Genomic DNA, 70,481 nt, shown 5'->3' on the forward strand with positions numbered 1-70,481 from the left:
ATCAATCAGTGTGATAGAACAAATCAATAAGGGAAGAGAGAAGAACCACATGGTCCTCTCAATTGATGCAGAAAAAGCATTTGACAAAATCCAGCATCTGTTCCTGATGAAAATGCTTCAAAGTATAGGGATGGAGGGAACATTCCTGAACTTCATAAAATCTATTTATGAAAGACCCACAGCAAATATCATCCTCAATGGGAAAAAACTTACAGCCTTCTCGTTGAGATCAGGAACACTATAAAGATGTCCATTCTCATCACTCTTGTTCAACATAGCATTAGAAGATCTAGCAACGGCAATCAGACAACAAAGAGAAATAAAATGTACCCAAATTGACAAGGAAGAAGGCAAACTCTCTTTCTTCTCAGATGACATGATTCTTTATATGGAAAACCCCAGAAGCTCCACCCCCAAACTACTAGAACTCATACAGCAATTCAGTAACGTGGCAGGATACAAAGTCAATGTACAGAAATCAGTGGCTTTCTTATACACTAACAATGAAAATACAGAAAGGGAAATTAGAGAATCGATTCTATTTACTATAGCACCAAGAACCATAAGATACCTGAGAAGAAACCTAAACAAAGATGTAAAGTATCTGTTCTCGAGGAACTACAGAACTCTCATGGAAGAAATTGAAGAAGACACAAAAAGATGGAAGACTGTTCCATGCTCTTGGATTGGAAGAATAAACATTGTTAAAATGTCTATACTGCCTAGAGCAATCTATACTTTTAATGCCATTCCGATCAGAATTCCACCGGTATTTTTCAAAGAGCTGGAGCAAATAATCCTAAAATTTGTATGGAATCAGAAGAGACCTCAAATTGCTAAGGAAATGTTGAAAAACAAAAACAAAACTGTTCGCATCATGTTTGCGGATTTCAAGCTTTACTACAAAGCTGTGATCATCAAGACAGCATGGTACTGGCATAAAAACACACACAGACCAGTGGAACAGAGTAGAGATCCCAGATATGGACCTCAACTCTATGGTGAAATAATCTTTGACAAAACAGGAAAAAATTTACAATGGAGAAAAGACAGTCTCTTCAATAAATGGTGCTGGGAAAGCTGGACAGCGATATTTAGAAGAATGAAACTCGACCATTCTCTTACACCGTACACAAAGATAAACTCGAAATGGATAAAAGACCTCAACGTGAGATTGGAATCTATCAGAACCCTAGAGGAGAACAAAGGCAGTAACCTCTTCGATATCAGCCACAGCAACTTCTTTCAAGATATGTCTCCAAAGGCAAAGGAAACAAAAGCGAAAATGAACTTTCGGGACTTCATCAAGATCAAAAGCTTCTGCACAGCAAAGGAAACCGTCTACAAAACAAAAATGCAACCCACGGAATGGGAGAAGATATTTGCAAATGACAGTACAGACAAAAGGTTGATATCCAGGATCTATAAAGAACTTCTCAAACTCAACACAAACAAAACAGATAATCATATCAAAAAATGGGCAGAAGATATGAACAGACACTTCTCCAATGAAGACATACAAATGGCTATCAGACACATGAAAAAATGTTCATTATCACTAGCCATCAGGGAGATTCAAATTAAAACAACATTGAGATACCACCTGACACCAGTTAGAATGGCCAAAATTAGCAAGACAGGAAACAACGTGTGTTGGAGAGGATGTGGGGAAAGGGGAACCCTCTTCCACTGTTGGTGGGAATGCAAGTTGGTGCAGCCACTTTGGAGAACAGTGTGGAGATTCCTGAAGAAATTAAGAATAGAGCTTTCCTATGACCCTGCAATTGCACTGCTGGGTATTTACCCCAAAGATACAGATGTAGTGAAAAGAAGGGCCATCTGTACCCCACTGTTTATTGCAGCAATGGCTACGGTCGCCAAACTCTGGAAAGTACCAAGATGCCCTTCAACGGATGAATGGATAAGGAAGATGTGGTCCATATACACAATGGAGTATTATGCCTCCATCAGAAAGGACGAATACCCAACATTTGTAGCAACATGGACGGGACTGGAAGAAATTATGCTGAGTGAAATAAGTCAAGCAGAGAGAGTCAAGTATCATATGGTCTCACTTATTTGTGGAGCATAACAAATAACATGGAGGACATGGGGAGATGGAGAGGAGAGGGAGTTGAGGGAAACTGGAAGGGGAGATGAACCATGAGAGACTATGGACTCTGAAAAACAACCAGAGGCTTATGAAGTGGCGGCAGGGGGGTGGGGGGGTGGGGGGTTGAGGAACCAGGTGGTGTGTAATAGGGAGGGCACGTACTGCATGGAGCACTGGGTGTGATGCGGAGAGCCTTCTACCTTCCTCTCTCTCTGCCTGCCTCTCTTGTGATTTCTCTCTGTCAAATAAATAAAATCTTTTAAAAAATAATTCTTAATTGTACGTCATTATAGCTCAGTTACAGTTTATTGAGGAGAAGAGTAAACATCACTCAAGAGCCTCACCTCATCCTCTGGAAAGGAGTTTCATGTTTTTGGTTATATGCAGGATATTTATTTCATATAAGGTGAAAATATGACCATGTTATTTTCTCTATATTCAGAATGAGTTTGATTTAAGAAGATGCATACTGATGCCCACGTTTACAGAAGGTTGATGTGTGATGGTTAAGTTTATCTGCCAAAGTGACTGGGTCATGTGTGCCCAGATTAAACATTGCTTCTGTGGGTGCCTATAATGCTGTTCCAGAAGAGAATGGTATTTGCAGCCATGATCTCTGGGCCAGTGGGCATCATCCAATCCATTAAGGTTCTGAATAGAAGGAAATGCAGAGGAGGAATTCCCTCATTCTTTCCTGTATGCTTGTCTTTCTGCCTTTGGAGACAATTACACTTTCATAACTCCAAGTTCTCCAACTTATGCTATTTCAAGAAAGCTAATGTATTAGACCCATGCTGTCCTTTCCCTGGTGTTTGGCAGAATCAGCTCATCCTGTAGATACTGAAGGTGAACCCACAGGTTGCACAAGAAAGTTTCAGGGACTCCATGGATTTCACAAGTTCTCCCCCAGACTCCACCAATCGCACTTCACATGGACACCTGCAGACATGAGATCTCCACTGTTTCTCTCAGTCATATCCTGTCACATACTCAATGTCTCTTGTTCAACATAAATTAGCTTTTAAAATAGTAAGTAGGGAAACCCAGCCAAGCACAAATTCCATAGTGAGTTGTTTGTGTTCTGTCTTGATCAATGCATGGGATCATCTTGGATTACTGGGCCTGGGGCTCCTCTCTCATTTGTAGGGTCAGGGCTGGGCTGCTTTAATCAGCAGAACGAGGGCCCTATTTGCATGTCCTCTGCCTATACAGCTAGCTTGGGATCTGTGTTTACAGAGTGGTCAGCGACCAGATCAGATGTGATTGCTTTTGACTCGGTGGTATTGACAACATTTGCAAAATAGGATTTTTGATTAAATGATTTTCCAGAGTACACACTTGGGGTTCATGTGCTATGTGGTTTTTGCATATTCACACAAGTCTTGTGGCATAGACGTCATGTTACCACGCAAAGTGATGTGAACCTACATCCAGAATTTAGAGGGTTTGTGAGACGTCCAAGAGCACATGTGGGGTGAGAGTGAGCCTCAGGATGTATATCTGTGCTCCTCCCCATAGGATCTCCTACATTTCTGAACCACTTGCCGAACAGAATGGGCAGGCTCATGAGGAATGTGGAACCCATCTTGTATGGGGACAGGGTGGTTTTGCTTACTCTAGAGTTTCCCTGAAATACAGAGTGAATCAGGGTTCTGAGGTGTGTTTTCAAGTCTCTGACATTGCACTATCTCTGCATCCCTCCTGAGTCATCTCTGGGATTATCTCTAATAGCTGTGGTGTGTGTATTTGACACAGGATGAAGTTCACATGTGTTGAGTGTATGATATGGGAAACACTGTGGTGTAAGTCAACATTCTCAAGAGTGAGAAGGTCATGTCCCCTTAGATTTTCCTGTATTTCCCCTGCAATTCCTCCTTCTTCTCTTCCTTTCTTCACTCTGTCCCCACATAACTATTGATCTTTCTCATGTTACCTTACACTAAGTTCAATTTTCTAGAATGTAAAAATGCTAGTTTTACTATATGTCCTTTTATTTTTAGGGCTTATTTTTCTCAGCATCAATCCTTGGGAATATATTCATGTGGTTGTGTATATCAAAACTCATCAGTTTTATATATTGGTAGCATTTCAGAATGAACACAGGAGAATTTTATTTTTTCAGTAGATTTTTAGGATTGGGATCATTTTCAGTTTCAGGTATTTCAATAAAGTTGCTTCCTATACTAGACTTGAAAGTGTAAATTCAGACAATGTGTTATTTTTTTATTTGTTTATTTACAGCATAATAGTGTTCATTGTTTTGGCATCACACCCAGTACCCCATGCAGTACATGCCCTCCCTATTACCCACCACCTGGTTCCTCAACCTCCCACCCCCCCGCCTCTTCAAAACCCTCTGGCTGTTTTTCAGAGTCCATAGTCTCTCATGGTACATCTCCCCTTCCAGTTTCCCTCAACTCCCTCTCCTCTCCATCTCCCCATGTCCTCCATATTATTTGTTATACTCCACAAATAAGTGAGACCATATGATACATGACTCTCTCTACTTGACTTATTTCGCTCAGCATAATTTCTTCCAGTCCCGTCCATGTTGCTACAAAAGTTGGGTATTCGTCCTTTCTGATGGAGGCATCATACTCCATTGTGTATATGGACCACATCTTCCTTATCCATTCATCCGTTGAAGGGCATCTTGGTTCTTTCCACAGTTTGGCGACCGTAGCCATTGCTGCAATAAACATTGGGGTACAAATGGCCCTTCTTTTCACTACATCTGTATCTTTGGGGTAAATACCCAGCAGTGCAATTGCAGGGTCATAGGGAATCTGAGATACAGTAGAACGTATCAATGAAACTAGAAGCTGGTTTTTTGAAAGAATCAATAAGATTGATAAACCATTGGCCACACTATTCCAAAAGAAAAGAGAGAAAGCCCAAATTAATAAAATTGTGAATCTAAAGGGAGAGATCACAACTAACACCAAGGAAACAGAAACAATCATCAGAAATTATTACCAAAAGTTATATGCCAATAAGCTAAGCAACCTAGATGAAATGGAGGCATTCCTGGAAAACTACAAACTCCCAAAACTGAACCAGGAAGAAATTGAGAGCCTGAATAGACCGATATCTAGTAACGAGATTGAAGCAGTGATCAAAAACCTCCCATAAAACAAGAGCCCAGGACCTGACGGATTCCCTGGGGAATTCTACCAAACTTTCAAAGAAGAAATAACCTCAATTCTCCTGAAGCTGTTCCAAAAACTTGAAGCAGAGGGAAAACTTCCAGACTCTTTTTATAAAGCCAGCATTACCCTGATCCCCAAACCAGGCAAAGACCCTAACAAAAGGGAGAATTTCAGACCAATATCACTGATGAATATGGATGCAAAGATTCTCAACAAGATCCTAGCAAACAGGATCCAGCAGCACATTAAAAAGATTATCCACCATGACCAGGTGGGATTCATCCCTGGGTTTCAAGGTTGGTTCAACATTTTCAATCAATCAGTGTGATAGAACAAATCAATAAGGGAAGAGAGAAGAACCACATGGTCCTCTCAATGGATGCAGAAAAAGCATTTGACAAAATCCAGCATCCGTTCCTGATGAAAACGCTTCAAAGTATAGGGATAGAGGGAACATTCCTGAACTTCATAAAATCTGTCTATGAAAGACCCACAGCAAATATCATTCTCAATGGGAAAAAGCTTGCAGCCTTCCCGTTGAGATCAGGAACACGATAAAGATGCCCATTCTCACCACTCTTGTTCAACATATTATTAGAAGTTCTAGCAACGGCAATCAGACAACAAAGATAAATAAAAGGTATCCAAATTGGCAAGGTAGAAGTCAAACTCTCTCTCTTCGCAGATGATATGATTCTTTATATGCAGACAATGTGTTATTTATACATTTTCCACAACAACAACTAACCGGAAGTATTGTGGAGGTGCACATTTGAATCAATGTGCAAAGCTGGGAGGATTTTCTTATTAAGTAATTGATTTTTTTAAGTTAAATTAAAAATTTTCAGTGTTCCAGAATTCACACCCAGTGAATGCAATATGCGCCCTCCTTAATACCCAGCATCACAGTCACCTAACCTCCCACCCCCTCCATTCCCAAACCCTCAGTTAATTTCTCAGAATCCACAGTCTTTCATGGTTCATGTTCCCATCCGATTTTCCCCAATTCACTCTTCCTTTCCTCCTCCTAATGACCTCCAAGTTGTTCCTTATGTTCCAAAAATAAGTGAAACCATATGCTAATTGACTCTCTTTGCTTGACTTATTTCAGTCAACATAATCTCCTCCAGTCTTTCCATGTTGATACAAATGTTGGGTATTCTTCCTTTCTGAAGTAGGCATAATACTCCATAGTATATATGGACCACATCATCTTTATCCATTTATCTGTTGAATGGCATCTCCGTACTTTCCACATTTTGGCAACTGTGGCTATTGCTGCTTTGAACACTGGGGTTATGTAGTTGTTTTTAGAAGCTCAGTTTCAGAGATGGGAATTAGTATTTATTTATTTATTCATTTCCTTCAGAGTGTTATGTTTAAGTATTAGTGTTAGAGTTAGGTTTAGATTTCAGGATTAGGGGTTAGGGACTAAGGATTAGGGCTCAGGGCAAGTGCCTGGTATTTTGAAGTTCAGAACATCCCCGGAAAATAAAACTCGACCTTTCGTAAGATGAGAATGGTCCTGGAAGAGATCTAGTGAACTGAGTAAGAAGGGGATTTGGTGCTCTACATACTTGTTTTTTAAAATGTTGATTCTAGTGGTGGACAAGATGTCTGAGGAGTAGGGGACCTTATTTAAATTGGTTCCCTGAATTGTGTTGGAGACATACCAGAGAACTCTAAATACTCACAAAATCAATCTGAGGTGTAAGAGTTTATATCATCATAGATACCTACAGAATATCTCTGGTCGCTGGTTTTGAGATATGAAGTGCGGAGTCATTATTCTGTGGGTATATAACAGAAGATAAATGGAAGGTGGAGGAAGCTTCCAAGGTCCTGCAACCCTAGATGGCAAAATTTTCCTGTGATGCTGGTTGTGCACAGACTTACAGACTAGTAGCAACAGAGAAAGGACTTTAGGGTAGCCCAATCTCTGAAACATGGAGCTGCAGTGTCTTGCATGAAAACGTGGGATTGCTGGTTGTTTGAGAAGCACAAAGGGCAGAGATGTGCCTGGACTTTGTAGCAAGGGCTGGGAATGCTTCTCTGTGGTGCACAAACCAAGACACTGTGGTTTTTAGCAGCACAGACAAAAATGGAGTCCGTGTGGTCTGAAGGACTTTCTGGAGAACAGATTGTGATTTCTCAGGTCTGACATAGAAGCCTGAATACAGTTATTTCTGCTCTGACTCTCCAAAAGGCACAGGAAGCAATCCAGGGAAAATTTTGAGAGAACAAAAGCCCCCCCAAACCGGCTTTCACTAAGCCCATCCACCCACAAGGGGCAGAGCAACCCTGCCCAATAAGGGGTGCCTGAGTAAATCTGCAGCAGGCCCCTCCTTCAGAAGACAGGGTGAAAGAACAAGAGGCGTACAACCCTAAGGTCCCTGTAAAATAGGTACATTTTGCTTGGGTTGTGGACAGTAACTTGGGCTTTGTATATTCCCTCAAAAACTCCTCAACAGAATGACTAGGAGGATGAATAACCAACACAGGAAAAATTTGGAGACTGAACTCTGCCACAGAACTAATGGATATGGATATAAGCAACATGTCAGAAATATACTTCAGTGTAACAGTTATACAGACAATGGCTAGGTTGGAGAGAATGATTAATGGCAACATAGATTCTCTAAGGGCAGAAGTGAGCGATGATCTGGCAGAACTTAAAAATGCTATCAGTGAGATCCATTCTAATATAGATAATTTAAAAGTCAGGGTATTGGTAACTGTTTCCTTTGCTGTGCAAAAGCTTTTGATCCTGATGAAATCCGAATAGTTCATTTTTGCCCTTGCTTCCCTTGCCTTTGCCGTTGTTCCTAGGAAGATGTTGCTACGGCTGAGGTCGAAGAGGTTGCTGCCTGCATTCTCCTCAAGGATTTTGATGGATTCCTTTCTCACATTGAGGTCCTTCATCCATTTGGAGTCTATTTTCGTGTGTGGTGTAAGGAAGTGGTCCAATTTCATTTTTCTGCATGTGGCTGTCCAATTTTCCCAGCACCATTTATTGAAGAGGCTGTCTTTTTTCCATTGGACATTCTTTCCTGCTTTGTCGAAGATTAGTTGACCATAGAGTTGAGGGTCGATTCCTGGGCTCTCTATTCTGTTCCACTGATCTATGTGTCTGTTTTTGTGCCAGTACCATGCTGTCTTGATGATGACAGCTTTGTAATAGAGCTTGAAGTCCGGAATTGTGATGCCACCAACTTTGGCTTTGTTCTTCAATATTCCTTTGGCTATTCGAGGTCTTTTCTGGTTCCATATAAATTTTAGGATTATTTGTTCCATTTCTTTGAAAAAAATGGGTGGTATTTTGATAGGGATTGCATTAAATGTGTAGATTGCTTTAGGTAGCATAGACATTTTCACAATATTTATTTTTCCAATCCAGGAGCATGGAACATTTTTCCATTTCTTTGTGTCTTCCTCAATTTCTTTCATGAGTACTTTATAGTTTTCTGCATATAGATTCTTAGCCTCTTTAGTCAGGTTTATTCCTTGGTATATTATAGTGTTGGGTGCAATTGTAAATGGGATTGACTCCTTAATTTCTCTTTCTTCTGTCTTTTTGTTGGTCTAGAGAAATTAAACTGATTTCTGTGCACTGATTTTATATCCTGACACTTTACTGAATTCCTGTACAAGTTCTAGCAGTTTTAGAGTGGAGTCTTTTGGGTTTTCCACATATAGTATCATATCATCTGCGAAGAGTGATAGTTTGACTTCTTCTTTACCAATTTGGATGGCTTTAATTTCTTTTTGTTGTCTGATTGCTGAGGCTAGGACTTCTAGTACTATGTTGAATAGCAGTGGTGATAATGGACATCCCTGCCGTGTTCCTGACCTTAACGGAAAAGCTTTCAGTTTTTCTCCATTGAGAATGATATTTGCGGTGGGTTTTTCATAGATGGCTTTGATAATATTGAGGTATGTGCCCTCTATCACTACACTTTGAAGAGTTTTGATCATGAAGGGATGCTGTACTTTTTCAAATGCTTTTTCAGCATCTATTGAGAGTATCATATGGTTCTTGTTCAACTGACAGAATGGGAGAAGATATTTGCAAATGACATATCAGATAAAGGGCTAGTGTCCAAAATCTATAAGGAACTTAGCAAACTCAACACCCAAAGAACAAACAATCCAATCAAGAAATGGGCAGAGGACATGAACAGACATTTCTGCAAAGAAGACATCCAGATGGCCAATAGACACATGAAAAAGTGCTCCACCTCACTGCATCAGGGAAATACAAATCAAAACCACAATGAGATATCACCTCACACCAGTCAGAATGGCTAAAACTAACAAGTCAGGAAATGACAGATGCTGGAGAGGATGTGGAGAAAGGGGAACCCTCCTCCACTGTTGGTGGGAATGCAAGCTGGTGCAACCACTCTGGAAAACAGCATGGAGGTTCCTCAAAATGTTGAAAATAGAACTACCCTATGACCCAGCAATTGCACTACTGGGTATTTACCCTAAAGATACAAACATAGTGATCTGAAGGGGCACGTGTACCCGAATGTTTATAGCAGCAATGTCTACAATAGCCAGACTATGGAAAGAACCTAGATGTCCATCAACAGATGAATGGATAAAGAAGATGTGGTATATATACACAATGAAATACTATGCAGCCATCAAAAGAAATGAAATCTTGCCATTTGCAACGACGTGGATGGAACTAGAGCATATCATGCTTAGTGAAATAAGTCAATCGGAGAAAGACAACTATCATATGATCTCCCTGATATGAGGACATGGAGAAGCAACATGGGGGGTAGGGGGATAGGAGAAGAATAAATGAAACAAGATGGGATTGGGAGGGAGACAAACCATAAATGACTCTTAATGTCACAAAACAAACTGGGGCTTGCTGGGGGGAGGTGGGATTGGGAGAGGGGGAGTGGGCTATGGACATTGGGGAGGGGAGGCCAACCATAAGAGACTATGGACTCTGAAAAACAACCTGAGGGTTTTGAAGGGTCAGGGGTGGGAGGTTGGGGCAACCTGAGGGTTTTGAAGGGTCAGGGGTGGGAGGTTGGGGGAACAGGTGGTGGGTAATGGGGAGGGCACGTTTTGCATGGAGCACTGGGTGTTGTGCAAAAAGAATGAATACTGTTATGCTGAAAAAATAAATAAAATGGAAAAAAAATTCAGGGTAAATGAGGCAGAGGAATGGATTAGTGATGTAGAAGACAGACTGTAGAAAAGGAGGATTAGGAGGAGGCCTGGAACACACAGCTTAGAATCCATGAAAACAGGGTTCAAGAAATAAATGACCCCATGAAACATACCTATGTATGTTTCATACATAAGTATTGTATGTATATACAATTATTGGGATCTCTTAGGGGGTGGAGAGAGAGAGAGGACTAGAATATGTATTTGAGCCAATTCTAGCGGAGAACATCCCTAATCTGGGGAATGATATAAGCACTCGTGCCCTAGAAGCAGAGGGGACCCCTCCCAAGATCAAGGAAAATAAAACAATGCCACGGCAACTAGTAGTAAAATACGCAAATCTTAGAAGCAAGGAAACCATCCTAAGGGCAGTTATAGGGAAGATATTACTTATGTACAGAGGGAAGAGACTCAGAATAATGTCATACCTGTCCACAGAGTCCTGGCAACCAGAAAGAGCTGGTAGGATATACTCAGGGCATAAATGTAAAAAATATGCAGCCAAGATTATTTTGGCAAAGTTCTCACCTAAACGGGTGGAGACTCAAGGAACTTCCAAGACTGACAGAGACTGAAAGAATATGTAACCACTAAGCCAGAACTACAGGAAATATTAAGGAGGGGGTGTCCTAAATATGAGAAAGATACAAAGAACTTGATAGAACAGAAATTTATAGAGACGATCTATGGATACAAGGTCTTCACATACAACATGATGACAGTAAAATCATATCTTTCAATAATGACTCTCAACATGAACGTCCTAAATGCTCCCATAAAATGGCACAGGGTTGCAGATTAGGTAAGAAGATAGGTTCCATCCACATGGTGTCTACAAGAGACTCATTCTGAACGTAAACATACGTCTAGACTGAAAGTGAAGGGACGGAGAGCCATCTTTCATGACAATGACTGCAAAGAAAGCTGGGGTAGCCATTCTCATATCAGACAAATTATATTTTAAGCTAGACTATAATTATAGATGCAGAGGGACACTACGTCGTGCTAAAAGTTTCTATCTACCAATAAGATCTAACAATTGTAAACATCTATAACCCCAACATGGGAGCAGTCAACAACATAGGCCAACTGTTAACAGCAACAAAAAACATATTGTTAGTAATACCCTAATTGTAGGAGACCTCAACACCCTAGTATCAACAATAGACTCATCATCTAAGCAGAAAATCATCAAACAAGAGCTTTGAATGACCCAATAGACCAGTTGGACCTCATAGACATACACAGAACATTCCACCCTAAAACATCAGAATATTCATTCTTCTCAAGCACTCATGGATGTTTCTCCAGAATAGACCACATACTGGGTCACGAATCAGGTCTCAACAGATACCAAAAGACTGAGATTACTCCCTGAATATTCTCAGGCCATAATGCTTTCAAAAGGAGCTCAATCACAAGGAAAAGCTTGGAAGGAATTCAAATTCTTGGAAGATAAAGACCATCCTACTCAAGAATGTTTGGATCAACCAGGAAGTCAAAGAAGAACTTAAACAATTCATGGAAACCAATGAGAATGAAAACACATCAGTCCAAAGACTATGGGACATGGCAAATGTGGTCCTAAGGGGGGAAATACATAGCCATCTAAGCCTCAATCACACACACACACACACACACACACACACACACACACACACACACAAGAAAAATCGTAAATGCACCAACTATGTTTACACCTTAAGGAAATGGAGAATCAACAGCAAATTAAGCCTAACCTGTGCACTGGAAGAGGAATGATTAAGATTAGAGCAGAGATCAATGAATTAGAAACCAGAAATACAGTAGGGCATATTAAAGAAAGTAGAAGCTGGTTCACTGAAAGAATTAATAAGGTCAATAAAACACTGGCCAGACTTTTCCAAAGGAAAAGAGAAAGGACCCAAATTATTACATTGTGAATTTAAGGGGAGAGATCATGACTAAGACCAAGAAAATAGAAAAAATCATCAGATATTATTATCATCAGCTATATGTCAATACGTTAAGCAACCTAGAAGAAATGGTTGCGTTCCTTGCAACCTGTAAACTTCCAAGACTGAAACAGGAAAAAATTGACAACATGTATAGATCAATAACCAGTAACAAGATTGCAGCAATGATCACAAACCTCCCCAAAACAGGAATCCAGGACATGCTGGTTTCTGTGGGGAATTCTACCAAATATTCAAAGAAGAAATAATACCTATTCTCCTGAACCTTTTTCAAAATATAGAAAGAGATGGAAACGTTCCAGTCTCATTCCATGAGGCCAGCATTACCTTGAGCCCAAAACCAGGCAAAGACCCCATCAAAGGGGAGAATTCCAGACCAATATCCCTACTGAATATAGATGCCGAGATTCTCAACAAGATCCTAGCTAATAACATACAATACTACATTAAAAGGATTATCCATGACAACCAGTGGGATTTTTCCCTGAGCTGCAAGATCCATTCAACACTTGCAAATCAGTCGATGTGATAGAACAAATGAGTAAGAGAGAACAAAATGTTCCTCTCAACTGATGCAGAAATAGCATTCGGTAAAATACAGCATCCGTTCCTGATTAAAACTCTTCAGAGTGTAGGGATAGAGGGAACTTTCCTCAATTTCATAAATTCCGTCTATGAAAAACCCACAGAAAATGTCATCCTCAATGGGGAAAAGCTGAGAAATTTCCCCTTAAGATCAGGAACATGACAAGGATGCCCCCTCTCGCCACTATTGTTCAACATCATACTAGAAGTCTAGCAACAGCAATCAGAAAACAAAAAGAAATAAATACATGGTCAAAGAATTAAGCTGTCTCTTTTTGCAGATGACATGATACTTTATGTGGAAAACCTAAAAGACTCCACCCCCAAACTGCTAGAACTCATACAGCAATTCAGGAATCGGCAGGATACAAACCCAATACACAGGAATCGGTTGCTTTTATACAAACTAACAAGGAATCCGTGGAAAAAGAAATTAGAGAATCGATTCCATTTACAATAGCACCAAAAATCTTAAGATACCTTGGAATAAACCTAACAAAAGAGGTAAAGGATCTGTACTCAAGGAACTACAGAACACTTATGACAGAAATCAGAGAAGACAGAAAAAGAGAAAAAACATTTCATGCTCATGGTTCAGAAGAAAAAATATCATTAATATATCTATGTCATTGGGGTGCCTGGGTGGCTCAGTGGATTAAGCCGCTGCCTTTGGCTCAGGTCGTGATCCCAGGGTCTTGGGATCGAGCCCCGCATCGGGCTCTCTGTTCAGCGGGGAGCCTGCTTCCCCCTCTCTCTCTGCCTGCCTCTCTGCCTACTTGTGATCTCTCTCTCTGTCAAATAAATAAAATAAATAAATATATCTATGTCATATATCTATTATATATCTATATATGTCTATTATATCATATATCTATGTCATAATATGCTGTCAAGAGCGACCTATACTTTCAATGCCATCCTGATCTAAATACCATCAGCATTTTTCAAAGTGCTGGGAATAATAATCCTAAAATTTACACAGAAGCAGAAAAGATCCTGAATCAAAAAGGAAATGTTGAAAAAGGAAAAGAAAGCTGGGGGCATCACGTTGCCTGATGTCAAGCTTTACTACAAAGCTGTGATCACCAAGACAGTATGGTACTGGCACAAAAACAGACACATAGACCAGTGGAACAGAGTAGAGAGCCCAGATATGGACCCTCAACTCTATGGTCAAATAACCTTCAACAAAACAGGAAAAAATATCCAGTGGAAAAAAGACAGTCTCTTCAATAAATGGTGCTGGGAAAACTGGACTGCTATATGTAGAAGAATGAAACTCGATCATTCTCTTACACCATACACAGAGAAAAGCTCTAAATGGATAAAGAGCTCAACATGAGGCAGGAATCTATCAAAATTCTATAGGAGAACATGGACAGTAACCTACTCGACATCAGCCACAGCAACTTCTTTCAAGATATGTCTCCAAAGGCAAAAGAAACAAAAGCGAAAATGAACTTTTGGGACTTCATCAAGATCAAAAGCTTCTGCACAGCAAAGGCAACAGTCAACAAAACAAAAAGGCAACCCACATAATGGGAGAAAATATTTGCAAATGACAGTAGAGACAAAGGGCTATTATCCAAGATCTATAGAAAACTCATCAAACTCAATACACACAAAACAGATAATCATGTCAACAAATGGGCAGAGGACACAAACAGACACTTCTCCAAGGAAGACATTCAAATGGCTAACAGATAAACGAAAAAATGTTTATCATTACAAGCCATCAGGGAGATTCAAATCTAAACCACATTGAGATACCACCTTACACCAGTTAGAATGGCCAAAATTAACAAGTCAGTAAACAACGTGTGTTGGAGAGGATGTGGAGAGAGGGGAACACTATTCCACTGTTGGTGGGAATGCAAGTTGGTGCAGCCACTTTGTAAAAGAGTGTGGAGATTCCTTAAGAAATTGAAAATAGAGATACCCTATGACCCTGCAATTGCACTACTGTGTATTTACTTCAAGGATACCGCTGTGGTGAAAAGAAGGGTCATCTGTACAACAATATTCATAACAGCCATGTCACGGTCGCCAAACTGTGGAAATAACCAAGATGCCCTTCCACGGAAAAATGGATAAGGAAGATGTAGTCCATATACACGATGGAGTATTATGCCTCCACCAGAAAGGATGAATACGGGGTGCCTGGGTGGCTCAATGGGTTAAAGCCTCTTCCTTCAGCTCAGGTCAAGATCCCAGGGTCCTGGGATTGAGCCCCGCATCAGGCTCTCTACTCCGCGGGGAGCCTGCTTCTTCCTCTCTCTCTGCCTGCCTCTCTGCCTAGTTGTGATTTCTCTCTGTCAAATAAATAAAATATTCAAAAAATAAAGAAAGGATGAATACCCAACTTTTGTAGCAACATGGACGGGACTGGAAGAGATTATGCTGAGTGAAATAAATCAAGCAGAGAGAGTCAAGTATCATATGGTTTCATTTATTTGTGGAGCATAACAAAGAACATGGAGGATATGGGGAGACGGAGAGGAGAAGGGAGTTGAGGGAAACTGTAAGGGGAGATGAAACATTAGAGACTTATGGACTCTGAAAAACAACCAGAGGGCTTTGAAGGGGTGGGTGGTGGGAGGTTGGGGAACCAGGTGGTGGGTAATAGGGAGGGCACGTATTGCATGGAGCACTGGGTGTGGTGCAAAAACAATGAATACTGTTACGCTGAAAATAAATAAATAAATAAATACGAAAAATTAAAAAAAAATATAGGTAGAAAAAAAGTCATGATCATCAAACTAAAAATGATTTAGTTAATGAATGATGTCTCATTTAATGGTAAATGAGTAAACCATTTCCTTGGAATCCATGAACAAGGTTCCATCATACCCTGTATCATTGATTTCATGGATGAAGAAGATGTTGTATATATATAAAATGGAATTTATTTCTCCAAAAAAATTTGCAAAGACATTGAAGGAACTAGGAGGTATTATGCTAGAGTGAAATAAGTTGACCAGGGAGAGACAATTATTTGCAAATGACACTATAGAAAAAGGGCTCATATCCAAGATTTAGAAAGAACTCAAACTCAACACTCAAAAAAACAGATAGTCACGTCAAAAAATGGGCAGAAGACATGAAAAGACACTTCTCCAAAGGAGACATACAAATAAACAAGAGGCACATGAAAAAGTTTTCTTCATCATTAGCCTTTAGAGAAATTAAAATAATATTGGAAGGGGAGAGGAACCTTGAGAGACTATGGACTCTGGAAAATAATCTGAGGGTTTTGAAGGGGCTTGGAGTGGGAGGTTGGGGAAGCCAGGTGGTGGGTATTATGGAGGGGACATATGGTAAGGAGAACTGGGTGTGGTGCATAAACAATGAATTCTGTGACAATGAAAAAAATAAATAAAAAATAAATAAAATACATACCAGTAACAACAACAACAACAACAACAAAACCACATTGAGATACCACTTTACACCAGTTAGAATGGCAAAAGTAACAATGCATATACAATGAATCTTGGAACACTGAGAAAAATGAAATAAAATTTAAAAAAAGAGAAGGCAAGAAACAACAAATGTTGGAGAAGTTGTGGAGAGAGGAGAAGCCTCTTACACTGTTGGGGAATGCAAGTTGATACAGCCACATTGGAAAAAAGTTGGTGTTCCTAAAAAAGATGAAAACAGAACTATCGTATGACTCAGAAATTGTACTACTGGGTATTTACCCCAAAGATACGAATTAGTGAAAAGAAGCGCCACATGAGCCCCAGTGTTCATACCAGCAATGTCCACAATTGCCAAACTGTAGAAACATTTGAAATGACCTTCAACAGAGGAATGGATAAGGAAGATGCAGTTCATATCTACAACAGAATATTACTCATCCATCAAAAAGGATGAATACCCAACTTTTGTATCAGCATGGATGGGACTGGAGGAAATTATACTGAGTGAAATAAGTTAAGTAGAGAAAGACCATTATCATAGGTTTCCCTTATTTGTGGAAGATAAGGATAGCATGGAGGACATTAGGAGAAGGAAGGGAATAATGAAGTTGTGGGAATCAGAGGATGAAATGAACCATGAGAGACTATGGACACTGAGAAATACAGTGAGGGTTTTAGAGGGGAGGATGGTGGGAATTGGGTTAGCCTGGGATGGGTATTAAGGAGGACACGTCTTGCATGGAGCCCTGGGTGTTATACGCAAACAGTAAGTCTTGGAACACTACAACAAAAACTAATGAGGTTGCTGCTATAAACATTCGGGTACACGTGCCCCTTTGGATCACTATGTTTGTATCTTTAGGGTAAATACCCAGTAGTGCAATTGCTGGGTCATAGGGTAGTTCTATTTTCAACATTTTGAGGAACCTCCATGCTGTTTTCCAGAGTGGTTGCACCAGCTTGCATTCCCACCAACAGTGGAGGAGGGTTCCCCTTTCTCCGCATCCTCGCCAGCATCTGTCATTTCCTGACTTGTTAATTTTAGCCATTCTGAATGGTGTGAGGTGATATCTCATTGTGGTTTTGATTTGTATTTCCCTGATGCCTAGTGACGTGGAGCACTTTTTCATGTGTCTATTGGCCATCTGGATGTCTTCTTTGCAGAAATGTCTGTTCATGTCCTCTGCCCATTTCTTGATTGGATTGTTTGTTCTTTGGGTGTTGAGTTTGCTAAGTTCCTTATAGATTTTGGATACTAGCCCTTTATCTGATATGTCGTTTGCAAATATCTTCTCCCATTCTGTCAGTTGTCTTTTGGTTTTGTTAACTGTTTCCTTTGCTGTGCAAAAGCTTTGATCTTGATGAAATCCCAATAGTTCATTTTTGCCCTTGCTTCCCTTGCCTCTGCCATTGTTCCTAGGAAGATGTTGCTACGGCTGAGGTCGAAGAGGTTGCTGCCTGCATTCTCCTCAAGGATTTGGATGGATTCCTTTCTCACATTGAGGTCCTTCATCCATTTGGAGTCTATTTTCGTGTGTGGTGTAAGGAAGTGCTCCAATTTCATTGGAAAGAACCTAGATGTCCATCAACAGATGAATGGATAAAGAAGATGTGGTATATATACACAATGGAATACTATACAGTTATCAAAAGGAATGAAATTGTGCCATTTGCGACGACATGGATGGAACTAGAGCATATCATGCTTAGTCAAATAAGTCAATCGGAGAAAGACAACTATCATATGATCTCCCTGATATGAGGACATGGAGAAGCAACATGGGGGGTTAGGGGGATAGGAGAAGAATAAATGAAACAAGGTGGGATTGGGAGGGAGACAAACCATAAATGACTCTTTTTTTTTAATTTATTTATTTTTATTTGTTTATTTACAGCATAACAGTGTTCATTGTTTTGGCATCACACCCAGTGCTCCATGCAGTACGTGCCCTCCCCATTACCCACCACCTGGTCCCTCAACCTCCCAACACCCCCACCCCCCCGCCGCCCCTTCATAACCCTCTAGTTGTTTTTCAGAGTCCATAGTCTCTCATGGTTCATCTCCCCTTCCAGTTTCCCTCAACTCCCTCTCCTCTCCATCTCCCCATGTCCTCCATGTTATTTGTTATGCTCCACAAATAAGTGAGACCATATGATACTTGACTCTCTCTGCTTGACTTATTTCGCTCAGCATAATTTCTTCCAGTCCCGTCCATGTTGCTACAAAAGTTGGGTATTCGTCCTTTCTGATGGAGGCATAATACTCCATTGTGTATATGGACAACATCTTCCTTATCCATTCTTCCGTTGAAGGGCATCTTGGTTCTTTCCACAGTTTGGCGACCGTAGCCATTGCTGCAATAAACATTGGGGTACAAATGGCCCTTCTTTTCACTACATCTGTATCTTTGGGGTAAATACCCAGCAGTGCAATTGCAGGGTCATAGGGAAGCTCTATTTTTAATTTCTTCAGGAATCTCCACACTGTTCTCCAAAGTGGCTGCACGAACTTGCATTCCCACCAACAGTGTAAGAGGGTTCCTCTTTCTCCACATCCTCTCCAACACACGTTGTTTCCTGTCTTGCTAATTTTGGCCATTCTAACTGGTGTCAGGTGGTATCTCAATGTGGTTTTAATTTGAATCTCCCTGATGGCTAGTGATGATGAACATTTTTTCATGTGTCTGATAGCCATTTGTATGTCTTGCTTGGAGAAGTGTCTGTTCATATCTTCTGCCCATTTTTTGATATGATTATCTGTTTTGTGTGTGTTGAGTTTGAGAAGTTCTTTATAGATCCTGGATATCAACCTTTTGTCTGTACTGTCATTTGCAAATATCTTCTCCCATTCCGTGGGTTGCCTCTTTGTTTTGTTGACTGTTTCCTTTGCTGTGCAGAAGCTTTTTTTTTTTTTCCCTTTTTATTAATTTTTTCAGCGTAACAGTATTCATTCTTTTTGCACAACACCCAGTGCTCCATGCAAAACGTGCCCCCCCATCACCCACCACCTGTTCCCCCAACCTCCCACCCCTGACCCTTCAAAACCCTCAGGTTGTTTTTCAGAGTCCATAGTCTCTTATGGTTCACCTCCCCTCCCCAATGTCCATAGCCCGCTCCCCCTCTCCCAATCCCACCTCCCCCCAGCAACCCCCAGGAAATGACAGATGCTGGAGAGGATGTGGAGAAAGGGGAACCCTCCTCCACTCTTGGTGGGAATGCAAGCTGGTGCAACCACTCTGGAAAACAGCATGGAGGTTCCTCAAAATGTTGAAAATAGAACTACCCTATGACCCAGCAATTGCACTACTGGGTATTTATCCTAAAGATACAAACATAGTGATCCGAAGGGGCACGTGTACCCGAATGTTTATAGCAGCAATGTCTACAATAGCCAGACTATGGAAAGAACCTAGATGTCCATCAACAGATGAATGGATCAAGAAGATGTGGTATATATACACAATGGAATACTATGCAGCCATCAAAAGAAATGAAATCTTGCCATTTGCGACGAAGAGGATGGAACTAGAGCGTATCATGCTTAGTGAAATAAGTCAATCGGAGAAAGACAACTATCATATGATCTCCCTGATATGAGGACATGGAGAAGCAACATGGGGGGGGGGGTAGAGGGATAGGAGAAGAATAAATGAAACAAGATGGGATTGGGAGGGAGACAAACCATAAATGACTCTTAATCTCGCAGAAGCTTTTGATCTTGAGGAAGTCCCAAAAGCTCATTTTTGCTTTTGTTTCCTTGGCCTTTGGAGACATATCTTGAAAGAAGTTGCTGTGGCTGATATCGAAGAGGTTACTGCCTATGTTCTCCTCTAGGATTCTGATAGATTCCTGTCTCACGTTGAGGTCTTTTATCCATTTCGAGTTTATCTTTGTGTACGGTGTAAGAGAATGGTCGAGTTTCATTCTTCTACATATCGCTGTCCAGTTTTCCCAGAACCATTTATTGAAGAGACTGTCTTTTTTCCATTGAATATTTTTTCCTGTTTTGTCGAAGATTATTTGACCATAGAGTTGAGGGTCCATATCTGGGCTCTCCACTCTGTTCCACTGGTCTATGTGTCTGTTTTTATGCCAGTACCACGCTGTCTTGGTGATCACAGCTTTGTAGTAAAGCTTGAAATCGGGTAACGTGATGCCGCCAGTTTTGTTTTTGTTTTTCAACATTTCCTTAGCAATTCGGGGTCTCTTCTGGCTCCATACAAATTTTAGGATTATTTGCTCCAGCTCTTTGAAAAATATCGGTGGAATTTTGATCGGAATGGCATTAAAAGTATAGATTGCTCTAGGCAGTATAGACATTTTAACAATGTTTATTCTTCCAATCCAAGAGCATGGAACAGTCTTCCACCTTTTTGTGTCTTCTTCAATTTCTTTCATGAGTGTTCTGTAGTTCCTCGAGTATAGGTCCTTTACTTCGTTGGTTAGGTTTATGCCCAGGTATCTTATGGTTCTTGGTGCTATAGTAAATGGAATCAATTCTCTAATTTCCCTTTATGTATTTTCATTGTTGGTGTATAAAAAAGCCACTGATTTCTGTACATTGACTTTGTATCCTGCCACGTTACTGAATTGCTGTATGAGTTCTAGTAGTTTGGGGTTGGAGTCTTTGGGGTTTTCCATATAAAGAATCATGTCATCTGCGAAGAGAGAGAGTTTGACTTCTTCCTTGCCAATTTGGATACCTTTTATTTATCTTTGTTGTCTGATTGCTGTTGCTAGAACTTCTAATACTATGTTGAACAAGAGTGGTGAGAGTGGGCATCCTTGTCGTGTTCCTGATCTCAACGGGAAGGCTGCAAGCTTTTTCCCATTGAGGATGATATTTGCTGTGGGTCTTTCATAGATAGATTTTATGAAGTTCAGGAATGTTCCCTCTATCCCTATACTTTGAAGCGTTTTCATCAGGAACGGATGCTGGATGTTGTCAAATGCTTTTTCTGCATCAATTGAGAGGACCATGTGGTTCTTCTCTCTTCTCTTATTGATGTGTTCTATCACACTGATTGATTTGCGAATGTTGAACCAACCTTGCAACCCAGGGATGAATCCCACCTGGTCATGGTGGATAATCTTTTTAATGTGCTGCTGGATCCTGTTTGCTAGGATCTTGTTGAGAATCTTTGCATCCATATTCATCAGTGATATTGGTCTGAAATTCTCTTTTTTGGTAGGGTCTTTGCCTGGTTTGGGGATCAGGGTAATGCTGGCTTCATAAAAAGAGTCTGGAAGTTTTCCTTCTGCTTCAATTTTTTGGAACAGCTTCATGAGAATTGGTGTTATTTCTTCTTTGAAAGTTTGGTAGAATTCCCCAGGGAATCCGTCAAGTCCTGGGCTCTTGTTTTTTGGGAGGTTTTTGATCACTGCTTCAATCTCATTACTAGATATCGGTCTATTCAGGTTGTCAATTTCTTCCTGGTTCAATTTTGGAATTTTGTAGCTTTCCAGGAATGCATCCATTTCATGTAGGTTGCTTAGCTTATTGGCATATAACTGTTGGTAATAATTTCTGATGATTGTTTCTATTTCCTTGGTGTTAGTTGTGATCTCTCCCATTTCATTCATAATTTTATTAATTTGGGCTTTCTCTCTTTTCTTTTGGATTAGTGTGGCCAATGGTTTATCGATCTTATTGATTCTTTCAAAAAACCAGCTTCTAGTTTCATTGATACGTTCTACTGTATCTCTCGTTTCTACCTCATTGATCTCTGCTCTAATCTTGATTATTTCCCTTCTTGCGTGTGGAGTTGGTTTGATTTGTTGTTGATTCTCCAGTTCTTTAATGTTTAGAGACAGCTGGTGTATTCTGGATTTTTCAATGTTTTTGAGGGAGGCTTGGATGGCTATGTATTTCCCCCTTAGAACCGCCTTTGCTGTATCCCATAGGTTTTGGACCGAGGTGTCTTCATTCTCATTGGTTTCCATGAATTGTTTAAGTTCGTCTTTGATCTCCTGGTTGATCCAAGCATTCTTAAGCAAGGTGGTCTTTAGCTTCCAGGTGTTTGAGTTCCTTCTGAACTTTTCCTTGTGATTGAGCTCCAGTTTCAAAGCATTGTGATCGGAGAATATGCAGGGAATAATGTCAGTCTTTTGGTATCGGTTGAGTCCTGCTTTGTGACCAAGTATGTGGTCTAATTTGGAGAAGGTTCCATGTGCACTTGAGAAGAATGAGTATTCTGTTGTTTTAGGGTGGAATGTTCTATATACGTCGATGAGGTCCATCTGGTCCAATGTTTCATTCAATGCTCTTATTTCTTTATTAATTTTCTGCCTCGATGATCTGTCTATTTCTGAGAGAGACGTATTAAGATCTCCTACTATTATTGTATTCATATCAATATGACTCTTTATCTTGATTAATAGTTTTCTTATGTAATTGGGTGTTCCCATATTGGGGGCATAGATATTCACAATTGTTAAGTCGTCTTGTCGGATAGTCCCTTTAAGAATTATGTAGTGTCCTTCTGTATCTCTGACTACAGTCTTTAGTTTAAAATCTAATTTATCTGATATGAGAATCGCTACTCCGGCCTTCTTTTGAGGCCCATTGGCATGAAAGATGCTTCTCCATCCCTTCACTTTCAGTCTGGGTGTATCCTTAGGTTCAAAATGGGTCTCTTGTAGACAACATATGGATGGGTCCTGTCGTTTTATCCAGTCTGCAACCCTGTGTCGTTTTATGGGTGCATTTAGGCCATTCACATTGAGAGTGATTATTGAGAGATAGGTTTTTATTGACATCGTGTTGCCTTTGAAGTCTTTCTGTCTATAGATTGTTTCTATATTTCTGTTCAATGATATTCTTAGGATTTTTTCTCTTTTATAAGACCCCCCTTAATATTTCCTGCAGTGTCGGTTTGGTGGTTGCATAGTCTTTTAAGCCTTGCCGGTCTTGGAAACTCTTTATCTCTCCTTCCATTTTAAATGTCAGTCTTGCTGGATAGAGTATTCTTGGTTGCATGTTCTTCTCATTTAGTACTCAGAATATATTTTTCCAGCCCTTCCTGGCTTTCCAGGTCTCTGTGGAAAGGTCTGACGTTATTCTAATGGGCTTTCCTCTGTATGTAAGAAGCTTCTTTGTCCTAGCTGCTTTTAAGAGGGTCTCTCTTGAAACATAATTCCCCATTTTAACGATAAGGTGCCGTGAGGACTTTCGAGAATCTAAAATCTTGGGAGGAAATCTTTCTGCCTCTAGTACATGAACGTTGTTTCCATTCGTGAGATTGGGAAAATTTTCATAGACAACTTCTTCCACTATATCTTCTAGACTTCTTTCTTTTTCTTCCCCTTCAGGGATTCCAATAATTCTGACGTTGGAACGTTTCATGGCATCATTTATTTCCCTGATTCTGTTTTCGTGGCTTCTGAGCTGTTTGTTCCAGGCTTCCTCCTGATCCTTTCTCTCTATCTGTTTGTCCTCCAGATCACTAATTCTATCTTCTGTCTCAGTTACCCTAAACCATAAATGACTCTTAATCTCACAAAACAAACTGGCGGTTGCTGGGGGGAGGTGGGATTGGGAGACGGGGAGGGGGCTATGGACATTGGGGAGGGTATGTGCTATCGTGAGTGCTGTGAAGTGTGTAAACCTGGCGATTCACAGACCTGTACCCCTGGAGATAAAAATACATTATACGTACTGCATGGAGCACTGGGTGTGATGCCAAAACAATGAACACTGTTATGCTGTAAATAAGCAAATAAAAATAAATTAATTAATTTAAAAAAATACATTATATGTTTATTAAAAAAAAATTGGAAGGGGAGGCGAACCATAAGAGACTATGGACTCTGAAAAACAACCTGAGGGTTTTGAAGGGTCAGGGATGGGAGGTTGGGGAACAGGTGGTGGGTAATAGGGAGGGCACGTTTTGCATGGAGCACTGGGTGTTGTGCAAAAACAATGAATACTGATACGCTGAAAAGAATAAAGAAAATGGAAAAAAAAGAAACTAATGAGGTGCTGTATTGTGACTAAAATAACATAACAATAAAAAATAAAGAATAAGTGCCTGGCCCTCAGTCATAGAGTGTCTTTAGCTTTGTTGTCCCTGTCACCTCCTCAGCCCAGCACAGATGAGCCTTCCACAGGGTTTCTGACACAGGCAGGATGTGGGTTCTCACATTGTGTCTCTTGCACAGTAATAAATGGCCGTGTCCTCAGAGTTCAGGCTGCTGATCTGTAGATAGTCTGTGCTGACAGAGGTGTCCATGGAGAAAACAAATCGACCAGAGAAGCCCTGGGCATATGTTGGATTCCCAGTGTTGGTGTTGATCCATCCCATGGACTGTAGGCTCTTTCCTGGTGCCTGTCACACCCACTGCATGGCATAGCTGCTGAAGGTGTACCCAGATGCCTTTCAGGAGAACTTCATGGATTCCCCCAGCTTCCTCACCTCAGCCTCAGACTGCACCAGCTGCACCTGGGAGTGGACACTTTTGGAGAGGGCATGGGAGGGGATGAAGTCAAGCTCACTGGCCCTGGTTCCCTCCTCTGCCAAAGGACTGGGGGAATCCTTCCCTGTAGCCAATACCACCAGGAAGAGGATTCTCCAGCTCCAGTCCATGGTGAGGTGTTGTGCTCTCACGGTTTCTACAAAGGGTTGTGTGCAGCTGTTGGGTGATATTCTCAGGGCCCAAACATGTGTATATTTAAGCAAGTACACCGTGGCTCATTTGCATTTTCACAAAGCAGAATATTTCATATCAGGAAATGGGTCATTCAGAGAGAAGACACATCAGAGGGGAAACACATTCCTGGGATGCTGAGGTCCCACATCTGAACATCTCTTTGAGGATATACACCCTTCCCACATCCCGGACTTTTTGTTACCAGGGCTCTTTCCAATGAGAATGAGCCCGAGTACAGAGCTGTGGAGGCTACTGGGTAAGGCAATTTCCTTAGGAGCAGAAGCGAGTGCTGATCTGGAAACAGGAGACCAGGGACGGCAAACCTGATGTGTCAGTCCCTGTGGACCAGTGTCTGTGATGCCCTGTGCACCCCCTTTCTCAGGTGGAGGAGTGGAGTCTTGGTAGAGAAACACCTGAACCTGAGTCATGTCACCTGAATGATGTGTCTGATAGACCCAAATCCACATAATGTAATGAAATGCTGGTAAACCTCACATAACTATGTGTATAAAGATTATATATTCCAACAGATTCTCTTCTAATCAGGTAATGTTTTCAGATGTAAACTCAAGAAATCATCCCCCTATTTAAGATAAAACATCATGATAATCAAACTAAAAATGATTTAATTAATGAAAGATGTCTCATTTAATGGTAAGTGACTAAACCATTTCCTTGGAAGCCATGAACGAGGTTCCATGATACCCTGTATCATTATTTTCATGGATAAAGAAGATATGGTGTATATATACAATGGAATTTACTTCTCCATAAAAAAAACTTGCAAAGACATTGATGGAACTAGGAGGTATTATGCTAGAGTGAAATAAGTCAACCAGGGAGAGACAATTATCATATAATTTCGCTCATATGCAGAATTTAAGAAAAAAAATACGATCATGGGGGAATGGAGGTAAAAATAAAATGAGAAGAAATCAGAGAGTGAGCAAACCATGAGAGACTCTTGAGTCTAGGAAACAAACTGAGGGTTGCTAGAGGTGAGGGGCTGGTGTCTGGGTAAGTGGGTGACGGACATGAAGCATGCTCTGTGATGTAATGAGCTCTAGGTGTTATAAGCAACCGACGAGTAACTGAACTTTACTCCAAAACTAATGGTACACTATATATTAATTAAGTGAATTTAAATTAAATTGAAAAAAACCTTTTCATTTGGAGAAGCAAAGTAACAAGTACTAAATATGTAACAACAAATAAACCCCCATTATTCATGTGTGACCTGAGGAATCTGGTTTCTGGCCAGATCTGTCAAAGCCTGGAAGTCTGTAGTTTGCCCATAAGCTGAAAAACTGAGTCACCAGCTCTTCTCAGACCCACCAGAGACGTTGTGATAGGATATCTTTGTCTGATCAGGCGTCTGTGAAAAATACCACTGCCTGGGTAGCGTATAAACTGTAGAAATGAATTCCATCAGAGTCATGAAAGGTGGAAGTTCAATGTGAAGTCATGCAGCAAATCCAGTCCCCCTCACTCAACCTGTGCAGGGAGCAGGTTAGTCCCATTGATCTCCAAAATGTTGGACATTTAGGTCCAGGCTTCTCTTTAGAGGCTCATATTGCTCTCAGGGCCTTGACAAGGAGTTCCAGGATTATGCTGAGATGGTCAACCCATAACCACCTGCTCATCAAATATTTCCACATCATTCCTGATTTCTCTGGAACAAGATCTCTCCCTCCTTCCAGTAGGAACAGGCTGAGAATTTTCCAAAATTTTCAGTTCTGCTTCATACTGATTAATGATTATGTCTTCATATCATTTGTTCTTACCACACTTTTCGATGAGAATTCAAGAGAAACCTTCTGATGGTTTATGCCTTTGGTCAGAATTTCCCTCATACTCTTACCAAGTTGCACTCTCCCAAGTTCTTCCTTTCTGATCTCATTACAAGCAAGCTCTCTTCCCGTCTACAGAATAGGTCACCTCCTTTCTATTTCACAAAGGCACATTCCTCACCTTGTCTGTGACAACATCGAGGGGCCCATAATGTTTGTCTTACCACAAACAGTCCATAAGCATTTACCACATACAGTCCTTAAGCATTTAGATATTCTCTAGGAAGATTGGGGCTTTCATTGTAGGTCTCATCTTTACTTCTGGTGTCTCCCATGAATCACCCTTTACGACCCCTTCCTGACAATGTAGAGTTCTTCTGCACACATCACAGAAGCCTGCTAGCCCTTACCCATCACTCAGATTCAAACGGCTTCCACGATTTAGGTCCTTGTTACAGCAGCTCCACACTTCTCAGGATGGTATAACAGAGAGCATAAACCAGGTAGTTTAGAAATAAATTTCTCACATTTCTGGAGCCTTCCAAGTGCATGATCAAGGTATTGGCATATTCGCTGTGTAGTGAGTGCCTCCATCTGGATCATTGGGCATGTCTTTAAATTGTGTCTTCATATGGTAAATGGACAGTTTTGAGGATCCTGTGGGATCATAACAGGTCTGATTGCATTCATAACCTAACATTCTCCCAGAGCCCTTACTCCTTTGCCATCTTATTGGATATTACATTAGAACACTTGAATTTGCAGTGGACACATATATCCAGATCATAGTTCAGGGAAAACTGTGCCCCAAAAATTGAGTTTACAAATGTACATATGCAGGGAATCACAACTTACTAGGGCAAAAGGCACCCACAGATATATCCACAGGACCCACAGGAAAGTAGAGAAATATCTACAGGACCCACAAAAAATAGGAAAATTGAAAGGTAGATGGTGAATTGATGAAGGTTCAGTGTGGAGATGTCTGAGTTGAAGCTCTTGTGGAATTGGTGACAACCTTAGGGGTGTCCTACAAGTTTGTGTTTTAGGTCCAGAAGCCCCTCATCATCCCTCCCAGGAATGAAAGGATGAACATTTGTTGTGCTTCCAAGGTGGGGAAAGATCCTCTTAAGAAACTTGCCAGATAATTCAAGAACTGGGGGAAGGTAAATGCCAACATCCAGTTCATTCTAGATTTTGCATGGTGTAAGGGAATCACCCCTTCTCTCTCCTCTCCTCTTCTCCTCTCTCCTCTTCTTAGGCCTTCCTGTGTCACCTCAGTGAGTTGTAACCTGAGATTGTCTTGTGAGGATGACATCAATAGTCTCAGGCCAGGGAGGGAAAGACCAAGCATAAACTACAAACACCTGTCGATACCCACATATTATGCCCCTATGATAGGGATCTTGTATAATAATAACAAGTAAAAGCAAAGAGAGCTAGAAAACCAGAAGTTATTTTTGAATTCTATATGGAATCCAGCTCAGAATGAGACAAAAGCACGGACATGAGAGGAAATGTCAGTGTTGTCGCCTCAGTGGTTGATTCATTATTTTTCTTCTGAATCGTATTTTGGGATATAGTTCCCAGGTTAACCCCACTTTAGGGTTCTGTGATCATGGTAGACATTTGTTATTGAGCCTCACTCTACAACTGGCACCTGGTGGGATCAGGAGAGTGACAGGACTCTAGCCATATGGGGCTAAGGATCAAGGACAGGTTGAGGCAGAAGTTACAATAGCGCATAGTGAGGACATGGTGACTTCCTGTGGGATAATTGAAGGATAGCACTGGATGGGAAAGGATGCAGTCTCTACCAACCAGATCTGATGATTCATGTGGGTTTCCTGTGTGGAAGCCAGGAAACACGTTTCAGACATATTCCCCAAGGCTGCTCTCATAGACTCCAGAAGGGGACCCAGCAGTACTGCGATAGGTTTTTGTCTCTGGTTGCCAATCTGCAGGTCACATTGCCTATTTCATTGGGGGAAATCAGAGAGTGTATCCCATCAGGTGGGCTGCCTTTCCATGCAAGAGATAGAGCGATGCCTCCAGAAGGACAGTTCCTGATCACCAGTGTCCACCCATTTGGATAATGAGTTGTAGGATAAACTGTAGCTAGGAGGACAAGGACCCAGTTTGGGTAGATGTCCTGGGGGTATTTTCATAACCATGTGGAGGCAGAGTGTGCCCACTGAGGGCAGAGAACAGGCACTAAGCTCTCAGAAAGCCTGGGATTCCCAGGTGCTTCTCAGGGATGATGAGAATTCCTGAAGGTCCTTTTTGGAGAATGAAAAACACGATATGGATGAGGTTGATGACAGAAAGTTCCCTAGGGAATGGTGAGATCTCATCCACACGTAGAAAATGTTATCTCATTCTGGTTGGCTGCATGGAGAACATGAGAAATTGGAGAATGAAGAAATAATCATATATATCCCTGAGTGATTCTAGAGAGGCTAGTGGGTAAACCACCTATCTCAAGAGAAATCCCCTCCCCCCCCAACTTCCCCTGCTTCTGGGTCTGATTTTTGTCTGTGGTTCTTGAGTGTACTCTGCTGATGTGAGCACCCCCTAGTGTCCTGAGCACCTCAAGAGCACTGAAGTGTCTGGTCCTTCTGTCCTAAGCACTCCCTGGTGCCCTGAGAGCCCCCTGGTGTTCTGAGTTACTCCTGGTGACTTGAGCACCTGTTGGGAACCTGAGTTCCCTCTGGTGACCAGAGGGCCTCCTGGGGCCTTGAGCACAATGGTAGCCCAGCAACTTTTGTGTACCTGCAGGACAGTTTGTGTCTGGGCTCATCACAAGAGTGTACACACTGGGTACACACATTACAGTAACAAACAGTGGTGTCCTCAGCTCTCAGGCTGTTCATATGCAGAATTGGCATGTTCTTGCAATTGTTCAGGAGATTGTGAATTGGCCCGTCACAGTGTCTTCATGGTATATGTAACTACCACCTCTCATAATGGCTGAGACCCACTGCACCCCCTTCCCCAGAGCCTGGCAGACCCAACTCATGCTGTAGCCACTGAAAGTGAACCCAGAAGCTTCACAGGAGTTTCTCAGCGACCCCCAGGCTTCACTGGGTCTCCCCCAGACTCCACCAGGTATACTTCTCAATGGACACCTGCAGACACAAGACATCCTGGTCAGGAAACTGTCCTTCACTCACTGCTTTTATTTTTCTTTCTTTTTTTTTTAAGATTTTATTCATTTATTTGACAGAGAGAGATCATAAGTAGGCAGAGAGGCAGGCAGAGAGAGTGAGAGGGAAGCAGGCTCCCTGCTGAGCAGAGAGTCTGATGTGGGGCTCAATCCCAGGACCCTGAGATCATGACCTGAGCTGAAGGCAGCGGCTTAAACCACTGAGCCACCCAGGCGCCCCTCACTCACTGCTTTTCTTACTCATATCCACTTTCTTATTCAATGTCTCTTGTTCTCTGTAAATTACCTTTGAAAAGAGTAACAAGGAAAACCCAGCCAAGAATAAACTCCACCATGAGCTGTCTGTGTTCTGTCCTGAACACTGAATGGAAAACCTGGGAATCCCGAGACTGGGGCTCCCAGCCCAGCTGCAGGATTGGGGCTGGGCTGGTTTAATCAGAAGAAGGTGAACCCTATTTTCATGACCCTTGACTATATAGCCAGTATGGTATCTATACTGACAGAGAGGACAGTGACCAAAGCAGGTATGACTGCCTTTGATTTGGTGATACTGACAGGATTTGGGAAAAGATGAAGTTTGATTATATGATTTTCAGAGTAACTGCTTGATTTACATTTACCAGTTTGATTTCACATAGTCACACATATCGGGGGTGTAGATATCATGTTTCCCCTTAAAGTGACATAATCCTACACCCAGAATTGTGGAGGGTTTGTGAAGTGTCCAAGAACACTCAGGTGAGAGTGAGACCCGGGATTTGGACCTGTGCTCCTCCCGCAGGACCTAGTACCCACCCTGAGTCCCCTGCAGGACAGAGAGTACAGGCTCATGGGGAATGTGGGATCCAGCCTATAGTGAAGACAAGATGACTTTTTTTAGAATTTACTTGAGATACAGAATCAGGGTGCATGCCGGTGTTCTTCCTAGTCTCTATGGTTTCACTGTCACTGTCTTCATTCTAAGTCATACCTGGGAGTATTTGTAATAGTTTTGATGACTGTGTTTGACGCAGGATGAACTGCACACAGGCAGAGAGAGCGATATGAGAAACACATGTGTCAGAATCAACAGTATCCAGAACAAGAAAATCCATTTTCCATAAAATTTCCTGTATTGGCTATTCTTCCTTCCTCATTCCTTCTTCACTCTGCCCCACATTACTCTTGATCTTCATGTTACCTTACACTAGCCTTAATTTTCTACAATATATAATTTTGTAATTGTATGAAACATACCTTTATTTCTAGGGCTTCTATTGCTGAGCCAAATACTTGACAATTCTCCCATATTTATTATGTTTTTTATTTTTATGATGGGCAGCTTTCCAAAGATGACATAGAGTGCAATGTGTCCAATTTTAAGCTGATGATTGGGCTTAGAATTGTTCCCATGTTTCTGTATTTTATATTTATTTATTTATTTATTTATTTATTTATTTATTTATTTATTTTAGTTACCATACAGTACATCATTAGTTTTGATGTAGTGTTTCTGTATTTCAATAAACTCACTACTCAGATTGGAGTTGCAAGAACTAAAGAAATAAATAGAACAAACTTCAGATCAACAAATTTCATGTCGATATACCTTCTAATTCTATTCATGAGACAAACAATAATCTTAAACTCTCAGGCATGACAAGTACTCACAGGAGCTAAGAACCAGCGTCTTGGCGTATTGTGAATGCAGATCCCTGATGACAAATAAACTGTCACAAGGTTTAGATAGAATATTTAATGGATTTCTTGTCATCATGTGAGCTAAAGGTGTTATAGTGTGAGGTTCTCCAGGACCATATCATTAAACCAATCCTGTTCTCATGCATTCCTATCATGTACGATGGGGACAAATCATGAAAAGCCTCTCCACACCCTGGTGTTCCTGGCAGGATGGGAGGAAAATGACCCACAACAGGAATGGATGGAGATCCACGCATCCTGTGTCCACCACAGAAATAAAGAATTTATGTGCAGAGGAAGCCCTCAGAAGCAGGATCTTGGGGCCACAGGTGGAGCTCCACAGGATCTGGAAGGGGAACAGATGTCACAGTCTCAGTTCTGTTGAGGACCACACACACTTTTCACATGGAATGAAAGCCTTAGTCTTCAGGGAAAGGCAGGGAAACAGGAAGCTGAGGACACCCAGGGACCACTGGAGCTGTGGGAGGGGACAACTGGGAAGAACAGAATGACAGTGTATCCAGAGACAGGCAAGAATACATGGACTTGGCGATGGTGCAAGATGGCAGGGAAGTAGGAGAAAGCGCCGTTTTAACCTGTATCCTAAAGTGAGCAGATTACCTACCAAAGAACTCCGATCACCCATGAAATAAGACTGAGATCAGAATTATACATGTCTGGATCTCTATGGGGGCAGAAGATGCCAGTGGGCAGGTAAAGCAGAGTGGGAATGTCGGACTGATATTGGAAGATAAACAAAAGTGGGAGGGAGCCACCAGAGGCGACCAATTGGAAAGTAATACCCCCATACAAGAGTGCCCTGCGACTGGGGACCAGCATTAACTTGGAGTCTGATTGAAAGTACTCAAAAAGAGCAAAGATTGCGGGGGGAAATTGTGGGATTCAGGGCTGTTAGGGACAGAGACTTAAGTCCCCGGACCCAGGACAGCTTGCCCTGGTGCTGAGCCAGAGAGAGTGTGGTGGAGAAACCAGGTCTTGGTCCCTGAGCCCACAGCACACCCGAGAATGTGTGGGGTCTGGCTCCTGGGCGGACCAGCCTGACTCGAGCAGCTGGGAGCCTTGCCAGATTGCAGGTGGCTATCAGACCCTGAGAGACACGCACACATCCACCCCCCCACCAAGAGGTATGCACCAGCCCAGGGCTCTTATACCCGTGCAGAGCTATCAAAGCCAGAGATGTGTGGACCTCACACCATCCCCTGGGAGAGGTGTGCGCCAACCAGCGCTTCCAGCATGGGCCAGAGGGGAAACCTCAGTGTGTGATCAATTCTTGGAACCACTCTGGTGGTCAGGAGCTGTCAAGAGAGCTGCTGCTGCCATGGTTTTGGGTACAAGGAGGAGATCCTGCATCCCCAGGAACCGCGACTCGGAACCTACTCTGCCAGCAGCTCTGCAGAGCATTCTGAGGCTTCTCTCTGAGAGGGATTTCGGGTGCACTTTGCTTTCCTCTAAACCTCCAAAAACTGTCAAAAGCTGTCAAGGCGAGAGATAAAACAAACAAACAAACAACAACAACAACAACCCAACAAACTTAAAAACCTCCAGAGGACAAAAGCCTGGAAAATCGGTTTCCTCAGAGCTCACCCCTTTGAGGAGGGTGGGAGGACTTATCTCAAGGAACATCATTGACTGAAAACCCACGTTGCAGAACCCTCGAACCAGAAAACCATCCAGGAAGGAAAAAAAAAAGATGACAAGAGAACAACCACCACTACTTCATAGATACAACTTTTATTTTTAACTCGTTCCCACTATTCTGGTTCATTTTTTTATATAGATAAAATTTTAACCTATTTACCATCCAAGTGAGCTGTCCAGTACATCAAATTCCATAATAACCTAACCTGAACTTTTTGATACATACACCCATGTTTTTCTTTTGCTTTTCTATTTAATTTTTAATTTTTTTAAAATTTTAGTTTATTTTAGTCTAGTTTAGTCTCTTTTTATTTTTATTTTCTAATATTCATATAGAGTTAAACTTCAAGGTAACCCCCTTTCCCGAATGAATGCTACCCTTATATGTAAACCAATTTTTAATCCCCTTTATCTTAGGAATGTTGAGTCCTTTAACAAAGATATCAAGATACATCCAGGAAGAATCAAAATAACCTTCCTCGCCCACACTGAGAATTTATAACCACTGTCCCATCTTTTTCTTCTGCCAGTGTATTCTGTGTATTTGTGTTTGTCCTGATAGTATATAAATCTTATACTTGGGGGTCTTTTTGACGAAATTATTCATTTTTGCATATATATTTTTTTTCTCTATCTCTCATCATATATTTTTATCAGTCTTTTTTTTTTGTCTGTTTTTGTTTATATACTTCATAAATCTTACGTTGGGGCTCATTTGGGTTGAGACTTCTCTTTTATCTTCCCTTTTTTTCCTGTCTCTCTCTCTCTCTTTTTCTTTTTCTTTTCTCCTTTCTCTCATTTAGGGGGGAATCCTGATTGCTCAGAAGTGTTCCAGGGTGCACCTTACTGCACCACAGTAGATACATCATGCTACATCCTTTCAGTCATTGCTCACCAAAATGACTAGGAGGAGAAATGCCATACAGAAGAAAAATTCGGAGGATGGGCCTTCTAGAACAGATGTAATGGCTAATAACATAGACAATATGTTGGTAAAGGAATTCAGGCTAAAAATTATCCAGGCAATAGCTAGGTTGGAGAAAGCCATGGATGACCAAATGAAATTGATTAGGGAAGAACTGAAAGCCACCAGGGAAGATGTTCACAATCTTAGGGCAGAACTGAAAGCCAAAGGGATAATGTTCACAAAGCTCTCAATGAGTTCCAATATAATCTAAATTCTCTAAAAACTAGGGTAACTGAGACAGAGAATAGAATTAGTGATCTGGAGAACAAACAGATAGAGAGAAAGGATCAGGAGGAAGCCTGGAACAAACAGCTCAGAAGCCACGAAAACAGAATCAGGGAAATAAATGATGCCATGAAACATTCCAGTGTCAGAAATATTGGAATCCCTGAATGGGAGGAGAAAGAGAGAAGTCTAGAAGATATAGTGGAACAAGTTGTCTATGAAAATTTTCCAAAATTCGCAAATGGAACCAGCGTTCATGTACTAGAGGCAGAACGGTCTCCCCTCAAGATTATAGATTTTAAAAAAAGTCAAGGCACCTGATAGTAAAATTGAAAAATCATAATTGTAGATACAATCTCTTGAAAGCAGCTAGGACAAAGAGGCTCCTTACCTACAGAGCAAAGCCCATCAGAATAACATCAGACCTATCCACAGAGATCTGGCAAGCCAGGAAGGGATGACAAGATATATTCAGTGTATTAAATGAGAAGAACATGCATCCAAGAATATTTTATACAGCAGGACTGACATTCAGAATGGATGGCAAGATAAAGAGTTTCCAAGACTGGCAAGGTGTAAAAGACTATGTAACCACCAAGCTGACACTGCAAGAAATATTAATGGGGGTTCGATAAAAGAGAAAAAAATCCTAAAAATATCATTGAACAGAAATATGGAGACAACCTACAGAAAGAAAGACTTCAAAGGTAACAAGATGTCAATAAAAACGTATCTATCGATAATCACTGTCAATGTAAATGGCCTAAATGTGCCCATAAAATGACACAGTGCTGCAGATTTGATAAAACGACAGGACCCATCCATTTGTTGTCTACAGGAGACCCGTTTTGAACCTAAGGATACACCCAGACTGAAAATGATGGGATGGAGTAGAATTTTTCATGCGAATGGGCCTCAAAAGAAGGCCAGGGTGGCGATTCCATTATCAGATAAATTAGATTTTAAACTAAAGACTGTAGTCAGAGATACAGAAGGACACACTACATAACTCTTAAAGGGACTATCCCCCAAGACGATCTAACAATTGTAAATATCTATGCCCCCAGTATGGGAGCAGCCAATTACATAAAAAACTATTAATCAAGATAAAGAGTCATATTGATATGAATACATTAATAGTAGACGATCTTAATACACCTCTCTCGGTAATAGACAGATCATTGAAGCAGAAAATTAATAAAGAAACAATAGCATGGAACGAAATATTGGACCAGATGGACCTCATAGATATATACAGACATTCCACCCTAAAACAACAGAATACTCATTCTTCTCAAGTGCACATGGAATTTTCTCCAGAATAGACCACATACTGGGTCACAAACCAGGATTCAACTGATACCATAAGACTGACATTATTCCCTGCATATTCTCAGATCACAATGCTTTGAAACTGGAGCTCAATCACAAGGAAAAGTTTAGAAGGAACTCAAACACCTGGAAGCTAAAGACCACCTTGCTTAAGAAAGCTTGGATCAACCAGTAGATCAAAGAAGAACTTCAACAATTCATGGAAACCAATGAGAATGAAAACACTTCAGTCAAATACCTATGGGATACAGCAAAGGCGGTTCTATGGGGGAAATACATAGTCATCCAAGCCTCCCTCAAAAAAATCGAAAAATCCACCACACACCAGCTCTCTCTAGACCTTAAAGAACTGCAGAATCAACAACAAATTAAACCAAATCCACACACAGGAAGGGAAATAATTGAGATTAGAACAGAGATCAATGAGGTAGAAACCAGAGATACAGTAGAACGTATCAATGAAACTAGAAGCTGGTTTTTTTGAAGAATTAATAAGATCAATAAACCACTGGCCACACTAATCCAAAAAAAAGAGAGAAATCTCAAGTTAATAAAATTATGAGTGAAAAGGGAGCGATCACAACTAACACCAAGGAAGTAGATACAATCATAAGAAATTAGTACCAACAGTTATATGCCAATAAGCTAAGCAAAATAGATGAAATGGATACATTCCTGGAAAACTACAAACTCCCGAAACTGAACCAGGAAGAAATTGACAACCTGAATAGACTGATACCTAGTAACAAGATTGAAGCAGTGATCAAAAACTTCCAAAAAACAAGAGCCCAGGACCTGATGGATTCCTGGGGAATTCAACCAAACATTCAAAGAAGAAATAACACCTATTCTCCTGAAGCTGTTCCAAAAAATTGAAGCAGAAAGACAACTTCCAGACCCTTTTATGAAGCCAGCATTACCCTTATCACCAAACCAGGCAAAGACCCTACAAAAAGGAGAATTTCAGACCAATATCACTGATGAATATGGATGCAAAGATTCTCAACAAGATCCTAGCAAACAGGATCCAGCAGCACATTCAAAAGATTATCCACCATGACCAGGTGGGATTCATCCCTGGGTTGCAAGGTTGGTTCAACATTCGCAAATCAATAAATGTGATAGAACAAATCAATAAGAGAAGAGAGGAGAACCACATGGCCCTTCAATTGATGCAGAAAATGCATTTGACACAATCCAGCATCCGCTCCTGATTAAAAAGCTTCAAAGTATTGGGATAGAGGGAACATTCGTGAACTTCATAAAATCTATCTATGAAAGACCCACAGCAAATATCATCCTCAATGAGAAAAAGCTCACAGCCTTCCTGTTGAGAACAGGAATAGGACAAGGATGCCCATTCTCACCACTCTTGTTCAATATAGTATTAGAAGTCCTAGCAACGGCAATCAGACAACAAAGACAAATAAAATGTATCCAAATTGGCAAGGAAGAATTCAAACTTTCTCTCTTTGCAGATGACATGATTCTTTATATGGAAAACCCCAGAAGTTACACCCCAAACTCCTGGAACTCATACAGCAATTCAGTAACATGGCAGGATACAAAGTCAATGTACAGAAATCAGTGACTTTCTTATACACTAACAGTGAAAATACAGAAAGGCATATTAGAGAATCGATTCCATTTACTATAGCACCAAGAATCATAAGATACTCGGGAATAAACCTAAACAAAGAGGTAAAGAATCTGTACTCAAATAACTACAGAACACTCATGAAAGAAATTGAAGAAGACACAAAAAGATGGAAGACCATTCAATGCTCTTGGATCAGAAGAATATACATTTTTAAAAGGTCTATACTGCCTAGAGCAATCTATACTTTTAATGCCATTCTGATCAAAATTCCACCGGTATTTTTCAAAGAGCTGGGGCAAATAATCCTAAAATTTGTATGGCATTAGAAGAGAACCCGAACTGCTAAGAAAATGTTGAAAAACAAAAACAAAACTGGGACTCCATCAAGATCAAAAGCTTCTTAAAAGCAAAGGAAGCAGTCAACAAATCAAAGAGGCAACCCATGGAATGGGAGAAGATATTTGCAAATGACAGTACAGACATAAGTTTGATATCCGTGGTACATATACACAATGGAGTATGATGCCTCCATTAGAAAGGATGAATACCCAACTTTTGTAGCAACAAGGACGGGGCTGGAAGAGATTATGTTGTGTGAAATAAGTCAAGCAGAGATAGTCAAGTATCATATGGTTTCACTTATTAGTTTGGAGCATAACAAAGAACATGGAGGACATGGGGAGATGGAGAGGAGAGAGAGTTGAGGGAAACTGGAAGGGGAGATGGACCATGAGAGACTATGGACTCTGTAAAACAACCAGAGGGTTTTGAAGGGCGGGGGTGGGAGGTTGGGGGAACCAGGTGGTGGGTAATAGGGAGGGCATGTACTGCATGGAGCACTGGGTGTGGTGCAAACACAATGAATACTGTTACGCTGAAAAGAAATATTTAAAAAAAAGTGAAAAAAAAAGAATACATGGACTTGGACCACCGGTGAATGAGGGGCAGTGACACATGATGGCCTCCCCTGACCCAGGTTCTTGGGAGCACCTGAGGCTAAGATGACATCATCCAGTCAGAGTCCTTGTAGTCTGAAGCCTTCCACCACATTAACGACTGTCACCTGAGTAGAGAAGAGTGTACTGGAGAGTGGAAGTAGATTCTACATGGGGGAGCTCAAGAACATCACAGTGCTGATCACGGAACAGAAACAGGGGCTCTCTGGAGGAATCTGAACTCTTGTGTCGCTACAGCAGAGACACATTTCACTGCTGCTACCCAGACAGCCCGTTTCCCAGTGGAGCCAGGAAGAGAGTCACATACTCCACAGCACAGGCGTCACAAAGAGAGGGTGTGATCATCTACACTAAGCATGAAACATAACAATATAATCCCAAGTGCTCTGTGCATAGTAGACATTCATGAAAACCCACCATAATTCCAGGGGCTCGTTACCATTGGCAAACCTCTGGGTTCCACCGACCCTCCATTCTCTTGCGGTTCAAGTCCTGGGTGTGCAAGTTTGGGGACAGCATCTCCATGTAAAAATCATGTGGAAATTTGTCAAAGCTGGGTCACTCCACTGTATTTGGTAATTCGAGCCGCTCCACTCATCATGAGTGGATTTAACTACCCTGAAACACTTTCCCTAACAGGTATGTTCATGTGTAAATGACATAATAAGATGGCAGAGCTGTCAGATTTTGTCATCGCTCCAATCAGTGTCACCACCCTGGGAACTTCCTAGGAGAACCTTCACTTCTCCCTGACACATTTACAAAAGTAACACCTTCTCTGGTCTGGCAATGACACTTCACATCTGTGTGACATGTGTTAAGGTCACCCCCTTTAACCTGTGTCCTCATCACTGCACTCAGTGATTTAGATCAGTGCTCTGTGAAGGCGCTTCTCTCGTTGTCTTCATGAACAGAGCTGCGGATGCAGGATCTTGTCCCCTGGATCCCCTGTAGTTTTTTATTGTGAATTAAATAATAGACACATTACCTGCTTGATAGAGCGATTTAAGAGTGTGAGAAGTTAGCAGATTCAGTTATGAAGACACATCTGGACCCTGTGTTAGGGCCTGGAAGAGTGGACTGACCAGCTCAGGGACTGTAGACGGGAAGAGACATCCAGAGCATCCAGGTCCAGGGGTGTCTCAAACTCACAATTTGTTCTCTGGGTCCTTAATCTGCTCAGACAGAGGTGAGTGTCCACCTTGGCTCCAGTGTGTGTGTGGACTTGGATAGAGAGTAGCTGACATCACTACTAAGAGGGAAGGAAACAAACAGGAGTGTTTATATTTATGTGGGTGCGGGTGGGTTGCTATGGGGTTCTCATCCCCAGGAACAAAACAGCGGGCATGTGGAGTAACAGGTGTTTGTGATCTGGGAATTGTCAATGACACTCTGGCTGGATACTAGGGTGTGTTTCCTGGTTAGTTCAGAGACACATTAAGCAAAGGATTGCATTAACCTCTGAAAGGAGAACACAGGCAGTAACCTCTTAGACCCTCAACTGCAGAACTTCTTGCAAGATGTGTCTCTAAAAGCAAGGAAAACAGAAAGTGAAAGGAATTTTGGGAATTCACCATGATACAAATCTTCTGCAATGCAAAGGAAACAGTCAACAAAACTGAAAGGCAACCTGTGGAATGGGAGAAGATATTTGCAAATGACACCTCAGACAAAGGTTTGATATCCAAGATCTATAAAGAACTTACCAGACTGAACACCCTAAAAACAAATAATGCAGTGAAAAAACGCGGAGAAGGCACGAATAGGCACTTCTCCAGAGAGACATACAAATGGCCAACACACACATGAAAAAATGCTCCACATTTCTTGCCACCATGGAAATATAAATCAAAACCACAATAAGTCATCACCTTTCATGATTTAGAAAGAATAAAATTAACACGGCAGAGAACAACAAATGCTGGGCAGGATGTGGAGAAAGGGGAGCCCTCTTACGCTGTTGGTGGGAATGCAAGTTGATACAGCCACCTTGGAAAACAGTGTGTAGATTCCCCAAAATCTTAAAAATAGAACTACCTTTGACTCAGCAATTGCACTACTGGGTATTTACCCCAAAGATACAGATGTAGTTAAAAAGGGGGCACATGAACCCCAATGTTCATAGGATTAATTTCCACTATAGTGAAACTGTGGAAGGAGCTGAGATTTCCTTCCACAAATGAATGGATAAAGAAGATGTGGTCCAAACATACAATGGAATATTACTCAGTCACCAGAATGGATGAATACCTACCATTTCATAGACTTGGATGGAACCGGAGGGTGTTATGTCAGGTAGAATAAGTCAAGCAGAGAAAGATAATTATCCTATGGTTTCATCTCTATGTGGAACATAAGGAATAGTGAGGAGGACGACAGAGAAAGTCAATTATCATACAGTTTTACTTACTTGTGGAGCATAAGGAATAACACAGAGGCCATTAGGAGATTAAAGGAAAACTGAATTGCTGTAAACTGGAGGGGGATATGAAGCAGGAGCGATGGTGTACTCTGAGAAACAAACAGGGTTTTGGAGTGGAGGGGGTGGAGGGATGGGTGAGCATGGTGGTGGCTATTAAGGAGGACACGTTAGGCATGGAGCACTGGGTGTGGTGCATAAACAGTGAATCTTGGAACACCGAAGAATAAAAAACCTCAGGGAGGGAGACAAACCATAAGAGACTCTGGATTCTGGGAAACAAACAAGGATTACAGAAGTGAGGGTGGTGGGGGATAGGGTAGCCAGGCGATGAGGATTAAGGAGGGCAGGTGATACGATGAGCACTGGGTGTTATACACAACTAGTGAATCTTTGAACACTACATCAGAAACTGATGATGTACTATATGTTGGCTATGTGAACATTAAAAAAGAATACAGGATTTTTTTTCATGTTTTTTAAAAATTTCTTTTCAGTATTCCAGAATTCATTGTTCATGCACCAAGGAAATACGGGCTTTGAATGAAACACTGGACCAGATAGACTTCTTTGTGATTTATTTGGACCCTTTCTCTTTCATTTTTGTAAATTTAGGTAGAGGATTCTCAGGTGTATTGTGGTTTTTTCCCCCCAAAGTATCACGTGACGTGATGAGCACAACGTTTTATACTGAACAGATGGAGCATTGGATAATATATCAAAAGCCAATGATGTAATATACCTTGGCTAATTGAATTAGAAAAAAACATATGCAGATCCTGGTTTCTTTGATCTGTTCTGTGTTTCTTAGTTTCTATATAATCACATTCTACTCTAATCTTGCTATTTCCGTCCTTCTGCTATATTTAGGATTCAGTTGCTCTTTCTCTAGCACCTTTAGGTGTAATGTTAGGTTGTTTATTTGAGAATTTTCTTGCATCTTGAGGTGCTCCTGTATGGTGTGTCTTTCTGTCTTAGGACCACCTTTGCTGCAGAGAAATGACAGGATGGTGATAATGGTTTTCTACTCTTTTCTTAAATTTAATTTTATTTTTTCAGGGCAGGTTTTATACTCGTGTGTGTGTGTGTGTGTGTGTGTGTGTGTGTGTGTGTGTGTGTGGTCTTCTGGCCCTGCTGCAGGTTCTTGTGATCCACAGTGAGTGCCACTGAAATTCTTTTGAAAGTTTTGTTGACCTGCATCTGGATATTTGTAATTTTTTGGTATTTAAGACAAGAGGAAACTAGTGTAACTGACTCTTTTTTTTTTTCTGGAAGGTTAGTATATTTGTCTTGCTGTTACAACTAAGTTTCTAAGTCAGAGAGTGAATAGGTAAGCACAGAATAACGTCAAGGAGGTTCCCTTGGGGAAACTGCTCTATGGAGAGGAAACCCCAGACCCTGACAGGAAACGTGCCATAGACTCCATGTGCACCTGCTCCTGGGATTAAAGACAGAATTGGTGAGGAGTGTGCACCCTCTGATGGTCTGTTATTCTTGTAGTTTGAGATTTGTGTCGGGTCTCACACTGATGTCCTCTCACTGTGTCTTTCCCACAGTAATACACGGCCATGTCCTTGGCTCTCAGGCTGTTCATCTGCAGATACAGCGTGTTCTTGCCGTTGTCTCTGGAGATTGTGAATCGGCCCTTCACAGAGTCTGCGTAGTATGTGCTACTTCCACCAGTATTAATGCTTGCGACCCACTGCAGCCCCTTCCCTGGAGCCTGGCGGACCCAGCTCATGACATAGCTACTGAAGGTGAATCCAGAGGCTGCACAGGAGAGTCTCAGGGACCCCCCAGGCTTCACCAGGTCTCCCCCAGACTCCACCAGCTGCACCTCACACTGGACACCTGCAGACACAAGACATCCCTGTCAGGAATCCATCACACACCCATGGTTTCTCTCACTCAGATCCACTCACATACTCAATGTCTCTTTTTCTCCAGAAATTACCTTTTAAAGAGAAAGAAGGAAAACCCAGCCATGCACAAACTCCATGGTGTGTTCTCCGTGTTCTGTCCTGATCACTGAATGAGGACACCTGGAAATCCCAGGGTTGGGACTCCTCTCTGGACTGCGCTGTTTTATTCTGTGGAGGGAAAACCCTATTTGCATGTTCTCTGAGTATATAGTTAGCTCCAGACGTAGGTTCAATTCTTAACAAGTTACAAAGATTGCATTGTTTGTGGATCACTTTGGTTAGATGGCACTTTGACAATGTGCAGTGTTCTTTTTTCTGTTTCTTTAAAAAATGCATTTATTGGGTGCCTGGGCATCTCAGTAGGTTAAAGCCTCTGCCTTTGGCTTAGGTCATGATCCTGGATTCCTGGGATCGAGCCCCCCGTGGACTTTCTGTTGGACGGGGGGTCTGCTTCACCCACCTCTTTCTGCCTGCCTCTCTGACTACTTGAGATCTCTCTCTGTCCAATAAATAAATAAAATCTTTTAAAAATGCATTAATTGGTAGGAAACATTGGATCAGGACATCAATAATATAAATTCCCATTCAGACTTAGGAATTCTATCAGAGCCAAGTTTAAATATACCTTTAATATATGAATGAATAAACTTTGCAAAATTACGAGAAATATCAGTTTCCAAGCTCACTTTTGCATCCCATTGTCCTGTGTGTCTGTTTTTATGCCAGCAGCATACAGTAATCTAGCTTTGTAATCTAGCTTGAAATTGAAGTGTGGTGACTCCAGGTGGTTTAGTTGCCTGTTTGCTTTCGTTCTTTCTTTTCTTAAAAATTTTATTTATTTTTTAAAATGTCCTTTCAGTGTTCAGAATTCATTGCTTCTTCACCACACCGAGTGGTCCATGCAATATGTACCCTCCTCAATAACCACCACTAGGTTCACCCAACTTCCCACCCCTCGCCCCTCCAAAACCCTCAGTTAGTTCCACCAAGTCCACAGTCTCTCATGGTTAGTCTCCCCCTCCAATACTCCCAACTCCTTTCTCCTCTCCAGCTCCCCATGTGCTCTGTGTTCTTTCTTTCATTTATTTTTAAAAGTTATTTATTTATTTATTTGGCAGAGAGAGGCACAATGAAAGAGGGAACAGAAGCAGAGGGAGTGAGAGAGGGAGAAGCAGGTTTCTGGATGAGCAGGGAGCCCGATGTGGGCTTGATCCCAGGAGCCTGGAATCATGAACTGAGCTGAAGGCAGATGCCTAATGACTGCGCCACCCAGCCCCCCCCCCACGTGTTATTTCTTATGCTTCAAAAATAAGTGAAACTATATGATAACTGATTCTCTCTGCTTGAAATTTTTCACACACCATAATCTCTTCCAGTCCCGTCCATGTTGCTACAAAAGTTGGGTATTCATCCTCTGATGGAGGCATAATACTCCATAGTATATATGGACCACATCTTCCTTATCCTTTCATCTGTTGAAGGGCATCTTGGTTCTTTCCACAGTTTGGCGACTGTGGCCATTGTTGCTATGAACAGTGGGGTTCAGTTGGCCCTTTTCTTCACTATATCTGTATGTTGTTAATATTCTATTTTTTAAAAAATTTATTTACTTTTAAAATTTCTTTCCAGTGCAATTGCAGGTTCATAGGGGAGCTCTATTTTTAAAACTTGAGGATTCTCCACACTGTTTGCAAAGTGGTTGTACCAATGTGCATTCCCACCAACAGTGTAAGAGCGTTCCCCTTTCTCCACAACCTCCCCAACACTTGTTTACTGTCTTGTTAATCTTGGCCATTCTCACTGGTGTAAGGTGGTTCTAAATGTGGTTTTGATTTGAATCTCCCTGATGGCTAACGATGATGAGTACTTTTCCATGTGTCTGCTAGCCATTTGTATGTCTTCATTGGAGAAGTGTCTGTTTATATCTTCTGCCCATTTTTTGATGTGGTTATCTGTTTTGTGTTTGTTGAGTTTGAGGAGTTCTTTATAGATCCTGGATATCAGCCTTTTGTCTGTAGTGTCATTTGAGAATTTCTTCTCCCATTCTGTCGTTTGCCTCTTGGTTTTGCTGACTGTTTCCTTTGCTGTACAGAAGATTTTTTTTTGTTTTTTTTTTTATTTTTTTAAATTTCTTTTCAGCATAACAGTATTCATTGTTTTTGCACCACACCCAGTGCTCCATGCAATACGTGCCCTCCCTCTTACCCACCACCTGGTTCCTCCAACCTCCCACCCCCGCCCCTTCAAAACCCTCAGGTTGTTTTTCAGAATCCATCGTCTCTCATGGTTCATCTCCCTCTCCAATTTCCCTCAACTCCCTTCTCCTCTCCATCTCCCCATGTCCTCCATGTTATTTGTTATGCTCCACAAATAAGTGAACCCATATGGTAATTGACAGAAGCTTTTGATATTGACAAAGTTCCAAGACTTCATTTTCACTTTTGTTTCCTTTACCTTTGGAGACATGTTTTTGAAGAAGTTTCAGTGGTTGATGTTGAAGAGGTTACTACCTATGTTCTTCTCTATGACTCTGATGGATTCCTGCCTCACGTTGAGGTCTTTTATCTGGTTCGAGTTTATCTTTGTGTATGGTGTAAGACAATGGTCGAATTTCATTCTTCTACACATAGCTGTCCAATTTTCCTAGCACCATTTATTGAAGAAACTGTCTTTTTGCACTGGATAGTTTTTCCTGCTTTGTTGAAGATTATTTGATCATAGAGTTGCAGGTCCATTACTGGGTTCTCTACTCTGTTCTACTGGTTTATGTGTCTTTTTTTGTGCTAGTATCATGCTGTCTTTGGGACAATAGGTTTGTAGTATATCTTAAAATCAGGAAACGTGATGCCTCCAGCTTGGGTTTTCATTTTCAACATTTCCTTAGTAATTCAGGGTGTTTTCTGGTTCCTTACACTTTTTAGGATTTTTTTTCAGCACAAAGTAATGAAAAAAGTTCCATGCTCATGGATTAGAAGAATAAACATTGTTAAAATATCTATACTGTCCAGGGCAATCTATATTTTCAGTGTGATCCTGATGAAAATTCAACTGGCATTTTTCAAAACAAGGAATTTCAATGTCACACTCGAACAGACTGATTTCTTTTTTTTAACTTAATTTTTATTTTATTTTTTTCTTTGCATTTTTAAAAAATTTATTTATTTATTTTCAGTGTAACTTTACTCATTGTTTTTGCACCACACCCAGTGCTCCATGCAATACGTGCCCTCCTATTACCCACCACCTGGTTCCCCCAACCTCCCAAACCCCACCTCTTCAAAGCCATCAGGTTGCTTTTCAGAGTCAATAGTCTCTCATGGTTCATCTCCCCTTCCAATTTCCCACAACTGCCTTCTCCTCTCCATCTCCTCATGTCCTCCATGTTCTTTGTTATGCTCCACAAATAAGTGAAACCATATGATACTTGAATCTCTCTGCTTGACTTATGTCACTCAGCAAAATCACTTCCAATCCCATCCATGTTGATACAAAAGTTGGGTATTCATCCTTTCTGATGGAAGCATCATACTCCATTGTGTATACATGCCACATCTTCCTTATCCATTTGTCCATTGAAGGGCATCTTGGTTCTTTCCACAGTTTGGTGACTGTGGCCATTGCTGCTATAAACATTGGGGTACAGATGGCTCTTCTTTTCACTACATCTGTATCTTTGGGATAAATACCCAGCAGTGCAATTGCAGGGTCATAGGGAAGCTCTGTTATTAATATCTTGAGGAATCTCCACACTGTTCTCCAAAGTGGCTGCACCAACTTGCATTCCCACGAAGAGTGTAAGAGGCTTCCCCTTTCTCCACAACCTCTCCAGCACATGTTGTTTCCTGTCTTGCTAATTTTGGCAATTCTAACTGGTGTAAGGTGATATCTCAATGAGGTTTTATTTTGAATCTCCCTGATGGCTAATGATGATGAACATTTTTTCATGTGTCTGATAGCCATTTGTATGCCCTCATTGGAGAATTGTCTGTTCATATCTTCTGTCCATTTTTTGATATGATTATCTGTTTTGTGTGTGTTGAGTTTGAGTAGTTCTTTATAGATCCTGGATATCAACCTTTTGTCTGTACTGTCATTGCAAATATCTTCTCCATTCCTTGGGTTGCCTCTTTGATTGTTGACTGTTTCCTTTGCTGTGCAGAAGCTTTTGATCTTGATGAAGTCTGAAAAGTTCATTTTTGCTTTTGTTTCCTTGGCCTTTGGAGACATATCTTGAAAGAAGTTCAACATTCACAAATCAATCAATGTGATAAAACAAATCAATAAGAGAAGAGAGAAGAACCACATGGTCCTCTCAATTGATGCAGAAAAAGCATTGGACAAAATCCAGCATCTGTTTCTGATTAAAACGCTTCAAAGTATAGGGATAGAGGGAACATTCCTGAACTTCATAAAATCTATCTATGATAGACCCAAAGCAAATAACATCCTCAATGGGAAAAAGCTTGCAGCCTTCCCGTTGAGATCAGGAGCACGACAAGGATGTCCACTCTCTCCACTCTTGTTCAACATAGTATTAGAAGTCCTAGCAATGGCAATCAGACAACAAAGAAAAATAAAAGGTATCCAAATTGGCAATGAAGAAGTCAAACTTTCTCTCTTCGCTGATGACATGATTCTTTATATGGAAAACCCCAAAGACTCCACCCCCAAACTACTAGAACTCATACAGCAATTCAGTAACGTGGCAGGATACAAAGTCAATGTACAGAAATCAGTGGCTTTCTTATACACTAACAATGAAAATATAGAAAGGGAAATTACAGAATCAATTCCATTTACTATAGGACCAAGGACCCTAAGATACCTGGGAATAAACCTAACCAAAGAGGTAAAGGATCTGTACTCGAGGAACTGCAGTACACTCATGAAAGAAATTGAAGAAGACACAAAAAGATGGAAGACTGTTCCATGCTCTTGGATTGGAAGAATAAACATTGTTAAAATGTCTATATTGCCTAGAGAAATTTATACTTTTAATGCCATTCCGATCAAAACTCCACTGGTATTTTTCAAAGAGCTGGAGCAAATAATCCTAAAATTTGTATGAAATCAGAAGAGACCCCGAATTGCTAAGGAAATGTTGAAAAACAAAAACAAAACTGTTGGCATCATGTTACCCGATTTCAAGCTTTACTACAAAGCTGTGATCACCAAGACAGCGTGGCGCTGGCATAAAAACAGACACATAGACCAGTGGAACAGAGTAGAGAGCCCAGATATGGACCCTCAACTCTATGGTCAATAATCTTCGACAAAACAGGAAAAAATATACAATGGAGAAAAGGCAGTCTCTTCAATAAATGGTGCTGGGAAAACTGGACAGCTATATGTAGAAGAATGAATCTCAACCATTCTCTTACACCGTGCACAACGGTAAACTGAAATGGATAAAAGACCTTAATGTGAGACAGGAATCCCTCAGAATCCTAGAGTAGAACATAGGCCGTAATCTCTTCGATATCAGCCACAGCAACTTCTTTCGATCAGACCGATTTCTTATATTATGCATTAAATCATTTTAATTTATATCGAAATAAGTCAAGCAGAGAGAGTCAAGTTTCATATGGTTTCACTTATTTGTGGATCATAACAAAGAACAATGAGGACATAGGGAGATGGAGAGGAGAAGGTAGTTGAGGGAAACTGTAAGGGGAGATGAACCATGAGAGACTATGGACTCTGAAAAACAACCAGTGGGTTTTGAAGGGGCGGGGTGGGTGGGAGGTTGAGGAACCAGGTGATGGGTAATAGGGAGGGCACGTACTGCATGGAGCACTGGGTGTGGTGCAAAAAAAATGAACACTGTTACACTGAAATAAACAAATAAAAAAAGAAAAAAATTAATTTAAATTCAGTTCAATTAACACACAGTGCATTACCCGTTTTAGAGGTAGATTTAGTGATTCATCAGTTGTCTATTACAGCTGGCACTCATTCCACGATGTGCCCTCATTAATGCCCTTTGGTCAGTTACCCCATACCCCACAGCCACCTCTAGTTTAAACAGAAAATTTTGAATGTAATTTCAGTATTTGGATTGGGGAATGTTCATCCTAGAATTATAGCTTTATTTATTTGTTTTATCACAACTTTATCTGCTTAAATTCTTTAAAAATTATGTTCATTTAGCCACAATATTGTACATATTCGTTTTTGTTGTAGTGTTCAACAATTCATTAATTGTGTATAACACCCACCGCTCCTCTCAGCATGTGCCCTCCTTATCGCCCATCCCCAAGTTATCCCATCCCCTTACTCCCAACCCCTCAAAATCTCTGTCTGTTCCACAGAGAAACCTATTGATTTATGATTTTATTTGGGGCTTTCTCTTTTCTTATTGAGAAATCTAGGCAGAGGTTTCTCAGTTTTATTATATTTTTTTCCAAAGAACTAGATCTTGGTTTTTTTAATCTGTTCTGCTGTTTTTTTTTTTTTAATCATTTATTTCTCCTCTAGTCTTTCGTATTTCCTTCCTTCTGCTGTATTTAGGCTTCAGTCATTGCACTTTCTCCAGCTCCTTCAGGTGTAATGTTAGGTGGCGTCTTTTAGATTTTTCTTGCTTCTTGATGTCTTCTTGTATGCTGTGTATTTCTGTCTTAGGACCACCCATGTTAATTAGGTGAAAGTGATGAAGGTTTTATACTTGTGTGTGTGTGTGTGTGTTTGTGTGTGTGTGTGTGTGTGTGTGTGTGTGTGTGTGTGTTTAATGTTCAGGCTCCACATCCACACTGCACTTAGTGGGATTTCAGTACTTTTATGATGTTGTCACTAACATTGATGCCCTGAGCTTTGTTTAAGACAGTGGAACCCTCCCTCCAAAGACCCTTTCTTCTTTTACTTTGGATTGTTGATGTCTCTGTGGCCTCTTGTGCAGCAAGTCCATAAAGAATGGACTTTATGCCCTTCTATCAAATTCGTACATTGAGCTGGGTGGACCTGTGATGCACTCTGAGTGCCTCTGGGATTCCTCTAAAGGCCTATTTGATGAGCATCAGGATATTCATGATTCATAGGTATTTAGGGACAGGGATAAACAAGGTGAGTGACTCTGTATTTTGTGCATTTTAATATAATCGTTTTCCCATTAGAACAAGTTTTTGAAGGCAGAGAGTGAAGTGACAAGCCCAGGTCATCACTAGCCATCAGGGATATTCAAATTAAAGCCACACTGAAATACTACCTTACACCAGTTGAATGGCCAAAATTCGCAAGACATGAAACAATGTGTGTTGGAGAGGATGTGGAGAAAGCGGAACTCTCTTACACTGTTGGTGGGAATGCAAGTTGTTGCCACACTTTGGAGAACAGTGTGGAGATTCCTCAAGAAATTAAAAAGAGAGCTTCCCTATGACCCTGCAATTGCACTACTGGGTATTTACCACAAAGATACAGAAGTAGTGAAAAGAAGAGCCAACTGTACCCCAATGTTTATAGCAACAATGGCCCAGTCACCAAACTGTGGAAAGAACCAAGATGCCCTTCAATGGACGAATGGATAAGGAAGATGTGGTCCATATACACAATGGAGTATTATGCCTCCATCAGAAAGGTGAATACCCAAATTTTGTATCAACGTGGATGGGACTGAAGAGATTATGCTGCGTGAAATAAGTCAAGCAGAGAGAGTCAATTATCATATGTTTTCATTTATTTGTGGAGCGTAACAAATAACATGGAGGACATGGGGAGATGGAGAGGAGACGGCAGTTGAGGGAAATTGGAAGGGGAGATGAACCATGAGAGACTATGGACTCTGAAAAACAACCTGAGGGTTTTGAAGGGGCGGGGGTGGGAGGTTGGGGGAGCGAGGTGGAGAGAATTATGGAAAGCACGTATTGCATGGAGCACTGGGTGTGGTGCAAAAACAATGAATTCTACTACGCTGAAAAGAAATTTAAAAAAATTAAAAGAATCATGTGTGCAGAGAGGGCCCTCAGGGAAAGTGTTCTCTGGACAGGAATCGCCAGATCCTGACAGGAAACTTGCCCATAACCTCCATCTGCATCTTCTCCTGGGCTTAAAGACAGAATTTGTGCGGATTGTGCACCCTCTGGTTGTCCCTATTCTCTCCTACAGTGAGGTTTCTGTCTGGGTTCACGCCGATGTCCCCTCACTGTGTCATTGCACAATGTCTTGGCTCTCAGGCTGTTCATCTGCAGATACAGTGTATTTTTGCCATTGTCTCTGGAGATGGTGAATCAGTATTTCACGGAATCTGTGTAGCTTTTGCTACTTCCATCATTGCTAATGCATGTGACCCACTGAAACCTCTTCCCTGGAGCCTGGTGGACCCAGATCCTGTGGTAACTGCTGAAGGTGAATCCAGAGCCTGTACAGGAGAGTCTCAAGATCCCCCATACTTCAACATGTCTTCCCTAGACTCCACCAGCTGCACCTCACTGGACACCTGAGGACACAAGACATACTGGTCAGAAAATTCACATATCCATGGTTTCTTTCACTCATATCCACTCACGTCCTCAACATCTCTTGCTCACCATGAATTTCCTTTTTTTTTCTTTTAAATTTCATTTCAGCATAACAGTATTCATTGTTTTTGCACCACACCCAGTGCTCCATGAAACACGTGCCCTCACTAATACCCAACACCTTGTTCCCCCAACCTCCAACCACCCGCCCCTTCTAGAACCTCAGGTTGTTTTGCAGAGGGAAATTGGAAGCGGGGTGAACCATGAGAGACTACGGACTGTAAATTACCTTTTAAAAGAGCAACAAGGAAAACCCATCCAAGAACAGACTCCATAGTGAGTTGTCTGTGTTCTGTCTTGAATACTGATTGGAGCACCTGCAAATCCTGGTGCTGGGGTTCCACTTCGAACTGCATGGACAGGGCTGGGTTGTTTTAATCAGCAGAGGGAAGGCCCTATTTGCATATTCTCTGAGTATATAACAAATTTTCCAGGTAGCATCTTCATGATGGCAGTGACCTAGAGCAGTTGTGAGGGTCCTGGGGGAGTTTGGTCACCATGATATCTTTGATGAAGTCACACACTTTTATTGTGTGATTTTGCTGGAGAAACTGAATAGCACCTATTGCTTTCATTTTTTCACATATGAACCCCATCACCGTGATGTAGATACCAGTTTTTCCACTATTTTATAGGTCGATATGTACACACAGCAGCACAGAATGGTTCTGTGAATTTCCAGGTGAGCACAGTAGGTGAAATTGAGCCCAGTGTCTAAGTTTGTGCTCCTCATCATGGGAAATTTTTTTCTCCCTTGAACCTCCTTCAGGACAGAGCTGCATATGAGATTCTCAGGCTTTCTGAATTTCTGGATGTCCCAGTAGACTGAAGTGTGGAGATCAGGTCTTTCTGTCCTAGAAACTCGGAGACACTGAGAAACCTTGACAGAGACTCGCAGAGCTTCTAGAGATGCTGTGGGTTATCAACAACCACAAGGTACATTTACACCTGTTCTCTCTACACATCGATGGAAAATTTAAATAAAGGTAAAGGAATGGGATTATTAGTCAAGCAATTAATGACAGAACACCTGAGCTCAGAAAGCATGCTGTTAGTTAAAGACAATTCTTCATTTCTGAAATGGAAATCATTGTACTTCTACTCCCTTATTTATTGCCATGTTGATATAAACTATATCTATCCCAATGCTTCGCCCCTGGCAAGTTTGGTTTTTGTCATTTTGATAGCTTATTCCTAAAATGTAGGACTCTTCTGTATTTCCACAGGTTTACAAATTGTTTACTGTGTTTCTGTCTGGGAGAAGTTAACAGAGCATTTAACTGGAAGCCCTGGAGAAGAGACCAGCCCCAATCCACCTCTTGTCCTGGATCATGAGCTCTGTGGTTCTTGAGTCAGAGGGACTGTGAGTCATCCTGATGGTCCCAGTGCACCAGGAGGTGTCATAGACACTTGCAGAGATACAGGGACTCCTCTTTCCTCTTCTCCATTTACTCAACATGTGAGGAGTTATCCTCTCAGCATAACCACTACAGATTGTCCTGTTGAAAGGATATGTCCTCATTCTTACTTTCTTTACTTGAGCTCCTCACTGTCATCCTTATGCCATAATATCCAATATTTATTGTATTCAGAGATGCGCCGGAACCTTGGATCAAGTCCCTGCATTCTAACATGTGCTCTCAGACCATGAGGTCTTTCCCTCCAGAGAGTAAGGCGAGGGTCATCTGCTTGTCCTGGGAGGAATAGTCCTAGAAACCACGTGCTGATATGTTTCCAGTTATATTTGATGTGAATCACTAATGAAATTGCCATTGGTTTGAGAATTCTCTTCAGAAGGTATTGGATTTTAGTCATTCTTCCAGGTATGAGTTGACATCTTTCCATGGTTTTGATTTGTGCTTCCCTGATAATGACTGATGTTGAGCATCTATTATGCATCTGATAGCCATCTGGATGTCTTCTTTCAATAGTGTTTATTCCTTTCTTCTGACCATTTCCTAACTGCATTCCTTGTGTGTTGAGTGTGGTAAAGTCTTTATAGGTTATGGATATTAAATTTATCATAGATTTCTTTTGCAAATATCTTCTCCCATTTGTGACTCATATGTGGAATTTATGAAGGAAAACAGATGAACACAAGGGAAGTGGGAAAAGAAAAAAAAATGAGGGAGGGAAACAACCACAAGTGACTCCTAGTTATAGAGAACAGACCGCAGGTTGATGGAGGGAGATGAGTGAGGACTGGGGAGATGGCCCATGAGCATGAAAGAAGGCATCAGTTTCAATGAACACTAGGTGTTGTATGTAAGAATGAATCAGCGAATTATACTCCAGAAACCAATATTACACTGTGTGGTAACTAATAAAATTTAAATTAAAAATAAAAAATAAGAAAAAAACAGCAGGTACTGGAATACATGTTTGGTGTCAGGCAGTGAGGACCAGGGAAACAACACATTGTAAACATGCATCCTCGAGCTTGGGCTTATTCCCTGCAGAGGAATGGGAGGTGCAAGGGAAGGTCAGCTGACACTTGTCCATGCTTCCTGAGTACTCAGATGCACCGCTGTGAATCAGCCTGTCCCAGGAGCTCAGGACGACCATACTTGGGCAGGATGAGGGATGCAAGTTGTTTGAACAGCTGCCAGTGAGGTGTGGACACAGACGAGTTAGGAAATGCCAAACCATATGGCACCATACAGAGAATTATGACTATTTTAGTCAAGTAATGTCCACAACCATTCAGGAATCATAGGGATAAATGCAAAGAGTTGAGTCTCATTTCTCTAGATCCCAATGATTATGACCTTTGAGATATAATTTCTCTCTTTCAACCTAAATTAGAGAAACTATTCAAATTTCTCTGCAAGTTTAAAAACATTCACTAAATATCTGAGTGCAGATTTTCTGTATTAGTTAGGAATGCCTGTCTTTAATTGTTTTATTTTAGAAAAAATCACACCGCATAATATGTAGCATCTTAAATTTTTGAAGTGTAAAATGCAATGGCGAATGGCATATACACCACATGATTTCACACTGAAGCATCTCCAACAGAGTATCATTTCTTTCACCACACCTGACATGTGGACCAGCCCCGCCATGGTCAGGGCCTCAGGACTGGACCTTAGTCTTTCCCCACATAGGATGTCATCTGAACCTTCTCAAGAGCTTCCTGGTGTTACTGGTTTAATTGAGTAGAGTTGAGATACATATAGTATGTTAATGTTTACCAGTTGTGTTTTCGTTTCTTCTCTCACATACCAAGGACATAAACAGAAGGGCAATTATACAAAAGTTAAATTAAAGCAAATGAATAGTCAAGAAGCAAAATTTAAAAATAGGCAATCGACTCCCTAACCCTACAAGCTATAAAACCTTAAAAATCTAAGGATTAGTTATGTTTCCAGTATAAGTCACTTTATAGTAATAGAAGTTCAGGAATTTGGATCTTCATAGCTTGTTAACCATTCAGTTTCACAGTAGCTATAATAAGTAAATCCCTGAAAAATATTAGCTTTGTTTAATGGAAAAATCCTTCTGTGGTATGTTGTGAAGTTCAGAAGAATGAACACAATCACTGCTTGCAGTTATTTTTAAAGTTTTCATTTAAATTACAGTTATTTAACATAGGGCATATTTAACAAGACCCAAAACTACATAATCCACCTCCACCTGCCACTCCTCTGGTAACTGTCCATCTGTTATCTGTAGTTAAGGGTGTGTTTTTGTTTTTTCTCTTCCTTTCCCCGCCTTTCTTCATTAATTTTGTTTCTTAAATTCAACATATGAGTGAAATTATATGGTATTTGTCTTTCACTGACTAATGCACTTAGCATAAAACTCTCCAGCTCCATCCAAGTCATTGGAAATGTCAAGATTTCACTCTTTTTTATGAGTGAGTAATATTCCACTCTCTCTACATATACCACATCTTCTTGATCATTCATCAATGAGTGGACATGTGGGCGGTTTCCATAGTCTGGCTATTTTAAGTAATGCTGCTGTTAATATGGGGGTGCACTGTACTCTGAGAACTAGTTTTTTTGTGCTGTTTGGGTGAATATCCAGTCGTGTGATTGCTGGATCATAGTGTAGTTCTTCTTTTAAATATTTGGGGAATCTACACCCTGTTTTCCAGAGTGGCAGCACCCTGCACACTCTACATCTCCTGACCAACGAATTCTGCAGGGCCTCAGTTCTAAGGAACTGGTATCAGGTCCCATTTAACAATCCCAGCAGAGCACACCTACTTAAAACTCCCACATTCTGGCTAAGGACCAAACACTGCCCACTGCAGCCAAGGAGGGGCTCTGTAGACAGCTGGCCTGAAGGCACGTTCTGCTAAAACAGAACAGCAGAGAACAAAATGTACACAGTACACACCAGAGATCTCTCTGAAGCTTCAAGCCCTCAACATAACTTGCTTTTGTAACACACAGAAGAAGGTGGAATCTCAGAAAAAATGACAAGATTGAGGAATTCAGTTTCAGGTGCAGTTCTGACCAACCTCAATTGACGTTTTCTTAGATCAGGCCCTTTGACCCCACAGGGTGAGCAAAGGACTTGTCATCTGTCTCCAGACCCAATAGTTTCCATTCCTGAAAGTCTCCTGTGCATAAAGAACACTGCCATCCAGCCAAAGCATTCACTATTCAGCAATGTCCACTGCACTGGGATACTGAGTGTTGCTGACAATATCCCTGCTGTTCACGTCCGTTTGGAGAACCTCTGACTTCCTGCTCAAAGTGACTGTTTCATTGCTGACAAATATTTTCTTCTCTATGTGACTTCTTTTGTGAGATTATGTGCCTGGACCTCAGGTGGCAACTGTCACTTACTGCAAAATTATATAGTAATTGAACAACATTGAAAGGGCTTTCTACATTAAAACAGCAGTTGGGTTCATAGGACCACTGGATCAAAGGAGGAAGGGAAATAAGGGTAAGATATTCTGAAATAAAACAGCAGAGTGCCATTTTGAGCCTCAATATATAAAGCACTGGGTACTTGGCACACCATCTTTGAAGCAAGAAAATATCAAAGATATTAAAAAAATAGAAGACACATTTCTTGGTCCCCTTAGAAATTTGAGGTGACAGAGGAGTCCATCCCCACACTACAGAGAGGCACAGAAACGGCTGAGTCTACAAGTCTTGCACAGAAATCTTGGATTTCCATAAGAGTCAGTGTGCTTCTAGTTGAGATTAGTATTGAGTCCCTTTCTGAGTGGAGGTGAGTATCCCCCAACCCAATGAGAACTTAGAGAACAAAGGCATAAGAAGGAGTAAGGCACCCCTTTTATTTCAATCTCATTGTCTGAACTTCTCATCTCTTCTTTTCCTTTCCTACTCTTGGACTGAGCAATACACCAAGTGACCCCCTGGTTCTCCATCCAACAGCCTGAGAATGATTTACTCCACCATCCCCACCAGCTTGTGGAGGACAGAGCCTGGGTCTTCTCAGGCTCTATTACCATGGGATCCAATTACATATGTTCTTTCTGTAAGTGAAATTTCAGCTGGAAATGAATAATAGCTCTACATTCTCTATATGCTTGTTGGCATATGGTATTCTGTCTTTTTGTACTGTAGACATTCTTAGTGGTGGTGTAGTGGTATCTTGTGAGGATGAACATACTGATGTATACAATACCTCTTTCTAGAAGAATAGGACATTATGCTGATATATATTCCTTAAAGAACTGCTAAGTTTAGTGCTATCATCATGGAAATAGAGCATGTAGGGGTGGGGATTGTCACCTCATGCCCATTTCCATGTCCAGTTTGTGCCGCAGAAGTTGTTAGGAGCTGTGGCAGGCCCCTATAGGTAAATCACAGTCTTGGACTTTAAAATTTTGAAGGAAAGCCCTGCCAGTCTTTGCAGATCATGATTCTTCTTTTGATAGCTGGAAGCCTGTTCCTGGATCTTAGGAACTCTAGGTTCAAGCCTGAGTCCCTAGGTTGCCATGGAAATTGAGCTGTCCATCTTGGAGTGGGTGTTATTTGAATGTCCAGCCATAAAGTGGAGCATGTACTGTGATACTCGGTCAGCCAATGGAAGAAATGATGGTGTCTGAAGAGATCCTGAAGACACAAGCAAGTCACATGAAGTATTTTCCACATGCTTATGATCCCCAGACCTGCTATGCTGCTTTCTCTCTCTCAATCTGCACATTTGGCCTCATAGTGAGAGTCCTACAATTACCCCAGAGGGGAAGAAAAATTGAACCTGGTTCACATTTGTTTCTGCATGATATTCAGACGCCAGTAAAAGTGGAACTCACTCGTGTTATCATATTCTCTACCTCCCTGGAGCATCTGTTTTATATGAGAGAAATTACCTCATGAAGACAGGATTACGGCATTAATTCAGTGGCAACATCTTGCAAATTTGAGGTAAAGTTGAGATCCTTCTGGAATAAAGATATCGGTCACCCTGCCAGACAATGGCCCAGGACAGCCTGAAGATTTGGCTGACAACACAGAGAATGTATCTTTGGTATAGTATGAAAGCAGCTCTATATCCCAATTTTCAGTCTTTTCCAGTTACAGAAATGAGGACCTTAGCTATCACGCATACGTCCTCCTTATTTTTTAAAAATATGGGTATGTCTTTGTTTTGTTCCCTGTCCGTTTTCTTTGCCATGTAAATTAAGATGTATTGACTTTCTATCACTGCACATAACAATTCTTAATTTCCGTCATAATATTTGGACTCAATTGAGGGGTATTAATGAGAAGAGAAAACACCACTGAAGATCTTCACCTCCCCTTCTGGGGATTGGTTTAGAGGGTTATTGGTTGTATGCACATACTTGTATCATATATGGTGAAGTTGTGACTGTGTTATTTTCTTTGTTTGCAGAATGAGTGTGATTAAGGCAATGAATATGGATGCCCAGTTTACAGGAGGTGGATGACTGATGGTTCACTCAATGTGTCCAAGTGACAGGGACATGGGTTCCCAGATTAAACATTGTTCCTCTGGGGCTTTGTGAGGCTGTTTCTAGGAGACAGTGAAGATTTTATCCATGGTCTCTGTGTACGTGGGCATCATCTAATGCATTAAAGTTCTGAGTAGAATAAAAGGCTGAGGGAGAAGGAATTCCCTCATGTTTACTTCCGGTGTGCATGCTTGAGCAGGGACACTGGTCACCTCCTGCCCTTGGATGCACTTACAGCTTCAGGTCCCCAGGATCTCCAACTAGATCCCACTGAGAATCTGATGAGACTTACATCACTGGCCATCCTGGGCCTCCTCCTGTGATAGCAGATAATGGGACTTCTCAGACTCTTCAGTGACGTATGCCAGTGAGGTATGGGTTCTGTTCCTCAGGAGAACTATGACTAATACATGGAGAACATTCTAAAGTGTTCTTGTGTCTTACTGTAATTGACAAAATGTGTCAGGCATATGAAGGCCTAACAATCAAAGTTCTATGAATGAAGTGTCATGTTGTGTGTTTGGGACAAGAGCTGGGTGAGGATAATGAGGAGTGAATAGATGATGAAAAAATTACCAGATCTAAGAAGGGAGATACCCCTGGTCCTGGGACACCAATGGGGGAAGACAGGTTCTGCTCATCCTGGGGGTGATACTTAGAGCCTTGCAGAAGCAGGAGTGCAGATGAGAATCTCAGAATGACATCATATTTTCAAAACAGAGAGCAATAATGATTCTGTCTAAGGAACAGTCTAACGAATCAGTACATTTGAGGTGAAAAATTAAAAATTGACTTATGTATAGTATATGTATATATGGAAGTCAGTTACGGATAATCCCAAATACTGATACTTTGCCCATAATTCAGTATTATTATTTAGGAACTTTTTATAGAAGTATTTTATTGAAGTATTTAATAAGAGTGTTTAATAGTATTAAATAGTATCAAAACATTTAATATTATTACATCATTAAAATATTTAATAAATAGACTACCCTAGAGATTTTTTAAATTATTCATTTATTTGTCATTATATGGTAAAATCCAACAGCTTTGTAGATAGAAATATCAATAAATATTCATAAAATCTGGAAGGATAAGAGGAAATAGTTGTATGTTATTATTTCTTTGGAATATATATTTTTCATCTTTTATTTCCAGAGAACATGTAAAATATATTTTAGTGTAAAAATTATTTTTCCTGGGGCGCCTGGGTGGCTCAGTGGGTTAAGCCGCTGCCTTCAGCTCAGGTCATGATCTTGGGGTCCCGGGATCGAGTCCCGCATTGGGCTCTCTGCTCAGCGGGGAGCCTACTTCCCTCTCTCTCTCTCTCTGCCTGCCTCTCTATCTACTTGTGATCTCTCTCTGTCAAATAAATAAAATAAAATCTTAAAAAAAAATTATTTTTCCTTGAAACTCAATGATTATAACATACAATACTAATAAAATATCAGAACCTGTAAAAATCCAGACCCCCCAAGCCTAGTACATATTTATTTATTTATTTATTTATTTACTTACTTACTTACTTACTTATTTTCAGCGTAGCAGTATTCATTTTTTATGCACCACACCCAGTTCTCCATGCAATACTCGCCCTCCATAATACCCAGTACATATTTTAATAGTTGAGATGGAAAACAATTCACCTTCTTCACCTGTATTTGGTGGGCTTGAGCGCCCCCTGGTGTCCTGAGTGCCCCTAGTGACCCGAGCGCCCCCTGCTGTCCAGACTGTTCCTGCAGACCAGCCTCTCCTGTGTCCCTGCAGGGAGGTTTGGGTCTGGGCTCACACTGACATGCCCTCACTCTGTCTCTACACAGTAATACAGGGCAGGACATTGGTGGCACTGAGATCTCTCAGCTGCAAGAACTCATTCTTGGATGTGACTCTGGAGATGGACATGCGGCTCTTGTTGGATGGAGTGTCGTGTGTGCTTTACCTATGACTTATAAACCAATTCACTGCACCCAGTCATGTGGGGTTGGTGGATTCAGTTCCATCCTAAATTATTGCATGACATGGAGAATCCAGAGACAACATTAGTGAGGTGCAGGGTCTGTGAGCCCTTCAGATGTCATGAGCCTGACATCTGAAGCAGCACTTGGGACAGGACACCTGGGCACAAGGCCCAGTCACTCACGACACTCACAACCATCCCAATGGTGCCATGTCTGACATCTGGACCATCTCTTTAGGGAGCCGTCACCAGCCACAGAGAAGGGCCTAGAAACTCATATTCATCCAGACCACAGCTCTGCCTTCCCAGAGACCTCACCCTGTCTGAAGAGAGAGCTGTGAGCTCCCACACCTGAGAGTAGATTTTACCCTAGAGGTTGAGCAGAAGTTTGCATGTGTGGGAAGGAGACTGTCCTTGGAAGTTGACAGGGACAGAGTCAGGCTCCTCTGGACCTTCCAGGACCACCTGTGGGTATCTCTTTGTTGAACTCCCAAGGCATGTTGTTCTGGGGTGGGTGAGCCCTTGGTCTATGAGCTGTGTTAGAAGCAGTTCAATAGATGACTTTACTTTCTGAGCATCAGAATAAATGTTGAATACATTAGTGATTCAAAATTCATTTTAACCTAAACTATATTTCAAAAAGATATTTAATGTGATCCACACTTTGTAGCTACAGCTTTCCAAATGAACAACTACCTGCACAACATGGGTTTATCTGGAGACCTTTAATCCCAGTGGTCTCTTCTGATGGGCTTAGTCTGCGAAGATGTCTGAAAAAGTGTAAGTGGTATCCTTGTCCTCAAGGGCATGGAAACCAACAGAAGGCACATACTCTGTGTTTTACAGTTACGGTTCCAATGCTTGGAGGGTGCCTCCCTTGTCCTGAGAAATCCTCCTCACACAGGGGCTTGTTATCTCTGGAAGGGGCATCTTGCTTTAAAGAAAAGTGGGTAACTTTTCTCTTATGCAGCACAGAGATGGTCACTAATTCATGTATGGAGTTAACGACACTCAAATACTACCCTGAAGGAAATGGTGTTAATGACCCAGACATTATTAGAATCTAAACATTAGAGGTCTAATAAGAGATTCTGGGGGTTATGTTCATATTCCTGAAAGACTTGCAGCAAGAGGATAAATGCTGATATAGAGGAATAGACTTCAAATAGAGATCAGATTCCTATAGAACAGATAGATTAGAGATGGATACTCAGATAAGTTTATATTATTTTAAAAGACACTAGAGAGGAATTGTATCATTATGGACCCATCAAATGGAATGTCCATAATTTTCAATGTTTTTCAAACCACATTTTCATGAAGAAAGAATATTTTGGTGTCAACATTGGGTTGACACCTAAGTAATGGTATGTGTTAGATCTTTTAATGAATAAGCACCTAAGTCTCCACTTAGGGTGGTGATGCTTCTTTGTAGATATTGGTTGTTGTGTAATTCTGTGTAAGCTCTGGAGATCTTCCCCTATAACAGCCCGTGGAACATGCCTTTGAGTCCTAAATCATTACATAAGCAGGATCACATCTTTAAATGGAGAGCACATAAATAAGTTCATTTGTGTTATTTAGCATCTTGCAATGACTGAATCGATGAAGGCTGATGGGTATCTGAGCCATTTCCCCAGAGTGTGAGGTTATAAGGGATATTGAGACTCAGAGGCAGGAAAACAGAGGAGCCCTAAGCATGGATTTCTTCACAGCGATGGACACTGCAGAGAACTACAGGAACCCGTCACTTCCCAGGCTCTCTCTGCAGCTGCATCAGGGGCTGGAACTCATGGTCAGAGGGTCCTGAGGGCCACAAGTAAACAGATTCCTCCTCTCCTCCAGAGACACTACCTGTAATTCCATGGTCTTCCCAGGGTGTCCTGAGCTCTGGGATGGGCACCGACTTATTGTTTCCAGAGTGGCTGCACCAGGTCGAGTTCCCACCAACAATGCAAGAGGGTTCCCCTTTCACCGCATCCTTGGCAATATTTGTTTTTTCCTGTCTTGTCATTGTAGCCATTCTCACCTGTGTGAAGTCATATCATATTGTAGTTGACTTATTTCGCTCAGCATAATCTCTTCCAGTCCCGACCATGTTCCTACAAAAGTTGGGTATTCATCCTTTATGATGGAGGCATCATACTCCATCGTGTATATGGACCACATCTTCCTTATCCATTCATCTGTTGAAGGGAATCTTGGTTCTTTCCACAGTTTGCCGACCGTGGCCTTGGCTGCTACAAACATTAGGGTAGATGGCCCTTCTTTTTACTACATCCGTATCTTTGGGGTAAATACCCAGCAGTGCAAATGCAGGGTCATAGGGAAGCTCTATTTTTAATTTCTGAGGAATCTCCACACTGTTCTCCAGAGTGACTGTACCAACTTGCATTCCCACCAAAGTGTAAGAGGGGTCCCCTTTCTCCACATCCTCTACAACACATGTTGTTTCCTGTATTGCTAATTGTGGCCAATCCAACTGGTGTCAGGTGGTATCTCAATGTGTTATGTTTTTATTTGTTTATTTACAGCATAACAGTGTTCATTGTTTTGGCATCACACCCAGTGCTTCATGCAGTATGTGCCCTCCCTATTACCCACCACCTGGTTCTTCAAACTCCCATCCCCCCACCCCTTCAAAACCCTCTGGTTGTTTTACAGAGTCCATAGTCTCTCATGGTTCATCTCCCCTTCCAGTTTCCATCAACTCCCTCTCCTCTCCATCTCCCCATATCCTCCATATTATTTGTTATGCTCCACAAATAAGTGAGACCATATGATACTTGACTCTCTCTGCTTGACTTATTTCGCTCAGCATAATCTCTTCCAGTCCCGACCATGTTGCTACAAAGGTTGGGTATTCATCCCTTCTGATGGAGGCATAATACTCCATTGTGTATATGGACCACATCTTCCTTATCCATTCATCCGTTGAAGGGCATCTTGGTTCTTTTCACAGTTAGGCGACTGTAGCCATTGCTGCAATAAACATTGGGGTACAGATGGCCCTTCTTTTCACTACATCTGTTTCTTTGCGGTAAATACCCAGCAGTGCAATTGCAGAGTCATGGGAAGCTCTATTCTTAATTTCTTCAGGAATCTCCACACTGTTCTCCAAAGTGGCTGCACTAACTTGCATTCCCACCAACAGTGGAAGAGGGTTCCCCTTTCTCCACATCCTCTCCAACACACGTTGTTTCCTGTCTTGCTAATTTTGGCCATTCTAACTGGTGTCAGGTGGTATCTCAATGTGGTTTTAATTTGAATCTCCCTGATGGCTAGTGATGATGAACATTTTTTCATGTGTCTGATAGCAATTTGTATGTCTTCATTGGAGAAGTGTCTGGTCATATCTTCTGCCCATTTTTTGATATGATTATCTGTTTTGTGTCTGTTGAGTTTGAGGAGTTCTTTATAGATCCTGGATATCAACCTTTTGTCTGTACTGTCATTTGCAAATACCTTCTCCCATTCCGTGGGTTGCCTTTTTGTTTTGTTGACTGTTTCCTTTGCTGTGCAGATGTTTTTGATCTTGATGAAGTCCTAAACGTTCATTTTCACTTTTGTTTCCTTGGTCTTTGGAGACATATCTTTTTTCTTTAAAAGATTTTATTTATTTGAAAAGAGAAATCACAAGAGAGGCAGGCAGAGAGAGAGGAAGGGAAGCAGGCTATCTGCTGAGCAGAGAGCCCAATGCAGGACTCGATCCCAGGACCCTGAGATCATGACCTGAGCCGAAGGCAGTGGCTTAGCCCACTGAGCCACCCTGGCACCCCATGGAGACATATCTTGAAAGAAGTTGCTGTGGCTAATTTTGAAGAGGTTACTGCCTATGTTCTCCTCTAGGATTCTGATAGATTCCTGTCTCACGTTGAGGTCTTTTATCCATTTCGATTTTATCTTTGTGTACGGTGTAAGAGAATGGTCGAGTTTCATTCTTCTACATATAGCGGTCCAGTTTTCCCAGCACCATTTATTGAAGAGACTGTCTTTTTTCCATTGAATATTTTCTCCTGTTTTGTCAAAGATTATTTGACCATAGAGTTGAGGGTCCATATCTGGGTTCTCCACTCTGTTCCACGGGTCTATGTGTCTGTTTTTATGCCAGTACCATGCTGTCTTGTTGATCACAGCTTTGTAGTAAAGCTTGAAATCAGGTAACATGATGCCACCAGTTATATTTGTTTTTCAACATTTCCTTAGCAATTCGGGGTCTCTTCTGATTCCATACAAATTTTAGGATTATTTGCTCCAGCTCTTTGAAAAATACCAGTGGAATTTTGATCAGAATGGCATTAAAAGTATAGAACATCATTGTCTGAAAACCCACGTGGTGGGCCACTCCCCCAGGAAACCAACCAGAAAGGAAGAAGAAAAAATAAAAAGACTACAAGAGAACAACCACCACTAATTCATAAATATAACTTTTATTTTTAACTCTTTACCAATATTCTGGTTCTTTTTTTTAATACATACAGATAATTTGTAACCTATTTACCACCACACTGAGATGTCCAGTACATCAAATTCCTTAATAACCTTCTAACCTGAACCTTTTGATACATACACCCGTGTTTTTGTTTTGCTTTTCTATTTTTTAATTCTTTTTTAATTTTAAGTTAGTTTAGTCTAGTTTATTCTTTTTTAATTTTAATTTTCGACTATACATATAGAGTTAAACTTCAAGGTAATCCCCTTTCCCCAATTAATGCTACCCCTGTAGGGAAACCACTAATACCCCTGTAACTTAGGAAAGTTGAGTCCCTTAACAAAAATATCAACATACATTCAGAAAGAATCAAAATAACCTTCCTCACCCACACTGAGAATTTATAACCACTCTCCCAGTTTTTCCTCTGTCAGTGTTCTGTGAATTTGTGTTTGTCCTGATAATATATAAATCTTATACTTGGGGTTCTTTCTGAAGAGGTTCTTCCCTTTTTTCTGCTTAAACATATATATTTTTTTCTCTTGTCATATGCTTTTATCAGTCTTTTTGTTTGTCTGTTTATGTTTGTATACTTCACAAATCTTACTTTATGGCCCATTTGGGCTGAGCCTTCTCTTTTATCTTCCCTTTTGTTTCCTGTCTCTCTCTCTCTCTATTTTTTTTCCTTTTTTCTTTTCCTTTTTTCTTTCTTCTTCTCTATTTCTTTTTCTGTTCTTTTCTTTCTCATTTGGGTGGGGAATCCTGATTGCACAGAAGCATTCCAGGGTGCACCTTGACTGCACCACATTTGATATGTCCAGCTGCATCTGTTTAGTCATCTCTTACCAAAATGACTAAGAGGAGGAATACCCAACCGAAGAAAAATACAGAGGATGGACCTTCTGCAACAGAGCTAATGGCTATTGACATAGACAATATGTCAGAAAAGAAATTCAGACTAACAATTATCCAGGCAATAGCTAGGTTGGAGAAAGCCATGGATGACCAAAGAGAATTGATTAGGGAAGAACTGAAAGCCACCAGGGATGATGTTCACAATGTTAGGGCAGAACTGAAAGCCACCAGGGATGATGTTCAAAATGCTCTGAATGAGTTCCAATCTAATCTAAATTCTCTAAAAGCTAGGGTAACTGAGACAGAAGATAGAATTCGTGATCTGGAAGAAAAACAGATAGAGAGAAAGGATCAGGAGGAAGCCTGGAACAAACAGCTCAGAAGCCATAAAAACAGAATCAGTGAAATAAATGATGCCATGAAACATTCTAACGTCAGAATTATTGGAATCACTGAAGGGGAGGAGAAAGAAAGAATTCTAGAAGATAGAGTGGAAGAAGTTGTCTATGAAAATTTTCCCAATCTCACAAATGGAAACAACGTTCATGTACTAGAAGCAGAGAGATTTCCCCCCAAGATTTTAGATTCTCAAAAGTCCTCGCAACACCTTATAGTTAAAATGAGAAATTATGTTTCAAGACAGACCCTCTTAAAAGCAGGTGAACAAAGAAGCTCCTTACATACAGAAGAAAGTCCATTAGAATAATGTCAGATCTGTCCACAGAGACCTGGCAAGCCAGGAAGGGCTGGCAAAATATATTCAGAGTACTAAATGAGAAGAACATGCAGCCAAGAATACTCAATCTAGCAAGACTGACATTTAAAATGGATGGAAAGATAAAGAATTTCCAAGCCAGCATTACCCTGATCCCCAAACCAGGCAAAGACCTTAACAAAACGGAGAATTTCAGACCAATATCACTGATGAATATGAATGCAAAGATTCTCAACAAGATCCTAGCAAACAGGATCCAGCAGCACATTAAAAAGATTATCCACCATGACCAGGTGGGATTCATCCCTGGGTTGCAAGTTTGGTTCAACATTCGCAAATCAATCAATGTGATAGAACAATTCAATAAGAGAAGAGAGAAGAACCACATGGTCCTCTCAATTGATGCAGAAAAAGCATTTGACAAAATCCATCATCCGTTTCTGACGAAAACGCTTCAAAGTATAGGGATAGAGGGAACATTCCTGAACTTCATAAAATCTATCTATGAAAGACCCACAGCAAATATCATCCTCAATGGGAAAAAGCTTGCAGCCTTCCCGTTGAGATCAGGAACAGGACAAGGATACCCACTCTCTCCACCTTGTTCAACATAGTATTAGAAGTTCTAGCAATGGCAATCAGACAACAAAGAGAAATAAAAGGTATCCAAATTGGCAAGGAAGAAGTCAAACTCTCTCTCATCGCAGATGACATGATTCTTTATATGGAAAAACCCAAAGACTCCACCCCCAAACTACTAGAACTCATACAACAATTCAGTAACGTGGCAGGATACAAGGTAAATATAGAGAATCAGTGGCCTACTTATACAAGAACAATGAAAATACAGAAAGATAAATTAGAGAATCGATTCCATTTACTATAGCACCAAGAACCCTAAGATACCTGGGAATAAACCTGACCAAAGAGGTAAAGGACCTGTACTCGAGGAACTAGAGAACACTCATGAAAGACATTGAAGAAGACACAAAAAGATGGAAGACTGTTCCATGCTCTTGGATTGGAAGAATCAACATTGTTAAAATGTCTATACTACCTAGAGCAATCTATACTTTTAATGCCATTCCGATCAAAATTCCACTGGTATTTTTCAAAGAGCTGGAGCAAATAATCCTAAAATTTGTATGGAATCAGAAGAGACCCCGAATTGCTAAGGAAATGCTGAAAAACAAAAACAAAACTGGCGGCATCACGTTACCCGATTTCAAGCTTTACTACAAAGCTGTGATCACCAAGACAGCGTGGAACTGGCATAAAAACAGACACATAGACCCGTGGAACAGAGTGGAGAGCCCAGATATGGACCCTCAACTCTATGGTGAAATAATCTTTGACAAAACAGGAGAAAATATTCAATGGAAAAAAGACAGTCTCTTCAATAAATGGCGCTGGGAAAACTGTACAGCTATATGTAGAAGAATGAAACACGACCATTCTCTTACACCGTACACAAAGATAAACTCGAAATGGATAAAAGACCTCAACGTGAGACAGGAATCTATCAGAATCCTAGAGGAGAACATAGGCAGTAACCTCTTCGATATCAGCCACAGCAACTTCTTTCAAGATATGTCTCCAAAGGCTAAGGAAACAAAAGCGAAAATGAACATTTGGAACTTCATCAAGATCAAAAGCTTCTGCACAGCAAAGGAAACAGTCAACAAAACAAAGAGGCAACCCACGGAATGGAAGAAGATATTTGCAAATGACAGTACAGACAAAAGGTTGATATCCAGGATCTATAAAGAACTTCTCAAACTCAACACACACAAACCAGATAATCATATCAAAAAATGGGCAGAAGATATGAACAGACACTTCTCCAATGAAGACATACAAATGGCTATCAGACACATGAAAAAATGTTCATCATCACTAGCCATCAGGGAGATTCAAATTAAAACCACATTGAGATACCACCTGACACCAGTTAGAATGGCCAAAATTAGCAAGACAGGAAACAACGTGTGTTGGAGAGGATGTGGAGAAAGGGGAACCCTCTTCCACTGTTGGTGGGAATGCAAGTTAGTGCAGCCACTTTGGAGAACAGTGTGGAGATTCCTGAAGAAATTAAGAATAGAGCTTCCCATGACTCTGCAATTGCACTGCTGGGTATTTACCGCAAAGAAACAGATGTAGTGAAAAGAAGGGCCATCTGTACCCGAATGTTTATTGCAGCAATGGCTACGGTTGCCAAACTGTGGAAAGAACTAAGATGCCCTTCAACGGATGAATGGATAAGGAAGATGTGGTCCATATACACAATGGAGTATTATGCCTCCATCAGAAAGGATGAATACCTAACTTTTGTAGCAACATGGTCGGGACTGGAAGAGATTATGCTGAGCGAAATAAGTCAAGCAGAGAGAGTCAAGGATCATATGGTCTCACTTGTTTGTGGAGCATAACAAATAACATGGAGGACATGGGGAGATGGAGAGGAGAGGGAGTTGATGGAAACTGGAAGGGGAGATGAACCATTAGAGACTATGGACTCTGAAAAACTACCAGAGGGTTTTGAAGTGGCGGGGGTGTGGGAGATTGAGGAACCAGGTGGTGGGTAATAGGGAGGGCACGTACTGCATGGAGCACTGGGTGTGATGCCAAAACAATGAACACTGTTATAATGTAAATAAACAAATAAAAAAAAGATATGTCTCCAAAGGCAAAGGAAACAAAAGTGAAAATGAACTTTTGGAACTACATCAAGATCAAAAGCTTCTGCACAACAAAGGAAACAGTCAACAAAACAAAATGGCAATCCACGCAGTTTGAGAAAATATTTGCAAATGACAGTACTGACAAAAGATTGATATCCAGTATCTATAAAGAACTCCTCAAACTCAACACAAACAAAACAGATAATCAGATCAATAAAATGGGCAGAAGATACGAACAGACACTTCTCCAATGAAGACATATAAGTGGCTATCATACACATGAAAAAATGTACATCATCAGTAACCATCAAGTAGATTCAAATTAAAACCACATCAAGATACTACCTAACACCAGTTAGAATGGCCAAAATTAGCAAGACAGGAAACAACGTGTGTTGGAGAGGTTGTGGAGAAAGGGGAACCCTCTTATACTGTTGGTGGGAATGCAAGTTGGTGCAGCCAGTTTGGAGAACAGTGTGGAGATTCCTCACGAAATTTAAAACAGCGCTTCCTTATGACTCTGCAATTACACTACTGGGTATTTACCCCAAAGATACAGATGTAGTGAAAAGAAGGGCCATCTCTACTCCAATGTTTATAGATGCAATGGCCATGGTCGCCAAACTGTGGAAAGAACTAAGATGTCCTTCACCGGATGAATGGATAAGGAAGATGTGGTCCATATACACTATGGAGGATTATGCCTACAGCAGAAGTGATGAGCACCCAACTTTTGTAGCAACATGGACGGGACTGGAAGAGATTATGCTGAGTGAAATAAGTCAAGCAGAGAGAGTCAAGTATCATATAGTTTCACTTATTTGTGGAGCATAACAAAGAACATGGAGGACATGGGGAGTTGGAGAGGAGAAGGGAGTTGAGGGAAATTGGAAGGGGAGATGAACCATGAGAGACTATGGAATCTGAAAACAACTTCAGTGTTTTGAAGTTGTGTGGGGTGGGAGGTTGGGGAACCAGGTGGTGGTAATAGGGAGGGCACGTATTGCATGGAGCTCTGGGTGTTGTGCAAAAACAATGAATACTGGTACGCTGAAAATAAATAAATAAATAAATAAATAAATAAATATTATAGAAAGTGCTCATACCACATAAGGGAAATTATCATTTTCTACATTACATAAAGGTATTCATGTGCGAAAAGCAAATTTCAACTCTTCATTGAAAACCAGAACACAGGAATCAATATAAATTAAAAGGAACATCTGAAAGATCTCTAGATGATGGCTATAATAATAATCTAGAAGAGATGAAAAATGAAAAATCAGGTATGGTTTGTAATGGTTGTTGTATATTAGGGTGGTCATAAATATCTGAGAGGGAACTAGAATTCCACATTTTCTAATGCTTCCAATTTTAGAATGTCTCCAAAGACCAGAAAAGATGTGAAGAGAAGCTATCCTAATATCAATAGGATGCTGAAAATTTCCGAGAAAGGGAAGAAAGAAAATATTGAACAATTTAATGAAATACACACATTTCTTGTTAACAATAAATACATAAGGTTTCCAAAAAGAGAAATAATCCAGTGCTATTATTCTATCACTAAATGATAAGCAAAACAGACTGTTAATCAACAAGAAATATTAGTCGTTTCTCAGTGAAAAGGAAAGCAATATGG

General features: G+C 40.9%; 1 gene segment (V, D, J or C); it reads right to left on the minus strand.

Annotated features, from left to right (window-relative positions):
- Positions 1 to 42,126: 42,126 nt before the first annotated feature.
- LOC123943805 lies at positions 42,127 to 51,567 on the minus strand. The segment is given in 3 exon segments: positions 42,127 to 42,162; positions 42,415 to 42,711; positions 51,522 to 51,567. Coding segments are annotated over 3 exon segments (369 nt in total).
- Between the last annotated feature and the right edge of the window lie 18,914 nt (positions 51,568 to 70,481).

The sequence above is a fragment of the Meles meles genome, chromosome 6 (assembly GCF_922984935.1).
Source record: "Meles meles chromosome 6, mMelMel3.1 paternal haplotype, whole genome shotgun sequence".
Lineage (NCBI taxonomy): Eukaryota > Metazoa > Chordata > Mammalia > Carnivora > Mustelidae > Meles > Meles meles.